The sequence below is a fragment of the Vicia villosa genome, unplaced genomic scaffold, assembly GCF_029867415.1.
Source record: "Vicia villosa cultivar HV-30 ecotype Madison, WI unplaced genomic scaffold, Vvil1.0 ctg.000764F_1_1, whole genome shotgun sequence".
Classification (NCBI taxonomy): domain Eukaryota; kingdom Viridiplantae; phylum Streptophyta; class Magnoliopsida; order Fabales; family Fabaceae; genus Vicia; species Vicia villosa.
The window spans coordinates 535,173-607,261 of record NW_026705343.1 but is presented as its reverse complement, the minus strand read 5'-3'; the positions used below and the strand labels follow the sequence as shown (position 1 = coordinate 607,261).

The 72,089-nt window shown below is 35.3% G+C and overlaps 2 protein-coding genes, 1 long non-coding RNA gene and 1 pseudogene across 5 annotated transcripts; 2 read left to right on the top strand and 2 right to left on the bottom strand.

Moving 5' to 3' along the window:
- The first annotated feature begins 25,373 nt into the window (after positions 1-25,373).
- LOC131631079 (mitochondrial outer membrane protein porin of 36 kDa-like) lies at positions 25,374-27,825 on the top strand. Of its 2 annotated transcripts, XR_009292606.1 has the most exons (7): positions 25,374-25,582; positions 25,659-25,726; positions 25,944-26,054; positions 26,716-26,802; positions 26,953-27,161; positions 27,287-27,653; positions 27,732-27,825. XR_009292606.1 is itself a non-coding variant. In XM_058901862.1 (6 exons), the coding sequence occupies exons 1-6, from the start codon at positions 25,534-25,536 to the stop codon at positions 27,591-27,593; spliced, it is 831 nt and encodes a 276-aa protein (XP_058757845.1). In that variant the 5' UTR covers positions 25,375-25,533; the 3' UTR covers positions 27,594-27,825. The 2 variants fall into 2 exon arrangements, 1 of the variants encoding a protein (XP_058757845.1); XM_058901862.1 differs by having other exon boundaries at positions 25,375-25,582; positions 27,287-27,825.
- Positions 27,826-33,947: 6,122 nt separating this feature from the next.
- On the bottom strand, positions 33,948-36,574 carry LOC131631071 (hypersensitive-induced response protein 1-like; annotated as a pseudogene).
- Positions 36,575-42,646: 6,072 nt separating this feature from the next.
- LOC131631077 (serine/threonine-protein kinase PBL34-like) lies at positions 42,647-46,090 on the bottom strand. Its single transcript, XM_058901861.1, has 6 exons — positions 45,258-46,090; positions 44,278-44,621; positions 44,016-44,151; positions 43,735-43,871; positions 43,533-43,656; positions 42,647-43,388 (listed from the first exon to the last, which is right to left on the bottom strand). Exons 1-6 carry the CDS (start codon positions 45,466-45,468, stop codon positions 42,871-42,873), a joined length of 1,470 nt encoding a protein of 489 aa, XP_058757844.1. The 5' UTR covers positions 45,469-46,090; the 3' UTR covers positions 42,647-42,870.
- A 547-nt stretch (positions 46,091-46,637) lies between these two features.
- Positions 46,638-48,219, top strand: LOC131631073 (uncharacterized). 2 transcript variants are annotated; one of them, XR_009292605.1, is made up of 5 exons: positions 46,638-46,763; positions 47,571-47,623; positions 47,750-47,812; positions 47,908-47,959; positions 48,074-48,219. It is a non-coding gene; the product is annotated as an uncharacterized LOC131631073 (long non-coding RNA). The 2 variants fall into 2 exon arrangements; XR_009292604.1 differs by having other exon boundaries at positions 47,571-47,812.
- Positions 48,220-72,089: the final 23,870 nt, after the last annotated feature.

Here is a 72,089-nt window from a genome sequence, read left to right as displayed (position 1 = left end):
ATATAGTCCAGATGCATGCGGAAAGTAAACATGATATGCAAGACGGAAAATAGACATGATATGCAAACATATATACAAGATGTAAACATATAAACAAATAAAGAAACACCCAATAAAAGAAACAACAAACAAAGGCTAGGATCGACTTGCTTAGGTATCCCCAGCAGAGTCGCCAGCTGTCGCACGCTCGCGAAAAATGAACAGAGTCGCCACCAATATATTTATCCCATAAGGGAAAGGAATATCAGAAAACCTAACAAAGGAAGGAACAGGGTCTTGCGACCAGAGAATCAAGGTACGGGAGTCGGTTACGCGAGGGGAAGGTATTAGCACCCCTCGCGCCCATCGTACTCGATGGTATCCACCTATGTTTGTTTCTATCTAAAGGGTGTATCTATGTCTATGTCTACGTGCGAATGAATGCAAAAGAAATACGGGGAAAAGAAGGAAATATTTACAAGTGTGCTCGTTCAAGCCCCGCGACTTGATGCCTACGTATCCTTTTCAAGAATCAGAGCGCCGTAGTTCGGCTCAAGATTTTCTGTTTGTTTTTGTGTTTTTTAGCTGGGCGGCGTTAACGTTCGCGCTCTTGCACAACGGGACAGCCTAGGATGCAATGGAGTGGAGATAACGGTGCCCTTAAGAAAAGAGAGAAGAGAGAGAACTTGAGTGTTTCGAGGAAATCCCTTAAGCAAGGGAAACTCGAGTTACTCTTTGGTTTGTGTCTTTTAGAAGTTGAGAACTTACGCCTGAATGGGACCCTTAAGCAAGGGAGATCCAAGCACTCGAACATTCCCTTAAGCAAGGGAAGTTCAAGCTTCCATTCCCTTTTTAAGAATTTTCACTTTGATTATTAGTGTTTTAAGTATTTTCTTGGTATTTTTTAATGGGATTTTTATTCAAGTATTTATTAAGTGTTTTAGAGTTGTAAAAGAAAAAGAATGAAAAAGTGGGGGACTAGCCTAATTTCTAAGCCTAGAGTCATTGTTGTTTACAAGTCTAAATCCTAATGTTAACATGGTAATGGAATTCTAAAAGGAGCATTAAAATGATATTAACAAGATAGGCCAAAAATATGGCCGAAAGAAGTAACAAAATCACACAACAATTATACAAAAAATAGCATAGAATTGATACAAAAACACAAGAAAAGCAATTCAAGTATTAGTGCGCAAATAACCTAAAAACTATTATTTTTATGAGTTTTTAAAGTGGGAATTTAAATGTCAAAATTAACCTAAAAATCTAACATTTTTTATGGTGATTATCTATTCTTTTATCAAAAAAACTAACAAAGAAAATTGATTTTTATATGTCATTTTTACTCCCTAAAATCTAACAAAAGTAAGTGAGTTTTATCATGTTTTTATTATCTAAAAAAAATAGAAAAAAACTATGTACAAAACTAAGTCTACACATGAAATGATGGAGTCAGGGGGTGAATGTTAAAATCGGTGGTGAGATTATCAGTAACTGGCGAAGGAGGCCCAATGTTGGCCCAAGGTGATTATTGTTGACAAAAAAAAAGAAATTATGTTGGGCCATAGGGTGCAGTCAGCAAAAGCCCAGAGTTTTTATTTAGATTTGCTTGCAAAAAACTGGTGCGATGGGCCTTCCGGGGGTGTATCAGAAATTCGTACTTTGGCCCATGGTTATTGATTTTATCATTAACACAAAAAGAATTAAAAGAAATTAAATAAAATTGGAAAAGGATTAGGGTTACTTGTATTGTGACTCTTCAGCTCAATGAAGAACGAAGTCTTCCCTTCTCGCGACGGCGCCGGGGTTAAGCTTCTCTCCGATCAAAAATTCTTCCGCCGTCGGGAGCTAAAGAAGTGTGATAACATGATCGTTTCCTCGCCTCTCTCGCTTTTCATCTTCGGTTCTCCTTTTGTTTCAATCCGGTCTCTCTCTCAATTTTAGACAACGGCGCAACGGCCACATCTTCTTCTCCGACGGCGCTTTGTGACTTCGAGCATGATCAGAAGGTCGAACAGAGCTGATGATGGAGTGTTGAATATTGGTGATATGTTGTTCGCAACAGAGAAGTGTTGCGACGAAGGTTAAGTTCCGCGTACGCTTGATGATTGAAGATTCGATGAATTGAATGTTGTTGATAGAATTCGGTTGTTGTGCTGCGATGAAGATGGAAATTGATGATTCTGAGAGAAGGCGCAGAGATTGAAGATGAAGCTGATGATCGTGATAGGGATTGAAATTGGAGATTGAGATGCGTAGAACCTTCTTCTGATTCTCTCCTTTCTTGTTCTTCTGCAGGTTGATGATGGAAGATGAGTGTTGAAGAATCTGAGATGAGATTGGCGATGATGAAGATTAAAGAGGAAGCTTGAAGAGGATGAAGAATGAAGGTTAATGAAGATTCAGAATAATGGAGAGATTGGAGAAATCGATTCTGAACAAAGGTGAGCAATGGTGACGATGATGAAATGTTCAGAAGTGGTGAAGAGAGATTGAAAGTGAATTGTGGAGTGAGAAGAATGAAGATGAAGGTTATGAAGAAATTATGGCGTGAACTGAAAGTTGTGGAGGGAAATTCTGTTATATAGAGGTTGGTTGGGGGAAGAGAATCAGTTAGGGCAGAAGGATTTTGAGCCCTTAGATTGAAGAATCTGTTATGGAACTGAAGGTGGAGATTGAGTCTGAAGAGGTTAGTTATTCTTCTGATTTTCCTTCTGTTATTTTCTGATTTTTTCTGATAGCTGTTTGTAACTGATTTTGGAGGTTGTTGGGATGTGAACTTCAACTGAATTAGTTAGGAGTTAGTGAAAATCAGTTAGGAGGTTAGGTTTTCTGTTAAGGCAGTTAGGATTAGTTCTAGGTTGTTAGAACAGTTGGTTTTCTGTTATGGCTTGTTTACAAATTCTGTTGGGTAGTTATATGTTATGAGTTAGTTGGGAGGTTGTTTGTGAAGTGGTTAGGTCTGCTATTAGCTGAAACTTGAGGCTGAAAGTTAATAGGGTAATTGATTAAAGTGAGCTGAACTGGAAAATTGTTTTTTGTTTGATTGATGCAGGTTATGATTATGCAGAGTCGAGAATTGAAGGTGCGGCAAGTCTGTCAAGTGCAAGGGCTGGCTCGGCTTCAGTGATAGAATGTTGCCAATTGCTGGTTTATGTGGATGTATGGGGCTGTCCTGTATTTGTGTTTTGATTAAATTGAAAGGGATTTCTCTTTTGGATGCAGGTTCGAACGAAGTGCCGCTCGGAGGCTTAAATCATGACCATGGGGTATTGATGGAGAGGGTATAGAGATGACTTGAAGAGTTGGACATTTTGCTTTGTTTTTCTTTTTTGTAACGACAGAGCTATCATCTCTCATATTTGTATTGAATTCATAATGTGGACTGAATGTAGTTTAGCTTTGTAATAGCATTTTGGTTTGAAATAAGATGACTTTTGAATATGTATTTTGTATTGGATCAGTTTGTGAAAGGCTATGATTGCATTGGCTTGATTGTTTTGGATGACGCAAGGTTGGATGTGTAGTTAAATGGTTAATGTGTAAAGAAGTGTATTCTCAAATGTAGATTCAATTTTTCTTGTACCTTCTTTTGGTCTTTGTAATTGAAACTTGTATTTGACCTCTCTTGGACATGTGTTGATTTTTCTAAGTAATCTGAATGTTGCTTCTTCCCTCACTTGTTTTGAATTTCTAAACTCTCCTGTATGTGCTTTTGAATGAGCCATGAGATGAAAGCCCAAGAAGATTTAAGTGAGATTTTGGCCAAAAGTCAACCTTTAGGGTTGACTTTGATCAAAAGTCAAAGCTCATATCCAAATGCCTTAATCTCAATAATGATCTAACACACATTATCTTCTCCTCAAATTCTTGCATTAACTCAATGCCAACGATTTGCCATACTAATAATTGTCATACCCTAATTTTTGACCCCTCTGAGATGACATATCTTCAGGATTTTTTATCAGGTCAAGACAAGTACCCAGAGCAGTCATTTCTCCATCTGATACCTAATCGAGGATGCTCAAAGACAAGAAAGCTCAGGCAAAGGATCAATCAATACAAAGACTAGTCTCTAATACAATCATGGGGCTCAAAAACTTCACTTTTCTCATCTATGATTGATTAGACATCCAGTCATATGAGTACAGGTTTACTCAGGTCAACAGACTAGGGTTTGGAGCCCATCAAGGACTGAAATCAGGGATCACATTTGGGAAACCCTAAAAAGCCCCAGGGAACCATTCAAAGACATCAATCATCTTCAAATAACTCATATTACAAGATCTACTGGACATCACACTTCAATTCAAAGTCTACAGTCATTATTTTCACATGGTCGACAAATTAGGGTTTTGACCTAATTCACCAAGATAGTTGACTTTTAATCAGGGCATGAATCCAAAACTCAAGACATGATTCAAGGATCTCTACTACCTCAATATAATCCATTTACATCATTCATTTGAGGAAAAGATCTTATTTTTACACAAAAGCCCAAAAATTCACTTTGTCAGGAAAAAGTCAACTGTGAAGGATCATCATTGACTTTTAAGGTTTTTGGTCAAAAAATGACTTTCAAAGATCAATATCATCAATATATGGATGTCAAAGTCATTTGGCCAAAGAAATTCAAAGAAATTCATCAAGGAGCGAAAAGTCGGGAATTAGGGTTTTTGAAGGCATGGTGAGAACTCAAAATTTCACCTACACAACTCAAAAAACTTCCAACATGAAAGTTGTAGATCTTGCAAAATAAAACAACATCTTACAAAGGAACTTTTTTCAAAAGATCAACCATTTATGAAGTTTTGGAAATTTTGAAGTTTAGGTCATAAACACTTAGAAATTTTTCTAAGTGTTTTAACCTAGTTTTCATCCAACTTTGGGCTCATTTTTCACAAATTTCCCAAATGATTCTGAAGAAGACATAAACTAATGAATTGAAGTAGATGTTTAGGGCTTTCCAAATTGTGTTCAACCTTCTCCAAATTCAATTTGAGCTAGGAGTTATGCTTGTTCAAAGTTGGCCTCATGAAGTAAAATTATAGGTCATGTGCAAATTGGACTTTGCAAATTTTGTGCAAATAACCTCTCTTATGGATGCTACACGACCCATAACACATCTGAAACCATGCCATACATCCATTTTCATCATTGCATAAGGATTAGAGAAGATTCCAAAAACAAAGGCATGTGATTATGTAATGATTGCATTTTTGAATTTATGACAAATTGGTGATTCATCAAAGGAATCTTCTCCCAACCAATTGGAGCTCATTTCTGCAGCAATTTGGTCCCCTAAGATCAAGCAAAACCGATGGCTAGGGAGTGGTATCAAAGAGCTCATCATTGCACTTGGGATATTCTTTGAATTTCTTCATGGCTAAGAAACCAAACTCACTACACTAAGCAAGCTTACCATGCTCAATTGCTCTGAATCAATTGCCTATAAATAGAGGCCTCTTTCTCATTCAGAAAACACACCAAAGCAACCATATTACTTGCTTTCTCTTTCTCTTCTCTTGTTCATTGTTTTTCAAAGTTCTTTGGCAAGAAGAATCGATTTCTTCAAACCAGAGCTTATCTTTGGGAAGTGAGCATTCTAACATCTCAAGGGAGGTCATTTGAGGTGATCCAAGCACCTGGATCACTTCTGTAAGTGGAGGAACACCATTGTTGCTCTCACTTTGGAGCATTTGCAGTTGGAGGTCCATGGAGTGATTCAGGAGGTTTCAAGCCAAGCCAATCATCCAGACACACTCCTCAGGTCATAGTGAAGCTAACCAGATGGCTGCAGCTCATCTGTAACTCCAAATTCAACAACCTCCATGTTCACTTGAAGCTGAAATCGAGGGAGGTCCATAGAACAATTCAGAAGGATTCAGGCTACAATAAGCATCCAGTTAGCATCATTGAGTCTCAGGGAAGCTATTGAGATCCTTCATTCAAGCTCAGTTGCTCTCAATCATCCTCACGACCTTCAGTTTCAGAGGTAAGTTTCTGAACTCCCTCTCTTTAATTTAAGTACTCTTTGTGAAATAGCTCGATTCTATCTTGTTCAGCATCATCAGAGGATTGAAAACCCTCTATCATCATCCATTTATCTTTCAGTATAGTCATTTAATTTAATTTTGAAATTTTAGGGTTCTTCACGATTTCTGGTAAATTAGTTAGATGTAGTTAATGATAGTTCATGTTAGTTACATATTTAGAATCGTGAGTGAATTTAGAGCAAGTTTCATGTTTACATCATTGCAAATGGTTGAGAAACGAGTGAGTTCAGAAATTAAAAATCATGGAGCTTGAGGTTGAAGACGAAGATGGTGGTGGCGCGCAAATTTGAATTCTCAGGGGAGAGTTTATTTTATTTTGAATGGTATGCGTGTTATTAACGACTGAACAACTTGCCCTAGTGGCCACACATGCGCTCTTAGTCTCCTCATGCCACAAGTCTGGGGTTCGAATCCCCCTCGCCCCAGACTTTTTGTTCCTTTTATTTTTTCATGGTTTTACTACTTGTTTGAAAATATAATGAATTGAGTGCAAGTTACTAACACTGAGCGCGCGCTGGCCCAGTGGTTTGGTTTTGGGTATGTGACCTAAAGGGCGTGAGTTCAACCCCTCTAGGTGACAAAATCATATTTTTTATCACTTTTCACACTAAATTTCTTCACAACTTCACACAATTATTTAACCTATCAAATTAAATCATTTTCACTTCATTTTTCACACACTTGTTATTTAATATACCTATTTTATGTATAATCAAAAAAATCATAAAAATATTATTTAATTCATATATTTTTATTAGGTATAAAATAGTATGTTTTAAGTGTTTTATTAAATACTTTAAATATATGTTTCCATTTTGTTTTAACCTAATTATTTGTGTGAATAATTTTATGATAAAACCCTAATTGTTTAGGTCTTAATTAAGTAAAAATCTTTATTTTTACTTTAATTAAGTTGACTTTTGTCAATTCTCAAAACTGTTTTCAATCTCTGATTAAATCAAATGATTAAGGTTTTCAAACAACAAAACCTCATATCATTCCAAATCATTTTCAAATTTCTGTTATAACCAGTACTGTAAAGTACTGGGCCTCTAATAGAGTGTAAGTCCCAAAAAACCTTCTCTTCTTAGCTTGTTTTCAAAACTGTATTTTCAAAATCTTCTTTCTGTTTTCAAAACATTCTTCTGGTATTTGAAGGGCATTATTCCCGGTGAAACTCTTCAGATACCTATGTGACCTTTGTCCATCTTCACTTCTTCTGTTTTCAAAACCATTAACTGTTTATCATATATATTCAACTGTTATCAACAAAACAACAAAAATACTGTTGAGGCTCTGTACATACTTCTTCAATGGCCTCCACTCCATCCAGGTTAGGCTTTACAAGCTTTCAATTTACAGTCTTTGTTTAAATTACTGTCAAATATAAACTGTGCATATATTAGTTTAGAACTGCGTTTGAGTATAAACCTTAGGACAGTTAAACTATATATATATATTATAGGAATATGACCTAGGATTGAGAATGTCTTCCCGGTGAAGGCTCTTTCCTAATTAGAGATCTGTAGTTCAAACCCCCAAGATGAATTATTCCCGGTGAAACATCTTGGCAAAAACCTTAGAATCCAAATAAATAGGACACATCCACCCAAAGAGGAATTATTCCCGGTGAAACCTCTTACCCATTTGCTTAGAGCCAAAATAAGTTCAAAACCACATAGCTTTCTCTTGTGCTATAACAAGGACCCTCGATTAGCCTCCTCTTGGGCTTTGTACAAGGACCCACAGGCTTCTTAAAAGCATTTCCAGCTTCCTCTTGAGCTTGTATACAAGGACCCATCAGGTTTCTTATAAACATAGGAACAGGTCTTTAGTCACCTTTTAGCCTACCCTGGTGAGTTTCTTCCAATTTAAACCAGACTTTAAACAAGCTAAGTTTGTCTCAATTTTGCATTGAGTACACTTTTTGGAATGAGAGACATGGACAGTCTCTGTCACCCTTATCTTCATCAATCTTCCTTAGCAGAGTCTAGGATCCATGTTTGTTCACCCTCAGCATTGAGTCAGCCTTCATCTTGGGCTTTAAACAAGAAGTCTCACTAGATAATCTTTCTGCCAATCCTTTCATCCCTTAATAATTAATGGAGTGCTACCCACATCTGTCAAAAAAGTCAAAACCCCTGGAAAGGGTTAGCTTCCACACATCCTATCATTTCAATAAAAACCCCTGGAAAGGGTCAGCCTCCAAAAACATGATAAAAGTCAGTCTTTTAACAGACAAATTCACCAGCTGAGTCAAAACCCCTGGAAAGGGTTAGCCTCCAAAAATTAAATCAATAAATAGATTCATTTCTTTTAGGAGATAATTTCCCCAAAGAGTCAAAACCCCTGGAAAGGGTCAGCCTCCAAAAAACATGACAAAAATCAGTCTTTTAACAGACAAATTCACCAGCTGAGTCAAAATCCCTGGAAAGGGTTAGCTTCCAAAGAAAAACAGTCTTTTAATAAATAAAATCTCCTCAGTAGAGTCAAAACCAACAAAAACAGTTAGCCTCAACCTTGGGCTTCATACAAGGCACCCAAACAATAAAACTCCCCTGTCAACAGTTAGCCTCAACCTCGGGCATTGTACAAGGCAGATAATAGAGTCTCCCCAGTGAGTCCTTCATTATTCAGTAGCCACAACCTTGGGCTTTGTACAAGGCAGATAAACCATATCTTTCATGTGTCAAAGATTCCTAACACTTAGGATCTTTCCCCATATAGTCATCCATACTTAATTCATTTATTTAAGAGTCCGCCACAACCTTGGGCTTTGTACAAGGCAGAAAATAGTGTTTTTTCCTAGCTAGAGTTAGCCTCAACCTTGGGCTTTGTACAAGGCACATAAAATAGAGTCATTCATTCAATTATCCTCAACAGTTAGCCACAACCTTGGGCTTTGTACAAGGCACACAAATAGAGTCTCCTTAAGTAGAGTCAGCCTCAATTCTGGGCTTTGTACAGAACACAAAAATACCCTGTAATTAATCCCCAATGGAGTCATCTACCAGAGTCAATAATATTAGTTAATCAATCAAAAAGCCTCAAGCTTGGGCCTCATACAGGCCAGCTAAAGTCAAATCTTTTATACAGTAGATAGACATAGCTTATCTCTATAAAGAGACATTTTTACTACTCTACCACATTCAAACAAACAAACATTTCAATTTCAATTTCAATCAAAGTCTCCCATTTAGGACTCTGAAAGACATGCTCTGGCACATCCCCAGACTTGTACACTTTCCCTAATATGGACGAGCATCTTTCTTTCATTTAAGAGGCATCTGACTGGCATACTTGCACACACACAAGTAAGGTCCCCCTCTTGAATGAAATGAATTCAGTTATTCTGTCACTCTTTCAAAATGTTTGTGGTAGAATAGTACAAATACCTCTCTGTAGAGATGATTTCATGTCTCTTTACTGTAAACAGAGATTTAATTCCAAGCTTCAACCTTGAGCTTCAAGCAAGGCACCAAAAAACAATTATTTTCCCTAGTTAGTTCCCCGAACTACATTAAGCTCTGACTTCCACTAGGGATATGTAGGCATGAGGTTCACAAGGAATCTCAGCGAGCTAATAAAATACCAAAAATAGTCAGTCTGTCTATCTGTCTGTCTTTTAAAATCAATTCAATTCCTTCTCCTAATACAAAGGAGAAACTTTCCCAATCATTAGCAGCAAATACAATCACAATGACACAGAGAAGGTTCCTGTAGAGTACTACAGATATGTAGGGTGTTTAAACACTTCCCTATGTATAACCGACCTCCCGGACTCCAGAATTTCTAGTCTAGGTGAAATCCCCACACTTAGCAAACTCCTAGGGTTTAGTTGAGATCTTTTTTTCCCTTTCCTACTCGTAGGACCAATAAGAAAGTTCGTGTGATATCGTAGGAAGAACTGAAATAAAATTCATCCCACCACGGGCGCATTCTCCTTCCAAATTTCGCGTGAAGGGTTTAGCGTGCCGTCCTCCCAAGTGAAACGGGGAGGTAAAAGAAAACGACACCACAATAATCACGCATCAATCATAATTGAAGTAGATTGCCATTTCCAAACTCCAAGAGTAGATCCCAATTCAGTTGACCACATTTAAAAATTCTGATGAACTCCATCATAGGAAAGTAAACCTAGTTCTCGGTCTTTAGTCGAAACCACTTGTTAAGCTCAAGCATAAGGGATAAAAACCCTAATGACCAATGATCCAATGCCAAGCTTTATTGTTGAATGACATGCATGATATGTTAAATGACCTAATGGGAGGTATGTACATGAGATTATGAAATGAGAAGTTTAAGCCAGTTAAAAATTAAGGGTAGGACAAATTTGGGGTATGACAGTTGTCATCAAATGCTTCTCTAAGATTGTTACATCTCAGCAGGTCAGAGATGGTTGAGGGAGTAATGGTAATGTGAGCCCTTCGAACCTCAGACACAATGGTGGTTCTCCCTTCTGGATAAACAGACCCCTCCAGGATTTCGTGATAAAACTGGAGTTGTTGATTGGCAAAGAGTGCGCTGATACTGATGTGGTTCTCATCAAACTCTTCCTCAGAAAGTTTGAATTCCTTTTTGATGCAGGATCTAATGGTAGCATAAGTAAAGGTTGCGCCATTTGAGAAAGAGAATGCAAAAGATTTTGTCAAATTCTGTATTTGAAAGAATGTAAGGAGAAGAGAGCAAACTTTTATAAGAGTTTGGGGAAAGTATGAAGAAAGGAGTAGAATGCTAACACTTTATATAGAATACGTTGGCCATAAAAGAACGGTTCATTTTTTAGTGTTGATTGGACTGCGTTTGGTATCCCCAAGAGAAGTTATGGTCTCCGTCATTTCCCACCTTGGAAGTTGAAGTGTAATCATGTTGAAAACTGATACACGCACGTCTCAAATAGACGTTTTGAAAAAGGTGATGTCATCATTTAATGATGGTTACGGCTAAGGGAAGTGGAAACGTCAAGTCTAGGTGTGAGAGGCTGCGAAGAGTAATCATGTCACGTGGAGGCATTATTAAAGTCATTATGATAATAAAAATAATTTTGACAATTTTTTGGAATTGTTAAAACGCTACTCGTGACAACCACATAATTTGAAGTATGGAAGATTGAAAGTTAAAATTGCATATACATTCCTGAGGAAGTTTGATTACAATAAAGAAAAGAACTAAGTACGAAACACAAAAGGATAGTACAAGGTCTAAAGTGGTTAATTAAAATCCTTGGGAAGGTTATCTTTCATCTTCGAATATTGAGATTCCCATAAAGACATATGACGTTCGATTAATGCTTGTTGTCTTTTCAGTTCTTCGATCTATGGTACTAGCTTCTGTGCCGTCTCGAAGTGTTGAATCCCTAACTGCGCCACTTCAGTCAATTCTTCCTGATGAGTTTGTTGGACTGCTGTCTGACGAGACTGGGCATTCTTTATCTTCTCTTCGAGGAGTTAAATTTCTTGTATCTAGGATTTGATATTCGTTTCACAATCTTCATATTCCTTCTGGTTCTTCGAACGTTCAAGCTTAAGGGCGTCAGCCTTTTTTGTTGCATCATTTGCAGCTTTCCAAGAAGAACTATGAGAAGTCACCTTTGTTGTGAGTTGTTCGTCAACATTCCGTTTTCGAAGAAGATTAGATTGGAGTTGATCAATCAGAGAACCCAGTAAAACAATGACTTCTGAGACTTCCTCGGAGACCAGAAGTAAATCCACTTTCTTCAAAAGATTGTTTAAGCTGTAACATCTGGTGGAATCCTTGCTTAGAGCTTCAACGAAGTTGGTTTCAAAGAAATTTTGCCTTATTTGACGAAGGAGATTAGGAATATCATCCTTGTCGCTAGTATCCACCAGGACATTAGAAGAAGTTTCAAGCCCAATGGGCGAAACGTTATCAATACTCATCATGGTCTTGAGGAAGCTTACGGGATCAGTTTTCTTGAGTTGCTCTAGTTCTGAAGGAGTAAGCATTGCGGGGACCTGCTTTAAAGTAGTCACAGGAGTAACTATAGTCCCGAAGGTCGAAGTTTCATGAGGACCTTGCGTAGGCAAGTTGGAAGTTTCCTCCGCAGCATCTTGTTCAGATAAAGTATCTTCGCTACCAGTTGGTTGTCCAGCTGCATTATCACTATCTGAACATTGAGGATTTTCCCCCATATTGTCATCTTGATGAGTAGGTGGAGAGTCATCATTTGAATGGATTTCTTCAGCAGCCATAGTTAGAATGATGGTTGCAAGAGGCTGAGCGTCTTCGACAACCGGAGAAAGCGCAGGAGATTTTTGTCGAGAAACACCTGTGTTGAACAGTTAGAATTAATCAAAATGGAAAGGTTGCAAGAAGTTCATTTGTCATTAGAAAAGGCATACTCTTACCTTGAAGATTGTCAAGATCAATGTTGAGACTAAATGTCTTGAGGTCAGAAGTAGCCGTACCCACATCATCCTACATTTATAAGGTAAGATGTTAAACCTAATCATTAAAATTAAAATTTATAAAGATGATTATGTTATGAAATCCAAATACCTTGGTTGGAACGTTGTCTGGACTTGAGTTGTGGCTCTCTACAATGGGGATAGTACTAGCAGCTTTTAAGGGTGATTCCTCAGAAGATACCTTGTCACTCGATGAAGTAAGCTTCGAAGTCCCAGATCCCTTTCCTTTGGCTGAAGGGGTGGCAGCTTTCTGTCTTTTCTTCAGTGCTTGTCTAGTACGAGGAGGAGATTTATCTTCGTCATCTGAAGCAGCTGTTTGGGGAACTTTTCGCTTCGAAGATGCTGGAGGTTTCGAGCTCTGAAAATACATATTAAAACCAAGTGAGTGATATTTATAAAATAACACAAGTCAAAATGTAAAGTATGTATGTACCATGGGTTTCTTGCCAGTGGTGACAGAATCACTCCCACTTGTCTTGGTGCTCTTCGAAGCTCCAGAACCCTTCTGTGCAGGGGCCTCCTTGATATTTCTCTTTTGAGTAACGGCTGTGAACAAAATGTAAATCAGTATTTCAGTGAAGAAGGAGAAGTTAGTCAAAGGATTGTCTAAACCCCAACCTTCAGGTATTGGAGTCAAGACGCGAACGTGCTCAAGACCTATATGAAGATGTCCTTTGAAAGTATCCAAGGTATGCTTAGTCAGGACCACTTGTTCAGCGCGTTTTTTAGATTGTTCCTGAAGGATTTTTATGAGATTCCCACACACGAACCAGTCTGGAAAAGGAGGGCTTAAAGCCACACCAAAATCAGCGCTAGGTAGTGGAGGGAATTTTGGAGGATTAAGTTTGAAAGCCACTTGATAACGTAGTTCAGGTCGAACAGACGTGGGCAGTTTCAACTTATCCAGTTTAGCAGAAAACTTTTCACGTAAAATGACTGCAACTTCACGAACGGTCCGACTAAGATCATCAGGCCTGTAAATAGTTTCAAAGAATTTTTGAAAGGCTTGGATTTCTTTAATATGAGTCGAAGTACCTTTGTGGAAGTTAGCCTGCACATCAGCAAAAGCTTCAGTTAGTTCTTGAGTAAGGCTCTCAGCATCAAAGATTTGCGTAGTGTAGTAGTCTGTCCACCCTTGATGAAAATCTATGGTAGAATAAAAAGCAGGTTCGAAAGAGATAGGAGAGAGATTGGTGATGCCAATGTATCTGGCGATTTTTGATTCGTATTCATCCTCGGCTAGATGCAAAGTGTGTAGACACATATGATTCCTTTTGTCGTACATACATTTTGGTTTCAATTGGACCAACCCAAATTGTCTCGAAACTAGATTTGGTTGATAACAAAAAAGACAGCAGTGACTTTTTGGAGATCGAAGTCGGTGATATAACAATTTTGGGGTGAGGAAAGCTTCCCATATAGCCATGGAGTCGGCTTGTTGGTCGGAAGAAGTTGCTGGAAATTCTCGAGTAAACCATTCGGGACCCACTTTCCGTTGTACGAATGGAGCCACCGAGGGAGTGAATTGATAACGTTTAGCGAACATCATTATGTATGCCAAGAAGGTTTCACGAAGTTTGCCAGTTTCTTCTTTTGGAGTTAGGTAAGCTAGTCTGGTTCCTTCCACTGTTTGATTCTTTATAGCTGCACTTTCTTCATCCATAGCACTTTTGTATGGGAGGTGAGCCTCAAAAGTGGCATTAAGCCATAGTTGCAACAACCAGAAAGGACCAGCAAAAAGAAGAGATCCTGTTTTGTAGTTCTTAACAAGGTCTGTTGCTTCACCAAGATTCTCGTAGAGAAATCCTAGAATTAACTGGCTTAGGTTTAACTTTTTCCCAGCATTTAGCTGGTTAGCCATGCAAAGGTATCTCTTTGCAACTTGTATGAACCTAGAACAAAAAACGCATCTCGAAAGCCAGAGTGCTAAGAATGCAATATGTTCTTCATCCGAGACTTCTGCGTTCGTTTCGTCATGATATTGTTGAATGAAAGCAGTGTAAGTAATTGTTGCTTCATTAAATTGGATGGTGTCAGTATCCATGAAATTGGGGTCGAAGGTTTCTCCAGTTGGTCAAAGCCCTGTGATAGCAGTTACGTCAAAGAGGGTAGGGGTAACCATTCCACATGGAAGGTGGAAAGTATTGTGAGAAGCATCCCAGAAATACACTGATGCTACTAACATGGTTTGGTTATACTCTAAACCTGTTTTAGATAACTGAATTAGGTCGTAAATCCCTAATTCTTTCCAAAATGGAGCCTTTTGCTTTTCCACTTTAGTTAGCCAAGCGTAATACAATTCAGGATCTTTTGCTAAAGGGATTGGCCTAAAAACTTTCACGAAATTGGTTACATAGTTTAACCTAATTTTCTCTAAGACCGGAGAAGTTTCAGTTGAGGTTTCTTCTGCATTGTCGGGGTCAGCTGAGATTAGATGACCATTTTCGTCTATCTTATTCTTGCTAACTAAAGGTCTAGTTTTATAATAAGAAGGGAAAAATTTACTCAAAGAGGGGTTATTTCCTCCCGGTAAAGGACCCATGAAAGCATGAGTTTTTCCAGAAAGTTCAAAAGGAATGATTACCTGAGAAGCATAGATGGCGCGCGTCTCTGCAGCATATGGGTCTGGAATGTGTTCTTGATTCCCTATTTGTGTAGGATTTTGAAGTTTCTGACTGGGTTGAAGAGCATTTGAAGAAGACGCCATGAGTAAATTTGATTTGAGGAATGGGTTAAGTGTAACCAAAGAGGATTTTCTTTTCTGTGAAGAAAGTAGGAAAATAGAAGTGAAAGTTATGAGAGGGTAGAAGTTCAAGTATTTAAAGGTTTAACGGAAACCCTTTCAAATCTTTTGGGTAAGAGTCAAAGACACGCGGAAGGCGTTGATTTAATCCAACGACGGTCGAATAATTATTAGCCTTACTCCTAGTATATAGGAGTAATGATCATGAAGTAATGCCAGAATGTGGGAATGTAAGTTCTGAGAAGACATCTTTGAAAATGACAAGACGTTTTGAAAGTGGAGTCATAAATGATTATGACGTTAGTCAGTTGTCTTGGAACTCTAAGAAGTGAGTAAAACGAAATCTCATCATGACAAGAAACGCCTATTTCTCTTGTTTTCGAAACAGGCATTTATTGGGGGCAATTTGTTGGCTGAAGATTTCGTTTAGAAAGAATATTCTTTGAAGAGTTAGAATTCGGAGGAAGATGGTTACTTATGACCATTTCTGAGATTAAAAATGGCTACTGATGGCCATGTTTCGAGAATGATTGTTTGAGTTGGAACGAAGATAGTTAGAATTGGAGCTAATTCGAAGAGGGTTATCTTTGAGACTTAAACGTTTTACGAAATACGTAAGGTACTGAGGCTTAACGTGTTTTTCGTGGCATTCTCGGTTCTAATCACGTTGCCACGCGTCGAAAGAAGATTCAGGCGGGATGATTTGAATTTCGAAGTAGTCTGTGTAACCGCACGAGGACAGATGGCATCCCAGGGATTCTTGTGAGCAACGTGGCATCAGATTAGTGTAGGACCGTTAGGGTCGAAATTAGTATAAATAAGGGTCTTAATGTTAGGATTCCGTGTGTTCATTTTGTACAAATCACTCACAAATCACTCAAGTATCAAGTGTTTAGAGAACGAGTTCTCTGAGAGATGTACGTATGACACCAACACCATTTTAAATACATTTGTATCTTTCTTTATTCAAGTATCTTTTCAATTCCTTTTATTTTCTTTGTTTAACTTTCATTTCGAAGCACTTTACATTTCTGCATTTTACATTCTTGCACGTTATATTTCTGCACTTTACATTCCTGCAATTTACATGCTTTTGTTTACGTTTCTTTTGTCGAAAGTCATATTAACATATGTAACAAGTGTTGTTTTTAAGTGAATATTCATTCGATCACATCACAAACAGGTTTTCTTGAAGTCAGAACAAACAAACATGAATCAAATCATATCGAGAGGCAATTGTTTGACTATGTCCTAGGATCAATCTAGTCGATCCTGCAAGTAACCAAAGTATATTTTATAGTTTGGAGGACTAGCGGTTGTTTACCGGAAATCACCGTAAACACCTTGCCCCCCAAGTTATCGCAGAGCGTCTTTGTAAGCCTTGCTATGTTCTAAGATGAACCCCTTTATGACTAGATACCTCTTGAGTGTATCTATGGGGGGACTTCTTTGTTGAACTAATCCTTGCTCGATGATAACCTTTGTTGTATTTACAACTCTGTTATGAAAAGGCATGGACATGTAACTGGCATGGACATGTAACTAGCATGGCGAAAGGCATCCCTTTTTTTTTCTTTGTAAGACCAAGCTCATTCCCAATAATTTATCCTCCTTTCTCCATAGTTTATGATCCTTTTGATTTTCTTCGCGAGTCTTAGGAGACCGGCTAGCATGGTAAGTACGGATACGGGAGAAAGTATGAATGCATGAAAATGCGAATGCATGCGTATGCAAAAGACTCCTTTTTATGTATATTGTGACTCCTTACATGCAATGCAGGCGTGCGACAGATATAACCCTAGGGATAGCCTTAGAGGTGACATTAGACCCTAGTGAAATCCGTGCAAGCTAGATGTTATGACGCGCCAATGGAAATCCCTTAGATTAGGGGGTACGCAGAAGGTAGCAGCTGGTGACCGTTCAAGACAGTCACCAAATCTCATGGCCATCGAGGGGCCGTTCGACGTGTACCAATGAAGTTGTCCCTCGTGGGAAGGTTCTCTAAGCGGAACACAACCTATCTAAGGACGATATCAGACGAAGTGAAATCCCTACAGCTTAGGGAAGAAAGATGTATGAATGGAAATCCAAACCCTACAAGTTAGGGGATGCGCATGAGCAAGCATGGGGTGACCGTTCAGGACAGTCACTAGATCTCATGGCCATTGAGAGGCCAATTGATGTATGCTAACGAATATGTCCTTCGTGTGAAGGATGCGATCTTAGAAGTAGAATCCCTACTTGGCTAGGGGGTGCGTAGATGTAGGAACAAGGTGACTGTTCAAAACAGCCACTAGGTCTCATGACCATCGAAAGGCCAATTGACGTGCACAAATGGAGATGTCCTTCGTGGGAAGGACATGATCTTGAAAACAGAATCCCTACAGGCTAGGGGACGCATAGAAAGACCTGCAAAATTTAAACGCAAATATTCGCAGTATATAAATCGCAAACATATAATAAGCACCTAAGCACAAAAGCCCTAAGTTCATAGGTTCCACATGGCGGCTTAGGGGGTCTACCCTTCCCATTGGTATGTTCTAACAAGAGTCTCATGGGGCCGTTCGTAGCCTCCGAGACTTTTTGTCTCTTTAGATTTTAGAACAACTCATTTGCCCATGAGGTTCGAGTTTTAGGGGTAGGTTCTCAGAGAGATCAGCCAAATACCCAGTCCTGCCTCAACAAAGTCAAGCCTCGTTTTGGACATTTCCGAATATTCAACCCACTTTGAGTGGAATTATCAATAAGACTCGTAGGCGATGCAAATCCTCCCTGGTCTTAAGGATTATTCCCACACTTATGTTTTAACGCAATTTATATATAACCCAAAATGTAATAAAATAACAAATATTCAAATAAACAAATATTGCTGTAAATAAATGAAATTGTAAATAAATAAATAAATAATTTAAATATTTATTGATAAAAAGAAAAGAAAAAACCCTAAATCCTAATCCAAAACCCTAACTCTGGCGAATTAGCCAAACCCTAATAATTAACCAAAATCCTAAATAATTAACTAAGAACCTAAACCCTATCAAAACCTAGGAGCATAATAATTCACCATTAATGAGTTGTCCCCAGCAGAGTCGCCAGCTGTAGCAACCTGCCCTAAAAATTAAAATTTAGAGTCGCCACCTATTCTACCATGGCGAATAGGAAACCCTACGCAGTTAAGAGAATTTTGGGTAAGTTATTATAATCAGGTCAAGGGAAGGTGTTAGGCACCCTTAACCCTTTCCTAAGGTTTTCATTTAAGGTTTGTAAGAGTATTATGGTAAGGTTTAGGGTTTATAGCTAAGAAAATGAATAGGATGAAAAGTGAGATTTAAAACCTAATTGAGGTTTTGGGGAAAGGGGACTCGCCTTGTCGCCAAGTGCCTACATACCTCCTTATGGAGGATCAGAGTCTACGTAGTTCGGAGCACAGGGTTGTACGCCTTAGAATTGATATGAATGTATTTGAAGGTATTTTGAATTACCTTATTGTAGTTTTGAAATTTGCAGTTTGCAAGGTATTTTGAATTACCTTTTCGCAGTTTTGAAAATCCGTAGTTTTGTGAAAGAGATGTGTTTTGAATGGCATACAACCCTGATTTTAATATGTTCTATTAATCGCGATGATTAATAGATTTAATCACCATAATTAACAGATTTAATAGGAATTGCTAATTATTTTAATCGATTGATTCGATTATCACTATTAGCAAATTGATGTGTTTTAATTATTTTAATTTTGGGAATTAAATTATTTTATTATTAACCATCGCAACCAATTAGTTTGATTAAAACGATTAATAAATTAATGGAGGTTTTTAAATATCGTTAATTATCCTATGTTGCTGGTCTTTGAATGTCCATGGTGTGCCTTCAATCCTGTGTGCGTTGGATTGGAATAGCAACAGATCCAATGGCTTTTGGCGGAGGGTGTTACGCGTGTGTGCGTTTGGAGGGATGCACTGGATCTTCAATCATATAATCCGTAAAAAATACATGGCGCCGCTAGGGATCGAGCCCAGGTTTCCCAAGTTAACAACAACATGCCTCAGCCAGCTATGCTATTTAGACCACTTTGATAATATAATAGTTAAAGAAGGTTAAATACAAAACAAGAATATTAAATAAAAATTTCAAAAGAATCAAAACGTGGGACCCATGGTAAAGTCGTAGACCAATAGAAAGAGGAGAGAAGGTCTGGAATATTTGACCAGCCAATTACATTGCACCATGCGTCTGGAGAGAGAAACGGGAGTTGACTGGCCTATGCTTTTGCGCCACGCGTGCAGTCAAATGTTCCCAGGTACTATTCATCATCACTAACCTCCAGACCTGCGGAATTGCTTGCAGATATACTTGCGATTTTACCTGCAAATTTTTCCGCAGGTGCTTCTTTTCCATACCTGCAAATCTGAAACGCAAGGAAACAACATCTAAACACACAACCCAAGTACCCAGTTCCCCTAAACCACGTGTTACGAACTAGGTGGTGAGGTTTTTAAGGCTCGAAAACGGCTGTATCATGCCGTCCGAAGCTTGGCCGTTTTCAAACCCTAGCCGTGGTGAATCCCTTTCTGGTCATGGAAAGCTTGTTGCGACTATTAAATTCTGTTCTAATGAATCACAGGAAGCTATTAATAGTGTTAGTTTCAACTAAAACGCCATGAAATTAAAAATACGCATTCCATAAATAAAACTCAAATAATGTTCATGCATGAGTCGATTCAAGGTGTTCTAGCCACGAATTTGGATCAAAACTCACTCTATTACACCTCAGGGATGGATTGGGACGTGTAAAACGCTTTGATACTTGCTAGAAAGAATGCCACAATCTTGCCTTGCTCTTGGATATTTTCTTTCTTGAAAACCCTAGTTTTTCTCTTAGTTTTTCGTCCCCCTTCTGGCTGCTATCTTTTAGAATATATATGAGTCAAATTAGGGTTCAGCATGGGCTTGGATATTGAGTTTTTAATCATTTGGAGATTTGATGAAAATACGATTTTCTTTCTAAAATTTGATAGTATCCTCCATGACCAAGGCTGCACGTTTTTGGATCTTTGTAGATGTATCTTTGGGCCCTTGGATGATTTAAATAAGATCCATGCACTTTAATCCATTTATTTTGATATTTTTCTTAATTTATTTAATATTTAAATGAATAAAAATCCATAAAAATAAAAATAAAATCATGAAAGGGTGAGGGTGGATATATAGGCCCTTATATATGTCATGGATGTGTTTGGAATAAAAATCCTAGGCCCATTAGTCTAAAAATGCAAAATTGTGCAGTTAGGGCTTCATGTATTTCTTGAAATTTAGCCAACTTGTACACCTCGTATTTATCTCAATTTTGATCCTATAGAGGTGTTTTAGGACTTTTTAGAAATCTTAAAGAGTCCTCTAAACACTCTTTTTGGTTTCATCTCCATTGAAGTTTCCATGCTCGTGTTATGGGCTTTTGAAAAAGATGACCTTTTAATGACCCTTTTGGAGGACCTATAATGTATTGGACCATATCTCTTGAATGAAGCATTTCTTGATCTTGGGCCCACATCAAAGTTGTAGAGGATGAAATTTCCTTGAGAATAGGCTTTGGTTGGGCAATTTCTGACAAACCATGTGAGAGTTATGACCAGTCAAAGTTCAGTTGACTTTTTAGTTAAAAAACCCTAATTTGAACCTTTGACTTTGTTCATTTCTGAGTTTTTATTAATACATCATGATCAACCTTTGATCAAATGATGGATATAACCTCAAATACTTGATGTTGACCAAAAGTCTTGAAGTTTGACTGTATTTTGACTATAGTTGACTTTTAGGTCAAACTTGTCGACTGTGGATCATCTGAGCATTTGAATGAGCAATCCTTGGAATTGAAGCTTGAATTTTGACATGGAGATACCTTGAACCCTAATAAAACATATGGAATCCATTGGAACCCTTGATACATCTTTTCTCCTTAGAAAATCCAAAACCCTAACTTGAGGACCCTTTGATTAGAAGAGAGTGACTTGAGTTTAACCATTGAGCCTTGAACCCTTGAAGATGAAATGAGATGGGCAAATTTTGGGATATGACATAGTGTAGCATGAATGATGCACACTTTTAGTGGAAATGAAGTTCCTAGTTAAAGTCATTTAAATGATGCTCACTTTAGTGGAAATAACTATTAAAGTTATCTATATAATGTTTGTTTTAAAAATCGAACCAACCGAACCGAAGTAAACCGCATAAATTGGATCGGATTGGATTGGATTTTTCTTTTAATCATCCAAAAACCGAACCAAATCGCATGCTCTTTGTATCTTTGGATCGGATGAGTTTTTGTATCAAAACCCATCCAAACCGGATCGCAAACACCCCTAATAATAGTATATTACTTTCTTATATTGTTATTAGATACTTTGACAATTAGTGGGGGAATTTGGCTATTTGAGGAATTTTTTAAAAAACTTATTATTTTGATATAAAAAATGAGAATTTCTTTATCCACCTCCCTATCTTCTTGGTATCCCCAGCGAAATTCCGTAATTGCCCCTTTACTTCGGAAATGCATTTCCGAAGTTGAAGAAAAGACTGATTTCGGAAATGCATTTCTGAAATCACCTTTTTTTACGTAAAAAAGTATTTCGGAAATACATTTCCGAAATCAACATTTCGAAAATGCACTTCCGAAATAATGCGCGTTCTACTGTTTAAACAAAACATCCCCCACCAATTCCATTTTACCCTAAAACTCAAATATTTTCAAAAATCTTCCCATTTGTGGTTGCTACTGCACGAACTTGCTCTAAAGTTACTCTACAAAGTTGTTCTACAACCTTCAAAGACTACTCAAAGGCTACATTCAAAGCTTCAAAATTGTAAGTTCTCACAAACTTAAATTGTAGCATTGATATTCAAATTAGGGTTGTTAGAAATTAGGATAATGATAAAGGGTTAAGTTACTATTAGTCACTTAGGTTGTTTAGATAGGAAAAATCTGATTTTGAAGCATTTAGGGGAAGAAAGGGTTTTCTGCAAAAATGGAGTCCCAGGTGTTTTCGAAAGTGCATTTCCGAAAACACCTCCCTGACCAGTTTTGGAAATGCACTTCCGAAGTTGACCCACAAAGTTTTTTTTATTTTCTTGATTGTTTTGCCTTCTAACCTGTTCGCTTATGGATTTCAATTGTTTCAGGAATATGGCAGGCAACCCAGCTAGAATTAGACAAGGGAGAGAGACACAGACAGCGTCGGCTAGACGCGAGCGGGCGGCGCAGCTGGCATCGACGCAGGGACGGGGTAGAGTACGAGCATCCGTCCCGAAAGATGAGCCTGGTTCCTCGTCTGGATTGAGGAGTCGGCTGGCTCGGGTATCTTCTTCCCGTCAGGAGGAGGTACGTGAGGAGGAGGAGGTGAGATACCAGGAGGCGGAGGAGGAGATACATGATGTTGATCCTCCGCACGGGGAGGAGGAGGAGGAGGAGGAGGAGGGGGAGGGGGGCTACCCGGGAGGGCCCAGGGACACGTCCGTGCTGATTTCCTACCACGAGCACGTCGCTCGACGTGTCTGGGAGGGAGAGGTATTTTTTATAATTTAACCGTTTTTTATTAAGCTTTTTATTCCACAATTTCTTCACGGTCTAATTAACAATGTTTTTTGTTTTTGTTTTTGTTTTTGTTGTAACAGGAAAGGCCGGCCCTAAAAGTGGTGAACCACGCGCGAAAGATTTTTGTTCTCTTTAAACCAGAGGCGTAGTGGTTTAATGATGCAGTGACTGCTTCCGGGATAGGTGAGTTGTGCATGACCGGGTATACCACCATCAGCCACGGCATGTAGGGGGCTTTTGTGGAGCGGTGGCATAGGGAGACGTCTTCTTTCCACTTAGCGGTTAGGGAGATGACGATCACCTTGCACGATGTGCATTGTCTTCTCCACTTGCCGATTAGGGGGATGCTGCTAAACCATTCCCGAATCCAGAGGGTCGATGCGATCAAGTGGATGGGGATCTATCTGGGTATGGACCCTTATATGGTTGATTATGAATGCCGGACGACAAATGGGCCTCATATCCGGTTCTCCACCTTGAGTGATCTGTATGAGTACCACTTGGTGGCGGCGACCGATTCCGAGGAGGCGAATAACGACCTATTTATGGAGTATCACCGTGCCTATGCTCTCCGGTGTTGGTTCATGTTTTTGATAGGCACTGCACTCTTTGTGGACAAGAGTGTAAGATACATCGACGTGACCTACCTCCGCTACTTCATGGACGTGACTACCATTCACCAGTGGAACTGGGGGTCAGCTATTCTGGTATACCTATACCAGAAGCTGAATGAAGCCTCCAATTGGAGGACCAGGAAGATGACCGGATCCGCCACACTCCTGACGGTACGTTTCATTTTAATTGTTTCACATTTATTTATGGTTCGTATTTATTTTTAATACATTATCGTGTTTGTGTTTCAGGGATGGATCATCTCCTACTTCCCCCGCATCCACGGCTTCGCCATTGATCCTGCGTACGATGACGCCATGCTCAGGGCCGCCCGATACGTTCTCCAAAGGGGAAACAATGCAGTGGGACCATATCGCGAGTACCTCGATCGCATAACTCACGATAACATTCGTTGGAGGCCATTCAGTGACTACACTGCTGTTGTCCCCTTCGACCGCATCGCGTTATACTCTGGCTGGTTGGCATGCGGGGCCAACACCATGGTGAGGTATCTCCCTGAGCGGTGCATGCGGCAGTTTAGACATGTGCAGATGATACCGAGGTCACCGTTTGAGGCTGCTCCCGACACAATTACCCGAGTGGAGCTCACTGCCATATTTGAGGACTGAGAGCATCATTTGGTCCCGGAGGAGTATCGTCGCATGCAGGCCACCCAGGAGTGGCATTGTGTAAAGGGGTACGTGACATGGTTCTATCGGGTGTCACATCCTCTGATGACACCCGACGCTCCCGGCGCTCCTAGGCCAACATACGAGGAGGTCCTGGAGAACCAGCAGGCCGAGGATGACCATGCCATTGATCTCCTGCCGATATGCCAGCAGATAGAGATGCTTGGGCGGGACGCGTTGGAGCGAGGTATCATTGATCAGGGCGGTCCAGAGGCAGTCACCGTGGTGGAGAGGATGGTCAGTGATGCGGGCGGTGCGGCGGCATATAGGAGGTAGAGGAGGTCCCAGGGAGTTAGGGTTAGGCATACACAATAGGGGTTTCGGTTTATTTTTCTATGACTTTATTGTATTTGGTTTGTATTTTTGACATTTACGTACATTTAAAAACACTATTAGTATTTTATTCGGCTTGTATATATAATTCGGCTCGTATATATAATATTAGTATTTTATGTTGATATGTCGCTTATTTTATTCGGGTTACATTTTATTTATAGTAAGCGTTTTCGTTTAGAAAAACTTAAAAAAAAACACAATTTCTGCATAATTCGGAAGTGCACTTCTGAAAAAACTCCAAAAAATGTGAAAAAGGTGTTTTCGGAAGTGGATCTCCGAAAACACCCCATTCGGCGTTTTCGGAAGTGCATTTCCGAAGTCTGGAAAAATCTATAAAAAAAAGGCTTAAATGCATTTTTGGTCCCTGTAAGTTAGCGAATTTTTTATTTTCGTCCTTGTAAGTTATTTTTTTTTTTTTTGAGTAGTCCCTATATCTTACTTTTTGCTTGAGGTTTAGTCCCTAAAGCCAAAATCCGCAGGAAAATCTACAGGTTACCTACGGATTTTCTTGTGAAATTTCCTGCGGATTTTGATTTTAGGGACTAAAACGAACGCGAAAGTGAAATATAGGGACTCAAACCAAGAAAAATAACTTACAGGGACGAAAATAAAAAACTCGCTAACTTATAGGGACGAAAAGTGCATTTAAGCAAAAAAAAAACTTCAAAAATACATCTTCAAAACAGAGACAACTTGAAAATTTCGCTGGGGTCATTCCTATAGGTATCCATAAAGAAATTCTCAAAAAAAAATTCTAACTCTTCTAACTATTATTATTTTTTTAATTTTCTCATTGCATAATCCATAAACCAAACGCATGTACCTCTAATTTACACGTCCACTCACAACTCATCATTTCATGACACCAAGAAACCGAATAAAAATCCAAGGGCGAATATTCCACCAACTCACTGTCCTTCCTAGTTCCTATATTCCAAAGGCATCACACCTTCGTTCCAAATCAACGGCCACGATTCAACTCTCCCATCTAACGGCCAGATTCCACCCTCTCCCTCCCCATTATTAGGGTTTGTCTTTTTCACTACTCACACCATTTTTACACACTTTCTCGCATTTTCCGCTTCACTTTCTCAGAAAAATCATGGTGAACGGTCCCGGACTTTACTCCGATATTGGCAAAAGAGCCCGAGGTAGTAACCGATTCATTCTTCTATATATTGTTATTCTCTTTGAATTTCTAACTCACATCGTGAATTTCAATTTTAGATCTTTTGTTCAAAGATTATCAGAATGACCACAAGTTCACAATCACCACCAAGACTTCTACTGGATTGGTATATTTTTATTTTCTTACAATTTGATCATTTTGAAGTAGTTATGATGAATATGTTTCAAAATGGTTCAAGTTAAGCTGTTGAAGTTTCTGGATTTTACTGTAGTTGGATTATTGTTAGTTAGGTTGTATTTTTGTTTTTTTGATTTTTTTGTTTTGTTGTGTTTGAAGGCGAGTTCTTAGTGTTGTGATAGTTTCAATGGGTTTTTTTTATTCAGGAAGTTACTTCAAGTGGAGTCAGGAAAGGTGAGATTTTTTTGGCTGATGTCAGTACCAAGTTGAAGAACAAGAACATCACCACTGATGTCAAAGTTGACACTAACTCAAATGTGAGTTGAATTTTTAATTGTAGCTGTAAAAGTATTAGTTGCATTATTTTCTTTTGACTTGCTTGTTTTGATGTAATAGTTTTTAAAAAAAACTGAAGATGGAACAACGTTTTTGCCTAGGTCCCTTTGCTTGTGATATACTACTAGTTTATTATCTATGAAGCACAAACTCTGACACATACACCGGGACATTACCCGACACACGGACACTATTATGTCATAAACATAGGACATTGACACTGCTACTTATATGATAGTATTTAACATTCATTTATTAGGTGTCAAGTGTCGGATACCGTGACACGCCTACTCTTAGAGAGGTGTCTGTGCTTCGTAGTATACACTACATTTATTGCTTTGTTTTTGGGTTTTGCAAAGTTTTATGGATGTAGTTATTTTCTGTGTATGTGCTTGACCATTTCTAAAGTAATATTCTCTTCCATGATATTGTTAAGAATTTGAACATCCTTCATATTCTTCAGGTATTGTATTCATAATTATGATATGATTAAAGGTATTCTTTAGGTATTGTATTCATAATTATGATATGATTAAAGGTATTCTTTAGGTATTGTATTCATAATTATGATATGATTAAAAGTATCTCATGTCTAGTTAGATCTCATGCTATGTGTCTTATGTTTGATTGGATATTGTTCAGCTACTCACAACCATAACTGTGGATGAAGCTGCACCTGGTCTCAAGACAATTTTTAGCTTCACTCTACCTGATCAAAAATCTGGCAAGGTAACTAGCATTAATGCATTATCCTATGTTGCATCTTGTACAGTATTTTCCTCGATCTTTAATACAAGCAAAATGTTGCCAAAATTGAGTTGTACTTCCCAGTTATCCTGGATTATGACTTTTACTCTCTCTTTCTCTTGAGTTTAACAGGTGGAGTTACAGTACCAGCATGATTATGCTGGGATCAATACTAGTATTGGGTTAACTGCGAGTCCTGTTGTTAACATCTCTGGTGTGCTTGGAAATAATTTGATTTCTGTTGGGTCAGATGTTTCTTTTGATACTGCCACCGGCGACTTTATCAAGTACAATGCAGGGTTGAATGTTACTCATGCAGACCTTATTGCGTCTCTAACTCTGTAAGTAGTTGTCTCAAGGCGATACACACACCAATTTTATGTAGTGTTATCTATGCTCTTATACAACTTGAATTGATCTCCTGATTTATTTGTTCTGTTTTTTGTTGTTTTGTTGATGAATGTAGCAATGACAGAGGTGACACCCTTAATGCCTCGTATTACCACGTAGTGAGCCCACTGACTAACACTGCTGTTGGGGCGGAGTTTTCACATAGCTTTTCCAGCAATGAGAATGTACTCACCATCGGCACGCAACACGCCCTTGATCCAATAACCTTGTTGAAAGCTCGGGTGAACAACTATGGCCGGGCAAGTGCTCTGATCCAGCATGACTGGAGTCCCAAAGCTCGTTTTTCTCTAGTCGGGGAAGTTGATACCGCAGCCATTGACAAGAGTGCAAAGGTCGGTCTTGCTGTGGCCTTGAAGCCTTAGACCTGGTTATTTTGTAATTGATTGGTTGTTTATCTGGTGGTGGAGGCAATAAGTTTAGTGGTAAGGTGTTACTTTTCTAATGAACCTTTTGTCCTTCATTTTGGAGCTCTTAATTTCTTCATGTCTTGGTTGGTTCAGGGTGCGAAATCAATAAACCCAGGACAATTTTCTAATTTGTAGCTATTCAACAAGTACACTTGAACCTCATTTATTTAGATGCACCTTTGAGTAAGTTTTTGGGCATGGAAGGTGATAGTCCTGCAATCTGAATGTTGTTGAGAGTATATCGAAGCACTGATTTATGCTTGTGTGTATTTCCTTTCTTTTTTTTGTTGCTATTTTTCAAAAGTTAACATCCAGCTTTTTTCTAGTAATATAATAATGATTGAGTTTTAATTGGTTAAGAAACAACAGTACTCATTTTATTGATGGACAAAAATGAGACTTGGTTGGTTTACTCATTTTATGAGCAAGTATAGTAGTATTAAATTTAAATACTAGTTGTTCACGAGAACTAATTTTAATCCTTGTAACTTTTTATGTGGATCTAACATTTACCAAAAATAATGTTATATATCAACCAAGTTTTTTTTTACCGAAAATATATCGTTAAAAATTTTGAATTTTTTTCGATGAAGAAAAGTCAGTTCAAATGGTAATTGAGTAGAGACATAGTTCAAATGGTAATTGAGTAGAGCCATTCGAGTGGCTACTTGCTTAGTAGGAAGTATTTATTCAATGATACAAATATAGTTAATCAGATGGTTACGAAAAAAAGTAATTAAAGTTAAATTGGGAATTGAAAAATGACATTTATTTTGGAACAAAATATTTCTACAATTGAATCATTCATCGAAAAATAATTATTAAAATATTTTTGTTAATAATAGTTAGTATTAATTAAATAAATAAAAATACATTGGTGAAATATAATAATATTAAATATTGTATTAATATTTTATAGAGAGAACTATTTTCCGACAAAGAAAAAGTGTAAATATAATACTTTTAATTGAAAATTGAAAATTGATATATTTTTGGAAACAAATAGTATAAATATAATACTTTTTATAAACTGAAAATCGAAAAATGATATTCATTTAGGAACAAACTATTTTTTACAAACAAGTCATTTATTTTTAAAAAAGTATTATTTATTATATTTTTATTAATTTTTAGCTGTAGAATAATTAAATATAGAAAAATCAAATAAATTAATTCATTCTTATAGAATTGAGTTAGGACAAATTACATTTCTTAATATGATATCAAGAGTCTCGTTTAAGATTTGGTGGACCACCTACTATCAGATTTTCGCTATCTAGTCACCCACCATTTATTTTCACGCTCCAGTTGTCTAGTCTTTGACGTGAGGGTGTTAAAAGTTATATATGTGCTTATAAGTGAGGGCAATTCTCACTGTACTATTCAATTTTATAGAATTGAGTTAGATCCAACCACACATTAATAAAATAAATAATAATATTAAATGTTCTATTGATTTTTTTATAAAAATAACTATATTGCAGAAAAAGTGTAAATATAATAAATACTTTTTATAAGATTCATCAAGGTAAATATAATATTTGTTAAACCAATTCGTGTTGTAACGTGCGTCTAGAGGACACAAGTCCAATAAAATGAAATGACAATTTATTTGTACACTTATATAGGGTAAAAAAAACATATCTTAAAAATTCTAAAATATCCTTCAAAAATGCATCTTCGAAGTCACCCATATCCTAATTTTAAAAAATTCGGATATGCATCTCCAAAATCACCCATAATTAGATTTTTAATAATTTCGGATATGCATATCCGAATTCACCAAGAAGCTGTTTCGGAGATGCATATCCGAAATATGGTCTGATCTGAGTGAATCATTTTTTTTCAAAACAACAACATAGTAGAAATAAAATTAAAACCTCCTACTATTCGATAAAATGTAACAGAAATAAAAAATATGCAAAGTAGATTAAAAAAAATTGATACTATAATATGGAAGTAGTTGTTCGGATAAGTGCACAATGTAAAGATATTATAACACCGAATAAAAAGTCACAAATAAAACATAAATAGGCATATACTACTGAGTATGCCTAATGCAAACTCCCTGCGACCTCATCTGCCTCCTATACCCCACCACAATGGACACCTCACAGACCATCCTCTGCACTATGGCAATTGCCTCTTGACCTCCCTGCTCAATGATCCATCTCTCAAATGCCTCCTGCCCTATCGAGTGTATTCGATGACAGATCGACAAGAGATCAATGGCATGGTCATCCTCAGCCTGCTGGTTCTCCAAGAGCTCCTCATGTGATGGCCTAGGTGGACGCCCAGGAGCATCGGGTGTCATGATATGATGTGACACCTGATAGAACCATGTCACATAACCATCTACACAGTGCCAGCTCAGGGTGGCCCGTGTACGCCGATACTCCTCTAGGACTAGATGATGCGCCCAATCTTCAAAGATAGCAGTGAGCTCCCGGCGGGTAACAGTGTCAGGAGCAACCTCAAACAGAGACCTCGGTATCATCTACACACGTCCAAACTGTCTCATGCACCGCTCCGGCAGATACCTGACCATGGTGTTGGCCCAACATTCCAACTATCCAGAATATAATGCGATGCGGTCGAATGGGATAACATCACCGTAATTAGTGAAGGGCTTTCACTAGATGTCATCGTGAGCAGTACGAAAGAGGTATACATGATATGACCCCATTTTCTGATTCCCCCCTTTGGAGGACATATCATGCAGCCCTAGGCATGGCGTCAATGTAAGCGGGATCAGGATCGTAGTTATGGATGCGGTGGAAATAAAAGATGATCCAACTCTGAAACACAAATACGATAATATGTTAAAAAGAAATATGATATAATTCAATGTGGTATAATTAAAAAGAAATGTACCGTAAGGAGTGTGCAAGAGTCAGTCAACTGTCTGGTCCTCCAGTTGCATGCTTCATTCAACTTCTGGTATAGGTATACCAGAATGGTGGCCCTCTATTTTCTCTCATGAACTGTAGTCAGATCAATAAAGTATCGGAGATAAGTCATATCCACGTAGGTTGCACTTTTGTCCACACAGAGTGCAGTGCCTACCAAGAACATGAACCAACACCGCAGAGCGCAACCACAATGATACTAAACAAAAAGCCCATCACCCTCCTCCTAGAACTCCGCTGCCGCCACCACGTGGTTCTCATAAAACTCTTTCAATCTGGAGAACCGGATATGCACACCACTTGTCGCACTGCACTCATAATCTGTCATATTTGGGTTCATACCTAGATAATCTACCATCCATTCTATAGCCTCAACCCTCAGTATCCGAAAATGGTCCAATAACCTCCCTCTGATCGGTAGGTGGAGAAGACAGGCCACATCGTGTAGGGTGATCATCAACTCCCCAACAGGAAGGTGGAAAGACGAAGTCTCCTTGTGCCACCTTTTAGCAAATGTCCCCTGCATGCCATGGCTGATGGTACTATATCCAGTCATGCATAACCAGCCAAGGCCGGAACCAGCTACAACGTCATTAAACCACTAAGCCTGTGGTTTAAACAGATCAAATATTTTCTGCGCATGGTTCACGGATTTTATGGTCGACCGTTCCTGCCACAACAAAAACAAAAAACAATGTTAGTTAAACCGTTTGAACAAAGTGCAATAAAAACAACAGTAAAAAACCGTTAAATTAGAAAATGCAATAAAAACACCTCGCTCTCCCAAACTCGTCGAGCGACATGGTCATGATAGTAAATCAACACAGATGTGTCTAAAGGTCTTTCTGGGTAGCCCTCCTCCTCCGTATCATCCTCGTCGTGTTCAGGGTGTGTTAGCTGGTGATTTCAATTCTGAAGCTGAGTAATCTGAAGTTGTGGAAATTGGTTTGAAAGGAGTTATTTCGTGAAAATAGTATTCAAAAGGAATAACACTTATGTCGAAGTATAAACTTAGAAGAATCCTTGAAATATTTACAAGTACACCTCGACAACAGTGTTCGCCCAAACTCGAAGCCTCGAGCGAAAAATATTCGAAATTCAAATAGGAATATATGATCAAGCGAACACGTGGAAACATCTCAAAGAGGCAACGTTTGAGGCTACAAACGTGGCAATCATCTATGTAGGGACCGTTAGGGTCGAGTTAGTATAAATAGAAGTCTAAATGTTTAGATTTAGTGTGTTCAAACAGATATACAAATTCACTAAAAATACTCAAAGTACCTACGTTAGAGAAACGAGTCTTTTGCTGAACAAATGTATGTGCAAGAACACCTTGTTTATTTTATTCGAAGTCCATTTATTGCCTTTATATAAACATAAGTTACTTTGCATTACCTTATTGTCATTTAGTTTCCAGTCAAATTTACATTTCGCTTCATCATCTTTACTTTCGAAATCATTTACCTTAATGTTATATTTTTTTACTTTCATAGCAAGTTTTATAGATTTTGTCAAAGTCTTTATATTTCTTTATTTTATGGTTCATTGTCGAACCCTAGTTATTACTTATCATCATACAAAAACTTAATCACCTAAATATAAAACAATGAGTCAGATTATAAGAACCCTAGCATTCGAGACACACGTCCTAGGATCAATCTAGTCGATCCTGTAAGTTACCAAAGATACTTTGTTTGGAAGACTAGCGGTTGTTTGTCAGAAATCACTGGTAAACAGGGTGAACATCGGGTACCTCCTCCTCCTCCTCCTCCTCAAGTCCCACATCCTCTTCCTCCCAAGAGGAAGACGCCCGAGACAGCCGACTCCTCGATGCAGATGAAGATCCAGCAGGCGCGCCATCCATTTGGACTAGTACTCGAACTCGACCCCGTCCCCGAGTCACTACTTGCTGTGCAACTCTCTCGCGTCGATGCTGTCTGTGTCTCCCTACCCTGTCTAAGTCGAGTGGTCACTGTCTGGTTGCCTGCCATTTTCTTGGAAAAAAATGCAAGCGGTAAGACTTTGAAACAAATTTGAAAATAAAAAAAATATAGTTCAGACCATATTTCGGAAGTGCATCTCCCGAAATTGGTCAGATGTGATTTCGGAAATGCACTTCCGAAAACACATGCGAACAACCATTTTTGGCAGACCACCATTTCTTGCCCTAACTCAATCAAAATCCAATTTTTACCTACTAAACACTATCATTGACCTACAATAACTACACCCTACAACATTTTTCTAATTTCTAACAGCCCTAATAACATTTATAAGTTAGAGTTTAAAGTTATGAAAACTTACAATTTGTTGGAGCTTTGAGTAGATGTTGAATGGAGCTTTGAATGCTTATCAATGCTTGGAAGGAGTTGTAGAGTAAGAATACTTTGAATACAAGTTGGCACAAATGAGTTTGTATGAAAAAAGTTTGTTTTGAGAAGAATTAAAGTGAAAGGGTGTCTGTTTGGGTTTTGTAAAAAACACAACACTTATCGGAGATACATCTTCGAAGACAACCATTTTTTTTTAAAAAATAATTTATTTTGGATATGCATATCCGAAAATATTTTTTATTTAAAAAAAATGTGTCTTCGGATATGCATATCCGAAATTACTTCTTTTTAAAGAAAAATATATCTTCAAAGATGCATATCTGAAATATGAGGGTATTTTGAAATTTTTATTATAAGTCTCTAAAAAAAGTGTACGAGTGTAAAAGAAATTGTCTAAATGAAATTCATTTATAAGTAGTTAATAATACATGCCGGCTCAAGGAATTCATTTATAAGTAGTTAATAATACATGCCGGCTCAAGGAAGATATGTTATAATTCATTCCACCAATTTTTTCATGAAATGTCATCTTCAACTCCTTAAAACCACGTTTCTGCATAATTTAAAATAAAACAATAAAGTTTTTTTAACTGTTTAAAACAAATTAAAATTGATTACTTATAGATCGATACATAACCTATGTGATGCTCATACTTTGTCGAAAATGAAGTGTCATAAGATCCTCCAAAATAATGAACGATCTCTTGATGCTATTCATCAGCTTGATGTAGAGACTGCTCCTCCAAAATACAAACTAAAATATTTTTGTTTAAGTTTTCTGATGACCATTATAATTGAAAAATTTTATATAAAAGTTTTGCAATGAAGATTACAAATACAAACTGGATAAACCAAGTTTCTTTTATATGTATTTAAAAGAATTTCTCTTTCATTTACTCTGTTGTTCACAGGATAATTTTGTAAGAAGTGAAGAAAACATCGTAAAATAAAAGGTTTTAATTTATATGTAAATAAAATAAAAAGATCAAGTAAATTATAGATAAGGGTATACGTGTTAGGTACACTGTAAAACTTTCACATATAAACAACTGAAACCCAATAAGGTGGCATATACTTCAACATCTACGCAACTAAGAAAAAAACTTTAAGTTAAGCACTTTTGTGCACCATTATTTCTATTACCAAAGAAAAAAATGCTATATTTGTTTATTCACAAATCAAGAAGTATCATCCTGAATAGAACATTATGATAGAATTGATTCATGTAACCGATCCCACTTAATAGGATAAGACTTAGTTTTTGGTTGTTGGTTGCATCAAATCGATAGATACTCAACGGAGTTTAGAATATAAATTCTCAAAGTTTTGATGATGTGAAGTTTGAAACTTCAACGCCGGGCAACATTTCCTTGGAGAAGACCCTCTCTGACTTGTGAAGCAATATCTTTCACAGCACCCGGTCCGTGTGGAACAAAAACTGAATTGGATTTTGACGATGCGCCAATCTCCTTCAGCGTGTCAAAATATTGAGTCACAAGAACCATGTCCATGACATCCTTTGATGATGTCCCAGGGACATTCTCTGCAAATGCAACGACACTGTCCCTGAGCCCGTCCACTATGGCTTGACGCTGACGAGCTATTCCAAGCCCTGCTAGATACTTTGATTCTGCATCTCCCTCTGCCCTTTTGATGTACAGAATCTTCTCTGCTTCAGCTTTCTCATTGGCAGCCAATCTAAGTCTCGCCGCTATTTGCAATGATTGAAACATGGTGAAGAAAACAGATAAGAAAATATCAAGCATATTAACATGTTTTTGCTCAAAATATAACTTGCATAACCATGTTTCTCAGGGCCCGTTTGTTCTAGCTTTAAAAAAATAGATTTTTTTCTCTGTACTTTCAAAAATGATTTGAGCTCGGCCAAAACTATATGTGAAGGTGGAAAGCATACCAGCATTTATCTCATTCATAGCTCTTTTCACATGCTCATCGGGTTCAATATCGACGATGAGAGTCTGAACTATCTCATAGCCATAAGCAGACATTGCCTTCATATGAAAAAAAGAGGGAAAAACTAAATTTATGAGTGCTAAAAACTTATTATTTGACATCAAAATAGAGAAAACAAATTACCTTTTCAAGCTCTTCCTCAACGGCTTTTGCAATATCATTCTTCTGTTCAAAAGAAGAATCTAGTTCCATTTTAGGAACGGTTGCCCGAATAACTGAAATAAGAAACAGGAGTTTATCAGTTTCATACAGAAGAAGCATTAAAAAAAACTCCAACTTGTAATAATTTGTATTTGGAGCTTAGACTTCAAATCAACACCATCAAAGACATAGGCTTGGATCTGTTCTCTGGTATTGGTAAGTTTGTAAAAAGCATCCACCGCCTTTTCTGCCATTGCTCGAAATTGGACAGAAGCAACCACAGTCACAAAAACATTGTCCTGATGAGGCGTAATATATTTAGATTAGATAAGCAGAGAAAATCGGGGTATGAACGTAAATTCAATTTTTAGATACATTAAATAACTAATGTAACTCGATAATATATATATATATATATATACATATATATATATATATATATATATATATATATATATATATATATATATATATATATATATATATATATATATATATATATATATATATATATATATATATATTGTATACATTGTCTATTAAATGAATCCAAACAAGTAAATATATTCTTATAAATAGAACTAGAGAGAATAACTATTTGTCTTGGTTATGCATTATAGATTTTAAGAACAAACCTTTGTCTTGGTTTCGCAGTGAACATCTAGTTGCTGCACACGCAAAGAAAGGTAACCAGCTATTTGTCAACCCATGAACCAGGGCACACAGTGGCAACCAGGTTCAAGCACATCCTCATATTTTCCAAAAACTTCTCGGATCGCTACTGTTGATTGTTCGACTTGAAGACAACCCAGAGCTAGTCCCATCTTTAGGAAACCTGAACATAATAATCAGTGAGAAAGTCTAATAAATTCCCTCAGATAAGTCCTTTTAAATGTTGATTACTTGCTACATATTATAGCAATGCAGATATAATCGAAGTATAAGATACAACACGAATATCAAACATGACACTGACAAGTGAGAACTAAATAATAGTTTGAGAAAATGGAATAAACGCCTTCAATCGGATGTTGGTTGGTGCTATACTTGGTCAATTTATAGCGCAGATACATTGGTTATTTAATGAATCCGCATGATCTATGGTATGGTATGATATAACCAAGGTAATTAATAAATCTAGTTAAAGGATTTACACATATGGCAGTTACTTTAACCATAATCAATGATTTTCCCAATTGCTAGTATTCAAAAGCATGATGAATGATGCTATAAAAAAAAAAGCATGATGAATGAATCATACACGAAACATAAAGTAAAAGAAAGAAAACTAGAGAGAAAAATAATCAAAACCATATTGCAGTGAAATTTGTCAAAAATGCTGAGATAATCATGATATATTGAATCAAAATCCAAACAAATGATTCAAAAAGAGAAGAAAATGAATGCAGTGAATCAAAGAAACGGAGAAAATGGTTCTATCACCTTAAAGAGAGAGGGGAATAAATTGAGTGGCAAAAAGCACAGATTTTCGGTTTGTCTGGATTCAGAATGAGAGCAACAATGTTGAAATTCGATGCACTTCTACGCTTTACCTGTGATTTGTATCTTCCTTTTTTGAGTCACTTTTATTAAATTTCACATTTTAAATGTGAGTGATTTTTGAAAAATATTAATTAAATTGATTTTAATATAAAATTAATATTATTTATTAAAACATGTTAATTTATTAAAATATATACTCAATTGATATACATTATTGATCTAAAAAAGTATATCACAAACTATTCAAGAACATAAATTAAAAGATGATTATGATAGCTTGAGTATACGAATTCAATTCGAATTTAACTCAATAGGATAATATGTATTTATATTTATTTAGTAATATAAATAAATTTGATATTTATAAATCAATAATTTTTAAAAAAAATGATAATTATTAAATATTTTTAAATTTTAAAATGTAGTGACAAAATATATGTACATGAATTAAATATGACATTACTTTTATATGACAATTTGGAAAAGACATGCCTCACTTTTTTAGTCCGCAACCATTGTGTGATTTTTTTCTTGATCTTGAAGGATGACAAAAGTTTGTGTCTTATCATTGTTTTAATAAATCTAGTTTTTTTTTTTTTTTGTAAAAGGCAAAAACTATATTAAAAGCAACACAGCATAAGAAATGCTGTGAAGAACCAATATAAAGTTACATACAGACTCATATCACTTAAGAAAACCACCAAAAATTCTATTCCACCAGAACTAACAGATAGAACTCCCCTAAAATTGAAGAAACAAAACAGGACACAGACCAAAAAGCACCCAACTTAATTTTAAACTTTTCTATACCTTAACACCAATGCCCACTAATATTTGACCTGTTCTGCTAAAACAACAGCAGCTGCACCGCAGACCAAAATGTCGGAAAAAAAACCGGATCGAATTGGTACAACATTGGCATCCCCCACCCTGCAATTCCTTACTCTGCTATAAATTGGAAATCGCCTTTCCTGTCTTCGAAAAAATGACCCCACAACCGAAGATAACACAACAAATTCACATTTTCTCTTGGCAAGTGTTTTTTTATCAATTTATTTTGGGAGTTTGGAGGGGAGGAGAGGGGGAGAAGGGGAGTGTTTTGGAAAATAGGAAGAATTGGGTGAAAAGAATAAAAAGATTTTGGATAGGAGGGTGTTGGAGGGTTTGATTTTATTCATAACACCAAAAACCACATAAAATGGGGTAACTCAAAAATTGTATTGAAGGAGGGTTTTGGAGGGCTTACATAAATTTTCCAAATATCTTTTAGGTTGTTTTACTATTTTGAAAATTAGAAATTTTATAATGATAATGACTCTTTTATCATTCAAAACAAAATATTTTTTCAAAAAATGTCAAATATTTTTCTATAATTTTTTAAAAATTCATTTTCGGAAGTCTTCCCCTCTCCTCCCCTCCCCTCCAAACTCCCAAACATAGCCTAAAGAAACGCTGAGGAAGATATTGTAATCTTCGTGTCATTTGTTGTCATATAATAGTTTCGTCATATGCTTTGTGTATTGCTCATTCTTTGAATGAGGGGATGTACCTACGAAAGGCATTTTTATGCCTATGAAAGGGAATGTGTTAGGAAGTAGCGAGTAAGTGAATTGATTTTGGGATAATTTTTGTGGTGGATATATATTTATAAAGTGTTTGGAATCATATAAAAATCTATTTAGTTGTTATTTCTATTGAGGTGATCTTAGTGATCATTACTAGATAAACATGAGTTTTATTGTCGTAATTGATTTTGAGATGGATGGTAATATTTATATGATTTTAATATGTTCTATTTAAGTCAAATTTGCGTGGGTGTGTCACTGCTTCTAGATACCTGACAATAAGCATGTAGGTTTAAATAGATGAATTCAAAACTAAATTATCGTGACGATTTTTTGTGGATGATTAGTGATATATTTGACTAGGACTGTGTATGACCATATCTTTACACAAGCCCCTTAAACTCTTAGCTACTTTAATAGGTAATTGGTCTAAAAAGCATATAAGTGTCAAAAAAATTGAAAAAAAATTCTAGATTGAATGTGCATTTGTAGAGGACTATTGATGTGGTAGTAGAAATATAGTACATGAGGTGGAATTCCAAAGACTGCACTAAATCGCTACATCATTATTTGTGTACACTCGTAATTTATGATGTGACATGTCTTTGTCAATTTATTTAACTAACGTAATGATGTGGCGACACGTCTTTGTCAATTCGTTTAACTAACGTAATGATGAGACTGTTACTTTTGAGACACGACTAAGATCATTGAATTGATAGATTTTTTGTGATGTTGTTTGATCACAATGAGTGAATATGGATCGTTTGTAACCCTTGATATAGTATTGCCATCAAAATAAAATATTTTTTTCTTTTATCATTTTTTCTCTTCATGATTAGTTTGATTTCTATTCATCTATATAATCCTTTGATTATGACTCTATCATCCGAAGATTGGATATATGATGCAGAAGTAGGACCTTTTGTCTAAATATAGCAACAACAACAAAAAAAACTCTACTATATGGATTTTTCTCCTAATGAATGGTTATAAGAAAGTACGAGAGAGTGCTATTTTGTTTGTTTGAACGAGTCTTCCTTTGAGAATGTTTGCTCGATTCAACTTATATTAGAGATTTGTTTAAATAAGTCACACTCCATTCTTTCATAATTTAGAGTTTATTTTGACGGTAAGTGTAAGACACGTAATTTTATTATAGTTAAGATTAGGATTTAATTTTTATTTGTTAAATTTTATATTTGCTATTTTAATTTATCTATTATCAGGAGAAACTTTATATTTTTATCTTATAAAAAAATTTTATTTTTTAAATTTATAGAATAATTAATGTATTTGATTTATATATTATTCAAATATTTAATATATTTAAAAATAAAAAAATGTATATATAGGACCGGAAATAGTTTTTTTTTTTTTAAGTTTTAGAAGAAAAAAAATTATCGAGAATAATAAATTGTCAGCAGAAATTTGAAAGATTATTGCATGCAAATTATCATTGAGGTTATGCAAAAAAACATGTGAGTAAGATTCATCTTTTAAATTAGAATCTAGAAGAGTTAAGTTTTTAGTAAATCAATACTTTTTATGAATAGATTAACATTTATCTTTAAGTAATGTCGCTTGTATTATTTAATTGACTATTGTGATTAAGTGGAGATTAGGCCATGTGTGATCCAATTAATAGAATTTTTTTAAATAATCATGTATTAAAAAAAAATTACGCAAATAACCACGTTTCGGAAAAAATTATGCAAATAACCAGGTTTCTGAAACCCTTAACACCAAGGCGCCATCTCACATGACTTATTCCTTTTTTTTAGCCCTAGGCGCCATCTGACATGGCACACTCAGTCTAATAAGCCATGTCAAATGGCGCCTTCCTTCAACTTTTAGGAGGAGGAGCCATCTCATATGGCTCCTCCTTCTATACGTGTCTTCTATAAATGATATCCCCTTTCTCCACCATTTTTCACACTTTCTCACTAAATCTTCTCATTTCCTCCCAAATTTTATCATCATGGCTTCTGAGATTTTCACAAGAGATGGGTATGTATTTTTCCCGGCCGTTAAACCGCCGATTAAAATGAAATTTTGAAACATCCATTCCATGGAGCGTCTAAAGAGAGAGTTGAAACGCTGGTTAGCTGACGACATCCCAACAGGCGAAGAAATTAGAAGAATCCAGAGAAGAAGAACTGCCATGTCACTTGCGACTGGAACGTCTTGCACTTGGTTGGAGGAAGTTGAAAGAGACAGAGACGTAATGATGATGATGCACGGTTCTGATGACATTGTTTTGGTGTTGGTGGAGATTAGACTCTCTTAACCCCATAAATGACATGATATTCAGCTTCCCCTACGCAACAAAGTAAGTCCACATCGCTATCTATTTTATATTAACTGATGATAAATATTTGTAAATAACTTAAGAAAACTCTTTGTTTTAGGTTTTACGTAACGAGCATGAATTACATGAAGAATCCTCGACGGCATCTAGCCACGTATTGAAATCTTTTGGATCACCTTGGGGAAGGCGATGTATGTATTACTTATAAAAAAAATTATTTTACTTTATTTTTCTTTAATCGTTATCATTAATTTAACTTTATATGCAGTTTATTTGGAGACCATATTTGGGTTTGGAGCATCAACCCAACCAAGAGGATATGGAAATTTGTACTGCAAAAACCGCAATCATACGGTTCAACGTTGTGGAGATGCACCAGAGCGACCGAGTTAAAATGCAGTTCCACATGCTTCAAGATATTCCGTATGACCCAACTTGTTTGGATCCTTGGCATAAAAAAATGGTCGACGGCCAGTGGGATATTGTTAACTGGAAAGATTTTGCACCGGAGTACTGTAGGATGTGGAGGAGACGTGCCCGACATGTGTTGTTGTATCCTATTTCCCCCGATGAGCATCCTATGCAACACACACGTCAATATATGTCATGGTACAGAAGGGTTACTAACCCTGATATGTTTGTGGCTGAGCCGAGGTATTTGGTCGACTCACGCACACGTTGGGCATCGACATCAAATCAACAACAACAATACCAACCAAAATCCGAACGATAATTAAATTCTATGTAATTGTATTCCTATTATATAATCGTTTTATCTTAATGAAAATCTTTGTCGTCTTTGTTCAATTGTCCGTTGTCAATTATTTAGAAAAAAAACAAATACACTAAGGCGCCATCTGAGATGGCTTATTGCAGAAAAGCATCACATAGGAGCCATCCCAAATGGCGCCTCCCTTCATCTGGTACAATGGTGGCGCCATCTCACATGGCATCTTGGTGTTAAGGTTTTCTGAAACCTGGTTATTTGCGTAATTTTTTCCGAAACATGATTATTTGCGTATTTTTTTTAGTACATGGTTATTTAAAAAAAATCCAATTAATACATCATTTTTACGTTGTCCAATATTTTCCTTCCATTTTCTCTCCATTGCCTATGTAACCCGTCTTTACATTTGAAGGTAAAATTCACTTATTATAGTGTGATTTGATGATGAATTTTAATGAAAGAAAGTAATTTTTGAGAAAATTTAAAATGATTTTAGCAAAATTCATTGTTTTGATTAAATAGATATATAAAATTGTTAAAATGATAGAAAATTTGAAAATATTTAATTTAAATTAAATTTAAGAAATTTCAGATGATATATAAAAGTAAATAGATATATAACCTCCGTGTCGTATGTGAGTCTGAAATATATCTCCCTAGATATGGAATGGGTTGTACTCCAATACACCCAAAAGACATGTAGAAGCTCCTCCACCCCCTTGCTCTTAAATCTTTCAAGCCTTCTCTTAGATGCTCTCAATAATATCATGTTGGCCTTGTTATTTTAAGTGAATTACTTAGTAATATTGTCCTTAAATCTTTCAAGCTTTCTCTTAGATCCTCTCAATAATATCATATTGGCGGCTTCGGCTTACTTGTTACTTTAAGTGAATTACTTAGTAAATTCGAAAAATAACTAATAAATACAAATGTCGTAAAAATGTTTATGATAGGTAATTGGAACATAGTAAAACTATGAAACAAAGAGATTGTAGTTCTTAAAACTAGAACTAGAATTTTAAAAAATAAATCTTTAGGTTGAATTCTCCCATGCTTGAATTCTCCCATCTACCCTCATGTTATTTCACTCGATGTATCGATGTGTTTTTATTTATCTATATGCATGATCTTATTCAAGCAATATAGGTGTAAGAATCCACCCATATACCATTTCAATAATTGAAACCGACATGTGAAAATTCCTCCCACATAGTGGAATAGTATATACCACTACATTAAATGTGATAACCTATGATGACAATCTATCATACTATTTAATTCTTTGTTAGTACATGCCAATAAATTAAAGAAGCTTCAATTATTAAATGAAAACAACCATAAAGAATATTATCCATCCCCACATACTCTTACAAGAGTTGATGCTTGATGGAATCAAGTAAGAGTGTTAAATACACATACATACAACAAACATAAATTAATGCAAATAAAGCTTCTTTCTCATCTTTCCATAAACAAAAGACATTGATTAATTTAAGTAGCCGCACTCTTTGATAGCACAATTATAGCATACAATTTTCAAGCTTCAACAAAAAACCAGGGTGTTAATGTAATTTTGTCAAATTCATGGTGATTCAAACAAAACATGCATGTAGTTAGCTCAATAAGCTTTACTTGCCCTTTACATTCATGCTTTCTTTTGCCCTCAAGTTGAGTCCATGAACAAATGGCTTCACAAGATAAGTTACATTACATCTATACTTAGAAAATAAGAAATAATGAAAAGGTAAAGTGAGAAAGAAAATTCATCAACTTTGCGCCTTTCCGGTTGGTTTTGGTGAGTGTTGAGGATATTGATGGTGAAATGGAGAGGCGTGAGTGCCATGTGATATGGAAAGGCTCCTTTGTTGTTGTCCGTTCCTCGTGAACGCTCCTTGTCTACCGTTTCGAGTATTCGGACTCGCACTAAAACGGTCGGCTTGCATCGTCTGGAAATAGTATGATGAACTAGCCATGTCCTTTAGGTTTGGGAGAGGCTTCAATGCTTCTACAACTTCGCTCATTAGTGGTCTTGCTTTTGGATCTCGGCTAAGACAGTGAGCAGCTAAATGGGCGGCTTTTTGAGCTCCTTTTATTGAGAAGTGACCTTCCAGCCGAGGGTCAATCAATCTGTAGAATCTTCGTCTTTCTCCTAGATGCGGTCTTGCCCATTCCACGAGGTTATGTTCGCCATTCGGTCGGTTTTTGTCCATGGATCTTCGCCCGGTTATCATCTCAAGTAGTACAACTCCAAAACTATACACATCGCTTCTTGATGTAAGATGCCCTAAATCCAGTATATAAAGATTAGATAATAATACAGATGTTTGATTCCATTTAAAAGTACTCGAAACAAAACAAATGTACGTGAAAAATTGAAATACAACTAAAAAATGCGGGTTTGGACTTTGGCATAACCAACAAAACTTACCTGTCATGACATATTCTGGTGCGGCATAACCATAAGTTCCCATAACTCGAGTAGACACATGGGTTTTATCACCCTCTGGACCATCTTTTGCGAGTCCAAAGTCGGAGAGCTTGGCATTGTACTCCTAAATGGTAATATTATTAGAAATATTACAATAACGGAAAGAATGAAATGTAATCATGTCGTAACATTTGGCACTTACTGCATCCAATAATATATTGGAGGTTTTGAAATCCCTATATATTACAGGTCGTTCAGCTTCCTCGTGAAGAAAAGCGAGTCCCTTTGCAGCTCCGAGTGCGATTTTCATCCTAATGGACCACGGAAGAGGCAGGGCTCCTACAGCAATATAGTTTCGCACACAAGAACGTTAAAAAATAAAGTATGAAGCAGAATTAGAAAGAAAATTTAAAAATGCCACAACGGTTCGTCTATTATTGGAAAATATAATAGGACATAATTTGTCGGAAAATATTAACTTACTCCTAAACAAGTGGTTTTCCAGGCTTCCACGAGGCATAAACTCGTAAACTAGCAACCTTTGATCATCTTCGATACAGTAGCCTATAAGTTTGACAAGGTTTTGATGAACTAAATCACCGAGATAATTTACTTCAGCCTGTATCATGAAACAAACAAGAGATTAAAGTATGACAGAAATAAACACATAACATTCAAAGAAACATAAATTTAAGAAAATACCAAAAAAAAAACGAAGAGAAATCTTATTAGAAAATTTACGAACCAGCCATTCTTTATGACCTTGTAGACCATCGTGGTTAAGGGTTTTGACAGCAACGGTAAGTCCCGTGCCAGGTTTTACTGCAGCAGTTCCATTTTCTTCAATCCATCCTTTGAACACGCAACCAAACCCACCTTCACCAAGAAGACTCTCAGGCCGAAAATTTCTTGTTGCCAACTTAAGATCGTTGAAAGAGAATTTCCGAAGCCTGGATGCAACTTTAAGCTCCTCTTCAAGTTTTGAAGTAGATGAGTTGCTTTCAGCATTACTAGTAGTAGTGGTTGTCGAAGAGACTACTGGAACCGATGGCTGGTCTCTACTTGTATCAATAGTTGATTTGCTTTCAGCTAGCCAAAACACAACAAATAGAGGAAAAACATAATTAGAACAGCATCATTAATCATACTAAGACAAGAACGGGAAATAGACACACACACACCAGACACAATGTATACACCGTTATTAGTATTTAAGAAAATGAAAGTAGTTGAATGTAACTACATTTTTCGGCATTGTGTTAGTGTCATACACCAAACACGCCGTTAAATTGAAAAGTGGATGATTCTACATACGGAATAAGTACCATTGCAAAGGTGATTTGATAAGATAACAAAAGGAAACTAAGAAGCTCTAACACTCCGAACACAACACTGACACGGCAACACCGGTAATAGTTTGAAAAAATTAATATATTAATCGTAATTACAAGTGTTGGTGGCAGTCCAACACCGACACGGACACCAAGTTTTCCAGAGATGTCCGTGCTACATAGAAAGGAAATGCAGCCCCAACTAAGAAAACCAAGTTCTTATTTTTGTCAAACATTACAAACACATACATAAACATTATGTAGCATGTTACACCAACACTATCACAAGTTTACAAATCACAACTACAATCCTACAATTTAAGAACTCATCCCTAACTCAATGAAACTTTCAAACACATAATAACAGTAATTCTTCAAAGGAAACAGAAATTACCATAGTTAGTACTTGCGCCACTAACAGAGCTATCAACTTTGGATCTTGTCGAAATGCAGCTCCCAATGAACCTAAAGCTAAGCCAACACCCAGTTTCAGTCTCCTCATCTTCCACTACCCCATCTTGCTTCTTCTTCTTCTTTCTCCCTTTTGATTTACACACATCCAAAGACTCTACTACCACCTTAGCATTCTCACCACCTAACCCCATTTTTATCAAACCCTAAACAATCAAACCCAGAAATCATCAAACCTTAAAAACACCCTCCAACACATACCCAGATTACCAATTCCCAAATAAAACCTAAAAATCACAACTTTATCACTCAATAAAACTCAGAACATGAAATCCAACAAAACCCAGAAATTTAAAATGGGTAACACCCTCCACAACACATACCCAGATAACCAATTCCCAAACAAAACCTAAAAATCACAACTTTATAGCTCAATAAAACTCAAAACATGAAACCCAACAAAACCCAGAAATTTAAAATGGGTGAAGAGGGAAAGTAGATCAAAGCAGATCAAAAGCCCCAAAAAATAAAATCTTGAACCCTAGATTGATCAGTAATGTGAAGAACCCTTTTACATCAAACAAAAAAAAAAACTATAGTGAAATCTCAAGAGAGACAGAAACATGGGATTTGTGTGTTGTGTTGGGTTCTTCTAACTGAATGAGTAGAAACAAAACTCCAAACACAATGCGGAAACGGAAACTAAAGAAAATAATAAATATGTGAAAATTACTAAAAATAATAATATATGATAATTTTTTATGTGTGATGTAAAACAAAAAAAAACTGTAGATTCTTTCTCTCTCATTCTTTAATACATTTTTTTTTCTAAATTTTGAAAATGAGAGAGAGAAGAGGAAGGTTTTGGGGTACCCGAACCGAAGGAATGTGGGAGGGTGACCGAATAAGAGGAGGGCAGTTAGGGCAGGAGAGAGAAAAGGGGGACCTAGTGATGGTGACGTGTGGGCTTTCGATGGGTGTAGCGTGAGGGAAGCCAAGTCATGCGTCAGGTTGATCTCACTCATTTTTGTGATAGAATAAAAAATTGTTTTTTTCTATTAATGAAATTCATAGGAAGTAATCTTTTTTAATAATATGACCATTTCTCTCATCAACTACCTAACTAAGAATATAACATGCCTATTAACTCCCTTAATTGCCCTTTTCACTAATTTTAATTTACACTAAAATATACCCATTTTGGTAATTTGCTAAATCAAACTTCACTTAGACCAATTATACTTCACCATTAATCCAAGTGGCACCCTTTTCTCAATTTTGCTATTGGTTATTCTATAACAACAAATTAACCATTGTGTAATAAAAATTGTTTCATTACACTGTTGATTTAGGGCTTTACACAGTAGACAAAACCAAACACAATTTCAATATTTCCCTCTCTTTCTCTCTTTTACTTTCATTCGGCTTCCTCATTCTCTCTCTACACTAAACCTCCGATTTTTCCATTGCTACTTCGCGCATTCCACAGGTAAGAAAACAATGTTTCTTCCTTCTTTCTTCTTCTTCATCTTTTGTTCACATGTTTTCTTCATACTGATTCTTCGGTTCAAGTGATTTTGTTACATTTATTTTTTTCATGGTGGTTGATGTTACCAGTCTGGTTATTGTGAGTTTATTTTCCCAAATATGGTGTACTGATATTCAAGCTTCATACATATATCATCTGTAAAGTTTTGATTTTGGTCAAGTTTTGAGATTTATAACATTTGTGTTCTTCATTTGTGTAAAGTTTCGATTTTGCCATGACATTTGCGTTGTTCATGGTGGTTGATGTTACCAAACTGGTTATTGTGAGCTTATTTTCCCAAATATGGTGTATTGATGTTCAAAACACATACAGTTGTGATTTTTCTTAGTGATCTTTTTACTGATTTTGATGAATGTTATTGAAGTTGTGATTTTTATAGTGATCTTTTTAGTCATTTTGATAAATTGTCTTAAAGTTATGATTTTTATAAATTTGTGAAGTTGTGATTTTTATACTGATTTTAATATTTACTGATATTGTGATGTTTATAAAGATTCTTAAAGAGATGATTTTTATAAAGTAGTGATTTTTATGAAGTAGTGATTTTTATGAAGTAGTGATTCTTTTGAAATTGTTCTAATAAGCTTTCGAGGATCTTTATCTTAGGACATCTAATAAATTTTCACTCTCCAGAAATGTTCTGTTTTCGAAGTGCAATAGGTGTGTATGATGTTAGGTTTATTTTTCAATTACTTGTAGTGATTTTGATTTGATGATATCTTACGATGTTGTTTGGTTTGACTACAGGAAAGGGTATAATTCTGGGGCTTCCATGACATGTTCTGGTTGTCAAAGAAGTGGTATGAGTATATCTATGAGGCATTTGGGTGCTAATTAGATTCAACAAATGAAACATCTTTGCAGTGAATATAAGGAAGTGGTATGAATATTTCTATGAATATTCCTAACACTGCAATTTTTTATAGGATGAACTAGAGGTGGCCCTAACAGATTTAAAAGCCATTGTGCTGCAGCATTAGGAATTAAAGGTTGGCTTACAGATAATATGTTAGCAATGCATTACATTTGACCTTTATTGCATGAGTTTTGTAACAATCAAATAATATTTGACATTTGCTTGCAGATTGAGTTGGAAATATATAGAGATAATGATATGGATGCCTTTGAAACAATGAGTTAAGAAATGCTTCTCTTTTGTAATTTATATGAAGATTTAATGATTTAAAAGGTTAATCTGAATACTGTCATTGTAAATTGTGACACTGATGTATTGATATTACTATTGGCAGAGGAAGCAATTGAAGTTGCTCATACATCAGCTAACAATATTTTCACTCTGAAGTAATGGTGTTCAAACAACTTCTCTAAGGCTAAGGAACACCTTGAAAATATGTACAAGGAGGTCAGTCATTTCAGTTTAATGCTTCAATCTGCAAGGAGGTCAGTAATTTATTTTAATAAAAAAATTCAATAACAATTAATTTAGCCATGAAAATAAATAAATAACAAATATGAAGTGGTTATATTATCTATATTGGACAGTTGCGTTTTTTTCGGCTCCGCTTATTCCATGATCAATTGATCACGATAAAAGTGAAGTCCTCATGGAATAAAGGGAAACACAATTATCTCAGACAAGCTACCAATGCTTTGAAAACAAACGTATACTAAAAAATTCAAACTCTTCCGACAAGATACAATATTGATGTTGTTTGACCAAAATACGCGCGATTTGAGTAGAGGTTCTTTTGTTTAGTCACATGAGTTAGTCTGACATGACCCATATCAGTACAATGGATGTAGAAATTCTCTTCATCTAATATAAATATAGGTAATTATAATCATAATATAATCACCTTATATATTCTTTCTCCTTTAAATACTTATCTTATTTTATTTATATTTAATATTATTCAAAACTTTCTTTAATAAAGATATTAATTAATACACGATCAATTATAGCGATACATATTAATCATAAATATATTGTCTTCCTTTTTAAATTGAAAATTATATGTTATTGTTCTATCATTCGTTTTAAAAGTAATTAAAATTTCATTTATATAATTATTTAATCTAATTATATTTATCTGATCATTTTTTATTTTATAGTAGAATAACAGCTTTGTTAGTAATTCAATTTAATGCAGCCTAATAAAAAAAAATGTTGACATCATATAAATGTAAGTTTAAAAATTTTGGTTTTACAATATATTTAATAAATTTTATTTATTTATTATTACTAAAAATAATAATTAATTTATTTTTAAATCTTAATAAAAATAATATTGTAATACCTATTCAATAAGCGTGCAAACAACTATTTTTTTTTCAATAAGCGTGCAAACAACTATTTTTTTTTAAAAATTTTTCGGGTCACTATTAACGTAATACCTATTTTATTTTAATCAATAATTATTTTTATTTGAGAGACAAATTTTTTATTTCTAGAGAAACAGTTAGGGTGATATTTATAAATTTTAATAACTCTTATGAATTTTCTCACTTATACTCACTATTTTTACGGGTCACTATCACCACAATATTTTTTTATTTTAATTATTAAAATATTTATATATATTTATAATTATTAGTTATATTTATAAATATTCATAGTTATTCGACAAATTGGATTTATCATATTAGTAATTTGATAAATATTTCTTTTTAAATATTTTTAGTTATTAGTGATTTTATAATAACAATTGTATGTTACCAACACCTAACCTTATTGAATGAGTATTGCATTTCCATGTTTTTGTTACATAGCTACTATATATAGATTCATTTCATCTATATTATGTTTGGTGAATCTTAAATTCACATTCTTCATTCGAATTTTTAAACTTTTTTTTGCGTTTATAATACATTATTCATCTTAATATTCGATTTACCCGTGCGGACGCACGGGTCTTCTACTAGTTTAGGTTTGTAGTTGTACTTAGCGGTGGTAAAACGGACGTGGTCCGTCGTCCATCATAGTCTGTTTCTTTAAAATTTACCGCAGTTAATTCTACTAATTATAATTCTTGAAGGTTTTATTTTATATATTTATTTGTGAATATATGTAATATTTTTAAATAAAATATGTTAAAAAATGCTATATATAAAAAATTGTTCTAAAAACTATGTGAATAGTCTAATTAAAATGTAAAAAAAAATCTCTTGAAAAAATTAAAAAATAAAAAATAAAAAAATAGACGGACAAATCCACCACCTTGACGGGACGGGTTAGATTTTTATGCCCATTTTAATTTGCAGGCTTGCCCACTTTAATTTTTTTTTTTACGAGCATATGACAGGACAGGTCGCCCGTTTTGTCACCCCTAATCGTACTTTATAGGTACTACCATAAAAAAAAATTAAATTAAATGGATATTCATTATCCTCCATGGATAGAAATTAGTAATAAATTTAGAAAAAACAATTGGATATACATTATCCGCAACAATAGATAGAGATTAATTTTTATAAGTAACTCTAATAGGCCGGCCTATTGGTAAAATCAGCGAGTCTTTAAAATTTAATTACGTGCAATTAATTTTTGTGTTGGATTAGATAATATAAAATTTTTATTTTAAATGGGCTCTTGTTAATGGATGGTGGAATCTATCCAACTTTAAAAAAAATTAGGAAGAGATCCTATAGTATTTTGCCAAAATCCTGCTCGTCATCTCTACCCCTCTTTTATTATAAGCATTAATAATTTTTTTCATATATTTTAAATAAAAATGTCAATAAATTTAAAATATACATATTTCAAAACTATCATATATATTTTTCAACTTTTAATTTGCATATTCTTAATATCAAATTAAAATATAACATGAAATATTATATTGTCTAAACCCGTCAGTCATGATTGTTTTGCTTGCATAATCGTAAGACAAACTTATATTTGATGATTAATAAATTTAATAAAATTATTTTACTACAAAATAGATTGTCTTGCCGACATAACTCAATACCCGATTGCACTTTTATTAGAGTGAATTGATTAATTTATTCCCGTCTTCACTTTTATTAGAGTGAATTGATTAATTTATTCTCGTTTTCACGATTGATTAATTTATTCATTTTTTCATGAATATTTAATTTATAATAAAATATATTAGCTAAAATTTATGCAATAAAAATAAATAGTATAAATCAAAAATAAAAAACTATTTAATATTGTATTAAATAAATTATTCATGCACTTAACCTATATTTTAATTATAGTAAATTTAGATAGTTCAATCAATTTAAATAAATTAGAGATAATTAATTATTATTCTTGATTATAATTTTATCCAGAAAAGTATAATTCTTAATTAAAAATAAAAATTGAAATAATGTAGTTATTATGTATCATTATCAACAATTTTTTTGGCTCGCACATCTACTATATGTATGTCACGTCTTTTTTTTTTTTTTGGACGCGAGCATTACCAGAGTGAATATGAATTTTCGCAAGTTTTAAATGTTAGTGAGCAATGTCCGTTGGTTATATATAAGTCTTGACCATATATAATATGTTGTAATTTGTTCCAAACATTGACAAAATACGAATGAGTAAAATAAGAGTATTTATTTAGAATAAATTAATAAAAAGTTAGTGGCAAAATCGGATTTAAAAATTTAAGTTTTGAACATTAATTGACATTATTTTGGTTGCAATTTTAAAAAAATGGCATATTTGTTATATACATAACAAATTTGTGTATTCACCTATCATAATTATTTTGTATTTTTTTGTCAAAAACAAATATTTGCAGCATTTTTATCTAGAATAAATATTAATATATTATCATTAAAAAATACGAACATCAAAATATGCTAGTAAGAACAAATAATTGTCCTTTGATATTTTTTTATTAAAACATATATTTATAAAATTTTTTAGTATAAATACTACCATTTTAGCATTAATAAATGCATTTTTTTAAGTAAATAAATGTAATTGCAATTTGCATATTACTTGCACTAAATTAAAATATATCGTATAATATTAAGTTGTCTTAGAGCTCGTTTGGCCCAATTTTTTTAAGTCTTAAAAGTTACTTTAAAGTTAAAGTTAAAAATAAGAGCTTTTAAAATAAAGTTAAAGTTGTTTGGTGATGATTATTTTATAAACTTTAAAGTTTTTTTTAATTTAAAAGTTGTATCGTAAGTTATATATATATATATATATATATATATATATATATATATATATATATATATATATATATATATATATATATATATATATATATATATATATATATATATATATATATATATATCATATTGATTAATTGTTGTATTAACATCTATAATTTAGTGTATAGTATAAGAAATTAACAATACTATTATTGAAAATTATTATACAATAAAACAAGATATAATATACAAAACAAATAGAAAGTTGGACAATACTAGTATCTATAAAAATGATAATGTAAACATAAGAAAAAAAATAAATAAATAAAACATAACTCTAGATGTTATGAACCGTACAAAAAATTGAAAAATTGTCGTCTACTGCACTAACGCCATTTTTTTAAAGAAAAGTGTTTTCATTGGAATTCGAACCGCGGCCACATCTTTTAAGATTCGAAAAAGTTGGTTTCAACGCCTTTTTTACAAACTTATTTTATTCAATTTTTTGTCTTAAAAAAAAACTACTTTTTTTCATAAGAGCTTTATAAAAAAATGTATTTGGCCCTCCATCTCTTTATGAGAAGAAAAGTAGATAAAAAGTTGGGTCAAACGAGCTCTTATTCTCCTAAACTAAAACCGATTTTAATATAAATCTAATCAATAATTTTAAAAAATACTTTTTATAAAAAAATCGTGGAAGAGTCGGTCATTAAATTTTCAGACCCGAAAACAATTAATTATAAAAAATATAAATTCTTAATAAATCATTGTAGATAGTATTGAAATTCTTCAATAACTTATAATCATTAATAATAAATCATATGCAAATCAAGAATGAGAATCCTTTTAATTTCTAATAATATGATTTTATATATTTGTAAATATAAATATAGTCTCACATATAAATTAGCAATAAAAATAAAAAATCGTATTGATTTATGCGTAAAAAGCTTGACCTAAAAAAGTTAAAATAAATTCATAAGATTTATAATAAAAATTAATTTTATAACAATTATATATTTAAAAATGTTAACATATTTTTTATTTATATTATTTTGTGGTTATTTTAAGAATATGATAAAAAAAATAAGACTTTGGGCAAAATAAATGTATAATATGACCCTAAAAATATATTAAGATGTTAATATGTCATTCACATAATTTAAAGTAAAATTTATGTAGATTTCATATGAAAATTTATATAAAGATTAAATATTATTATAAGAATAAATTATTAAGAATAATTTTTTTTATGGTATGAAAATAGTTAGTAGTTATATGACATTATCGAGAGAACAGTTAGAGAGAATAATGATTTCTAATATATCTTAAATATTTTAGATATTTTTCAATAATGTCTAATCTCATAAAAATCTTAAAAAATTAAAAACAATATTTCATAAAAAAATTTAACAACGACAAAAAGAAAAATATTTCATAAACTATTAAAATAAGCAGTCAGATAATGAAAATAAAAGGCGTTATTTAGAAAACACCACTTACATATGATTATTCATCAATACTTAACCACTACCTACATAAGATTATTCATAAATACTTCTTTCTAATGATAATTTCATTTATGTTTCAGTCGGAAAAAGTAGAAGGACATCTCTAAAAACACAATAAGGATAAAGATGGTAAATAAATTATATAGATTAAGTTTCTTTGATATCCTTAACTTCAAATTTTTGAGACATTTTCCCTGCAAATACAAAATTTAAATTAAGGGTTACAAATAAAATGTTAGTACAAAAGTTTAGAAAATATAAAAATGCAGAGAACATAACTTAACAATTAGAGTTAAGTTGTTGCAAATGGAAAGGACTCATTGACAGGGTCGGTCACGAACCAGGACAAACAGGCCCACAGCCCAGAGCCTAAAAAAAATAGGTACCTCAATTTTGAGGATGTGATTAAGAAATTATAATACGGACATGTGGCTTAGCTCTCATTTTGGAAGGAATGTGTTTTCTTAGCTCTCATTTTGGAAGGAATGTGTTTTCGGTTCGAGACATGTGGCTTCCTAATTTTCAATTATTAATTATGCCTTAGTGTCACCTAATTACCTACGCTGCGAATTTTTAATATAATTTTTCTTGACAATTAGCATTTCTCAAATTTTAACTATAAAATAATTTATATATAATCAATTAAAATTTATAAAAAAAATTGAGATTAATTTTTATTTTTGTAACCCTTATAATTTTATTTTAATTTATTTTAGTATAAAATTTAGAGACTATTTATAAGTTATATTTAAAAGTTTGTCATACAATTAACTTATTTATTATCAAATTTTTATGATGAAATCAAATTTATCATCACTTGTGCTTTGATTAATTATTTTTTATCATAGAAATAAACTTCTTACCACTCAGGTAAACCTGCGTATTAGGGGCAGGACATGGTTTACGCCTATTCCTACATTTTTTAGCCATACGACTTAATTTTCCGCAATTAAAGCAAGAGAAAATACCATTTTCATTTCTTTGAGATGGTAGATGTTGCCTAAAAATTGGAGTAAATAAGGCACTTAAAATATTCTCATTCTTAATTCAGTTATCTTAATTCGGTTAATCATATTTCGATTTTGAATTCTTTAATGATTTGCAAATGGCTAATTATCTGCATTGAAATTCTTTTTATTGTTAGAAACAACCAAGACTTCATATTTATGATCTTGTATCCGAGATTCTTCTTCATTTTGGAGACGAGTAAAACGCCTGTAATTTGTTAGGGGTCCATTTATTTGTTTGCCATGAGCCTCTGAAAAGTCGGAACCGGCCCTGCTCATTGATTTGCAAGTTAATACAAAACTATTCATAGTAACATAAAACAATTAACTTACGTATTAATTTTTCAATCGAAATGTAATGATTCATAGTAACATAAAATAGTATAAACTAGAAACCGATAGCATCACAAATTCAGAAAGTTAATGGAAACGATTGATTCGAAAATTAGAAATGAGTAATTGTTGTAAAAAAATTCATAAGCCATCATTGTTGTAAATGAATAATATTTGTAAATCAAAATGGAATTTGGGAATTTTCACTACAAGAAAACAGCTCCCTAGCGACCTGAATTTGTGACGTGTTATACACGTGGGGAAAAAGGCTTGTTCCGACGTGAAAACCACGTCAGTATATTATTTTAATGATTAATGATAAGAATCACGTGCAACCTAGAAAATATCATACTGCTAAACCTAAGGAATATCATGTTGTACCTCATGTTGTTTATTATGCTAAACCTAAGTTCAATCAGAACTTGAGGAAAACTAACAAGAAAGGACCCAAGAAGTTGTGGGTACCTAAGGAGAAGATAATTTCTGTTGCAGATATCCTTGACAGCAAAGAAGACAAAGCACAACATGTCATGGTACCTGGACTCTGGGTGCTCGCGACACATGACGGGAAAAAGGTCTATGTTCCAAGACTTGGTGCTTAAGTCTGGTGGAGAAGTCAAGTTTGGAGGAGATCATAAGGGCAAGATAATTGGCTCTAGAACCATAAGTACTGGTAACTCTCCTTCCATATCTAATGTACTTCTTGTAGAAGGATTAGCGCATAACTTATTGTCCATAAGTCAATTAAGTGACAATGGTTATGAGATAATCTTCAATCAAAAGTCTTGCAAGGCTGTAAGTCAGAAGGATGGCTCAATCCTATTTACAGACAAGAGAAATAACAACATTTATAAGATTGATCTTTCTGATCTCGAGAAGCAGAAGGTGACTTGCCTTATGTCTGTTAGCGAAGAGCAATGGGTCTGGCACAGAAGATTAGGCCATGCTAGTTTGAGAAATATTTCTCAGATTAACAAACTAAATCTGGTCAGAGGAATCCCAAACCTGAAATACAAATCAGATGCTCTTTACGAAGCATGTCAGAAGGGCAAGTTCTCCAAACCTGCATTCAAATCTAAGAATGTTGTCTCTTCCTCTAGGCCGCTAGAACTTCTGCACATTGATCTGTTTGGCCCAGTCAAAACAGCATCTGTCAGAGGGAAGAAATATGGATTAGTCATCATGGATGATTATAGCCACTGGACGTGGATAAAGTTCTTAAAACACAAGGATGAGTCTCATTCAGTGTTCTTTGAATTCTGCACTCAGATTCAATCTGAGAAGGAGTGCAAAATCATAAAGGTCAGAAGTGATCATGGTGGCGAATTTGAGAACAGATTCTTTGAGGAGTTCTTCAAAGAAAATGGTATTGCCCATGATTTCGCTTGCCCTAGAACTCCACAGCAAAATGGAGTTGTAGAGCGAAAGAATAGGACTCTACAAGAAATGGCCAGAACCATGATCAATGAAACCAATATGGCTAAGCACTTCTGGGCAAAAGCAATAAATACTGCATGTTATATTCAGAATATAATCTTTATAAGATCTATTCTTAATAAGACTCCTTATGAATTGTGGAAGAACAGAAAGCCCAACATTTCATATTTTCATCCTTTTGGATGTGTTTATTTCATTCTGAATACTAAAGATCATCTTGGTAAGTTTGATTCTAAGGCACAAAAATGTTTCCTTCTTGGATATTCTGAACGTTCTAAAGGCTACAGAGTATACAATACTGAAACATTGGTTGTAGAAGAATCAATCAATATCAGATTTGATGATAAGCTTGGTCTTGAAAAGCCAAAGCAGTTTGAGAATTTTGCAGATTTAGATATTGGTATATCAGAAGCTGAAGAACCAAGAAGCAAAGTATCAGAAGCTGAAGATCTCAGAAGTAAAGGATCAGAAGATCAAGTTGTTGCGTCTTTAGAGAATCTCAGAATTTCTGAAGAGCCAACAGTCAGAAGATCTTCTAGACTCACATCTGCTCACTCAGAAGATGTCATTCTTGGAAAGAAGGATGATCCTATCAGAACTAGATCCTTTCTAAAGAATGGCAGTCAGAATACTTGATCAGAATCAGAAGATGAGAAAGTTCTGCCTTTCATCAGAAGCAAATTCTATGTAAAACAGCTGTCACCAAGCGCTTTTTGATGGTGAACACGTGTTCACACGATAGGTAAAAGCGTGCGTGAAACTGATGGGACACCGCCCTAGGTAACTGTGTAAATCATTTCAAATATCACGTTCTCTCACCTAACATCACTCATCATTTAATGCATTTGATTTCAATTGATTCTGTAACTGTTCATTCTCATAAATTTATTGCATTCTTTTTCAAATCCGCCTCTATATATTCATTTCAAATCATAACGTTTATCTTTTTCGCTCTCATTCTCTCTCTTCTTGCATGCATTTCTGCAACTTGTTTGCCCTATTCTCTAACCCTAAACACAAACCCAATAAGAAATCCTGTAATCTCAGTTGTGCTCAAATGGCTGCTTCTTCATCACAAGTCATTGGTTCCTCTTCTCAGCAACGTCAACAAGGAGAAGAACAACAAATTGTTCCGGTAATCACTTGCTCGATTTCGAGGAATGAGTTAGAAGTGATTTGTGAGTTAATCGTTGATTTCGATAGTCTGGAAGAACATGAGTTTCATCTCAAGGACAACATGCTCTTTCAAGGATGGACATCATTGTTCTTTGAGTTTTGTGGACCAGTTTATCCAGAACTGGTAAAAGAATTTTGGGTTCATGCTGTTGTTTCTCCCAAAGCAATCATATCTTTTGTTCATGGAAGAATGGTTGTCATCACTGAGAACATTCTGAGAATGATGTTCGATTTGAGAAACCCTGTTGGTGTCTTTGAATCTGATCAAAGAACGGATTGGGATGCTGTTCTGACTGAACTATACACAGATGTGAAGAAAACAAAAGACGTCAAAGATATGAAGGAAATTTACAAAGTCTGGACCAAGATTTTTCTAGGGTGTTTTTATCACAGAAAAGCAACTCATTCTCCAAACTTTGTCAACAAAGAGCAACAATACATTATGTACTGCATTGGTACTCAGAAGAAGGTTGATATCATCTACATCATTTTCAATCACATGTGGCATGCTGTAAAGGACTCCAGAAATGCGTTCAGAACAAAGAAAAGAAATATTATTCCTTTGGAAGAATCATTAGCAATATTCTGGTTCATACCAAGACTATTGAAGACTTGGAAGCCCAAGGAATTGTCAAGGATCCTGTTATTGCTACAGGAAGCTTCTTGAATGCCAACACCTTGAGAAAGATGAATCTTATTCAAGCTGTTAGGAATGTTCCTCAACCTCTCCCTGGATCAAGAAGCAGAAAAAGTCCTGTTCTTGCTGAGTTTGAAACGTTCTTCAGAAGTGAGCTGCTAGAAGTTAAGGTTCAATATCTTAACACTCTCAAGGAAGGTGGTGCTCAAGATGCTCCTGCTAAAGTTGGTAGTAATAAAGCTTCCACTTCCAGGCCTGCAGTTTCAGAAGATGTTTCAGAAGCTGCTCCAGAAGTTGTTGTCAACAAAGAAAGAAGGACAAAGCGTAAGTTTGATCGTCCTTCTGTTAACAAGGAGAAGGAAATTCAAGAAGAAGCTGTTGCAGATGTTGAAAATGAGAATGTTGTCTTGGAAGAAGCTGAAGTTGAAGAAGTTCACGAAGTTGTTGCTGAAGAAAATCAAGATGTGTTAGTTGAAAATAAAGAGGAAGAAGCTGTTGAGAAAAAGAAGAAGAAGAAGAGAAAAACTAAGAAAGCAGAGAATGAGAAGGAAGTTGAAAAGAAGAAGAGGAAGAAAAATAAAAAGAAAAAGGAAGTTGTTGTTGAAGAAGAAGAATTTCTAGAAGCTGTGAATCATCAAGTAGAAGAAGTGTTTCAAGAAAAGCTGAATAAGGAAGTGCAGCTGAAGGAAACTGCCAGAAAGAGAGAAATTGCTCTGGGCAAGTTAAAATCAGTCTATGAGAAGAAGAAAAGAAAAAGGTTGGAAGATGATTCTGAAGGATCTCAGAAGATATCCAAAGGTATACATATCTCTGAACCTGTATCTGTCTCTGTTTTAATTTCAGAACTTGTACCAACAGAAGTTCCGGTTACCCCTCAACTAGAAAATCAACCAGAAACAGCCCCAGCAGAATCACCCCAACACACCAATGTTCTCACCCCTCCTTCTTCTCCCGTTTACAATGTTCTTACCCCTCCTCCTTCACCCATAACCAAAAATGTTTCTGACAATCCCCTTGAAACCCTTGTTCTTGATATCCAACCCCTTCAAACCCGTTTTCCTCCTCATTCAAATATCTCCACTTCTCAACCTCCTCCTCATGCTAACTATGAACCCATTTCTTCCCCCACACAGAATAATTCTTCCTTATCTGACATTCCAAATTCTGAGTCACATGAACAATTGCTTCGTGACTGCAACTACACACCAAAGCCCCATCCTGAACCTGAGCTGGTTGTGTTAGAATCTGAGAATGAAGCAGAATCCTCTCTCTGTCTCGATAGAGAACCTCAACCCTACTTCTTTCTGAAACCAGATTTTGCTATCACCAGACTCAAACCCCGCCGGGAATTTTCTGTTGGTGTATGTTTTGAACTATTAAATCTGAGAATGCAGACAGGTTTAGAGACGCTGAAGGAAGCACATAATGCCAGGATGGATGATGTTGAACTAAGAAATCTCTGGAGGATCTTCAGAAGGAAAATGGACTCCGAGTTTCTGAAGCTTCAGAAGGAATGCATAGCAGAAGCTCCTGGTCATCTTGGATTCCTAAGATCCTATGAAGACTTCTGGCATAGTCCTCTTGGACGCAGATATTGTTTTGAAGAGAAAGCCTTTGTTGATGAACTGGTAGAAGTTCCTGCAGCTGAACAAGAAGCACATTCTTGGGAGATTGTTGAATGGAAGCCTCAATATCCGGTTCTGACTGGAGATTTTCAATGGCTATTCAACTGGCTAAGGGTGAATCCTTCTGAGGAAGCACCAAATATGGTCATTCCTGAAGTTGTCTACCCTTTAGAAGTTGCTGCTCCCATTCCTCCAAAGAATCTGGCTGAGATTCTTCAAGCTCTAGAGAATGAAGATTCTGTGATCCCTGATCCAGAATATGCTGAAGATGCTTCTGAATCAGATTCTGATGTTGAGATGGAAGATGTTGAGAATCATCCTTCTGAGAAAAGTCCTGTTCAGGAAGATCAAGATGATGTTCTCACTCTGGATGCTGCTATTGTAACACCCCAAATCTACCCGATAAATTATACGGAAAATCAGAGTATAAATTCCAAACAAGTTCATTTGAGGTATCACATATTCGTCATCTCAAAAACATTTACGGCTTACTTGCCTTCATATAGATACATAGCACAAGAATTTAAAACGATAATCAAATCATTACAAAAAATCACTTTGTTTAAATTCAATAATTAACTCGCAGCGGAATCAACAAACTTCATAACTATCCAAATCAAGTCGTAGCATCATTGCACGGTAACTTTAAGTTACAATTTAAACCAAAACCATATAAAAATTCAGCAAAAGAATTAATAAATAAAACAATCGTTTTATCCCCCCGAGTGCTACGTATCAGAGCAAGACACCAACTCGACTAACAGCAACTAAAGACTTCATAAAATCACTTCAAAACTTCCACCGCTATCTTGAGTACCTGTCCGTTTCCCATGGTAGGGAAACATCATTCAGAAAGGGTGAGATATCTACCAATATAAACAAACGCATGATAAACAATATATTAGAATTTAATCATACGAAATTATCACGTTACAGCTTTCAGACTACATTTATAATAACAATTAACCTGAACAGTTATAATTAACAAAAATCAATAACAACAACATATTAATAGTTATAACAACTATTTCTCATCTTCCAGACAATACCTGTCACAACACGTCATTAGTATAACAATTTATAATTACAACTCCATATTATCACAATTTAACAACAACTCAAGTCACATCACATCACAATTAAATCACACTCATGCCACATACAATGAGACTCTACAACTGCACATGCATGTGGTACCCAGGGCTTCAGCCCCCATCGCCAATTGCCAGTTAAACAGAGGCATCAAGGCATAAGCCTTCGTCACTAATTTGCCAATCCAGGCCGTCGCCAAAAATGCATATGTATATGAATGCAACAAACACACACAACAAACAACATCATCGTCACAAGGCATAAGCCTATATCGTCGCTATACTAATAAATAGAGGTATACATCGTCACTGAAACATCCTTCAACTTCGCATAAAACAACAACAATTATCACCACAACAACAACTAATTTCATCGAATCAACACGACAGAATCACAACAAATAATCAGGAATAATTTCTTACGAATTTAACCCCCACATATCATTCATCATGAGTCCGGTTATAGAGTTAGAACCCCACCCCTTACCTTGTATTCGGAGTCCGTTCTACAATTCTACCGATCGAAGCCATCTAGCCTTAGCTCCCAACCATTGCCTCTTTTAATCAGAATCAAAAGTTGAAAATTTTCCCAAATATGCAGCTACAGTGCGATGATCATATCTCACAACTCAGACCTTATTTTGAAGATCCCAACGGTCAAAAGTTAGCTATAGGTGTTTCGAACCTACCCACAAAATTTGGCGACGATCCAACGGTTAACGAATCGGGGATCTTCGATTTAGTGAGACTGCTGCAAGAAAAACGGGAATAAATTTCTCTCCTATTTTCTCTCTTCTCTACAACTTCGCATGACCAATTTCCCAAAACTTTTTCTCTTCTAATTAACCTAATTCTTATCTTAACCTAATTTCATTAAGCCTATTGGGCCTAACATTCACACCCCACCTTTTACTACCACCATCACTTAATTAAGTCCATATAGTAAATTTAGTATTTCTTCAATACTATTTCTACAACTTAATCAATTAATTAATCAACTAATTAATCATAAAAACCCATGTCAACAATTCTCAACACTCCACAAATTCAATAATTAAATTCGAAATAATTTGAATGTATATAATTAAATAATTAACTAAATACCGGGTGTTACAACTCTCCCCCACTTAGAATATTTTCGTCCTCGAAAATTTATCCGATACAACCATCATCAACTTCACCTCCACGTCCAACCATCCAACATAAAAAACCATTAACACATCTCAAATCGATTATACATATGTCGACCATTCCGATACTTCTTCAACATAACCGTTACTGACTTGTAAACTATTCCAACGCTATTCGAAAGTGCAGACATCGACGCCATGCGGCGACACTCTTTACGGTATCTCCAAAACTTCTCAAATGGTACACTAATTCTTATAATTTATTTTCAACAAACCTATTAATTACTCCTTAAATTCACTCAACTTTGACGCTAATGTTCTGTGTGGCACCAACAAACAAGTCCAGTTCCAAGGACAAGCGTAACCGCAAATTCCATCTCCTTCCAACATCATCCTGTTATAAATAAATCTATTATAGCTTCTGAAACCATTTTTAAAATAAATTTCATCTCGTTAGCTTTCCAACGCTTCAAACGGGACTCAAATCGGATGTCCAGAACTCAAGTTATGAATTTTTGAAGTTTCACAAAAATTCAGCAATTTCCTGCGTTTTGCTTACAGAATTTCCACTCCAAAACTCATTTTTCTTCAACTTAAACATATTCCAAAAAAACTCTTAACATATCTCCTCACTCCCAAACTTTTTATAACTCGAGAGACACATTCTTTCATCGAAATTCAGTTTTCGAAACACCCAGACAACAATCCTCTTTGCGGACTTGCAACTGAACCACATCCGAGAAGCAAAGCTTCTCCCCCACTTCGCTCAAACTAATTCCTGCAACAACCAGAAAGCAACAAGTACCGACAGTGTTATACACACTTGTCGCGTACTAAGGGATAAACAACAATTAGACGACTCTGGCCGGACGGACCGACCTGCTCTGATACCACTAATGTAACACCCCAAATCTACCCGATAAATTATACGGAAAATCAGAGTATAAATTCCAAACAAGTTCATTTGAGGTATCACATATTCGTCATCTCAAAAACATTTACGGCTTACTTGCCTTCATATAGATACATAGCACAAGAATTTAAAACGATAATCAAATCATTACAAAAAATCACTTTGTTTAAATTCAATAATTAACTCGCAGCGGAATCAACAAACTTCATAACTATCCAAATCAAGTCGTAGCATCATTGCACGGTAACTTTAAGTTACAATTTAAACCAAAACCATATAAAAATTCAGCAAAAGAATTAATAAATAAAACAATCGTTTTATCCCCCCGAGTGCTACGTATCAGAGCAAGACACCAACTCGACTAACAGCAACTAAAGACTTCATAAAATCACTTCAAAACTTCCACCGCTATCTTGAGTACCTGTCCGTTTCCCATGGTAGGGAAACATCATTCAGAAAGGGTGAGATATCTACCAATATAAACAAACGCATGATAAACAATATATTAGAATTTAATCATACGAAATTATCACGTTACAGCTTTCAGACTACATTTATAATAACAATTAACCTGAACAGTTATAATTAACAAAAATCAATAACAACAACATATTAATAGTTATAACAACTATTTCTCATCTTCCAGACAATACCTGTCACAACACGTCATTAGTATAACAATTTATAATTACAACTCCATATTATCACAATTTAACAACAACTCAAGTCACATCACATCACAATTAAATCACACTCATGCCACATACAATGAGACTCTACAACTGCACATGCATGTGGTACCCAGGGCTTCAGCCCCCATCGCCAATTGCCAGTTAAACAGAGGCATCAAGGCATAAGCCTTCGTCACTAATTTGCCAATCCAGGCCGTCGCCAAAAATGCATATGTATATGAATGCAACAAACACACACAACAAACAACATCATCGTCACAAGGCATAAGCCTATATCGTCGCTATACTAATAAATAGAGGTATACATCGTCACTGAAACATCCTTCAACTTCGCATAAAACAACAACAATTATCACCACAACAACAACTAATTTCATCGAATCAACACGACAGAATCACAACAAATAATCAGGAATAATTTCTTACGAATTTAACCCCCACATATCATTCATCATGAGTCCGGTTATAGAGTTAGAACCCCACCCCTTACCTTGTATTCGGAGTCCGTTCTACAATTCTACCGATCGAAGCCATCTAGCCTTAGCTCCCAACCATTGCCTCTTTTAATCAGAATCAAAAGTTGAAAATTTTCCCAAATATGCAGCTACAGTGCGATGATCATATCTCACAACTCAGACCTTATTTTGAAGATCCCAACGGTCAAAAGTTAGCTATAGGTGTTTCGAACCTACCCACAAAATTTGGCGACGATCCAACGGTTAACGAATCGGGGATCTTCGATTTAGTGAGACTGCTGCAAGAAAAACGGGAATAAATTTCTCTCCTATTTTCTCTCTTCTCTACAACTTCGCATGACCAATTTCCCAAAACTTTTTCTCTTCTAATTAACCTAATTCTTATCTTAACCTAATTTCATTAAGCCTATTGGGCCTAACATTCACACCCCACCTTTTACTACCACCATCACTTAATTAAGTCCATATAGTAAATTTAGTATTTCTTCAATACTATTTCTACAACTTAATCAATTAATTAATCAACTAATTAATCATAAAAACCCATGTCAACAATTCTCAACACTCCACAAATTCAATAATTAAATTCGAAATAATTTGAATGTATATAATTAAATAATTAACTAAATACCGGGTGTTACAACTCTCCCCCACTTAGAATATTTTCGTCCTCGAAAATTTATCCGATACAACCATCATCAACTTCACCTCCACGTCCAACCATCCAACATAAAAAACCATTAACACATCTCAAATCGATTATACATATGTCGACCATTCCGATACTTCTTCAACATAACCGTTACTGACTTGTAAACTATTCCAACGCTATTCGAAAGTGCAGACATCGACGCCATGCGGCGACACTCTTTACGGTATCTCCAAAACTTCTCAAATGGTACACTAATTCTTATAATTTATTTTCAACAAACCTATTAATTACTCCTTAAATTCACTCAACTTTGACGCTAACGTTCTGTGTGGCACCAACAAACAAGTCCAGTTCCAAGGACAAGCGTAACCGCAAATTCCATCTCCTTCCAACATCATCCTGTTATAAATAAATCTATTATAGCTTCTGAAACCATTTTTAAAATAAATTTCATCTCGTTAGCTTTCCAACGCTTCAAACGGGACTCAAATCGGATGTCCAGAACTCAAGTTATGAATTTTTGAAGTTTCACAAAAATTCAGCAATTTCCTGCGTTTTGCTTACAGAATTTCCACTCCAAAACTCATTTTTCTTCAACTTAAACATATTCCAAAAAAACTCTTAACATATTGTCGCGGGCGAAAAATCGTTTTGTTCCTCTTTTTTGTGGATGAGACACCTGATGCCTTCTTTGGGCTCGAGTGCTCATAAAAAATGATTTTTCTTTTGTTCCGACCAAACTTTTTATTATTTCCAAAGGAGGAAAAGGAAAAAAGCTGCAATAACCTAAAAGTGGGGGGAGAGATCTTTGGGTAAGAGGGTTGGTTATACGAAGGGAAGGTATTAGCACCCAACGTATCTATAGTACTCTATAGGTTTCTTTGCTTTGTTTTTCATTCCATGTTGTTGAGAGGTTCTTGTGAAATAGGTGGGACCTAAGGTGTTTGTTTGATTATGCTCGCAAAGATCATCGCGATCCTCTGCATACATATCCCTTAGAGGGAATCAGAGCATCTGTAGCTCGGGGTCTACGGGTGCTAAGGTTTGAATGGTTTTTTTTTTGTTTTGTTTTGCTCGCCAAGGATCGACCTTGTGCCTACGTATTCTCAAAGGGATGTTGAGAAAGTCAGAGCAATCGTAGTTCCCACTTATGCTAGTGGAAGCAAAGAAAAAGAGACAAATGCCATCTAAATGTTCGATGTATCTAATCTATATCATCACATACATCTGTTTGTTTTTGTTTGAAAATCTTTTCATTATAAGCCCGGGGCCATGCCACTTAGGGTGCTTAGAATGATAAAGATGTTTTTTGTTGTTTAACCAGCCTTGTGGCAAAAGTTTCAATGAAGTCAACCTTGTGACAAAAACTTTGATTAATCAGCCAGCCTTGTGGCAAAAGTTTCAATGAAGTCAGCCTTGTGACAAAAACTTTGATTAATCATCCAGTACGGTGGTAAAACAGTTTGATTGATTAGCCAGCCTTGTGGCAAAAGAAGTTTGATTGATTAGCCAGCCTTGTGGCAAAAAAGTTTGATTGATTGATTGTTTGTGATGATATAGATGAGATACTCCTATCATAGAGATGATAAATGTCTAATCTCCTAGGGTATTTGATTTGGATATTGGGGGATGCTTATAAGAAGCCCGTGGGTCCTTGTACGAAGCCCAAGAGGAGGCTATCCGAGGGTCCTTGCATTGTAAGCCCAAGAGGAGGCTATGGGAGGGACAATCCAGGGTCCTTGCATTGTAAGCCCAAGAGGAGGCTATGGGAGGGACACTCGTTTGTACAAAGCCCAAGGGGAGGCATGGTATAGTTGGTTTGAGCTCTTAGAGCGATTTCACCGGGAAACCATACTCTATGTCCTAACCTAAACTAATGGAGATTCTTTGCACGAAGCCCAATAGGAGGCTATGGGGAACCTAGTGTTGTACTAAGTTGAACAAGTATATATAACACAATCACAAGTATGAACAAGTACGAACAAACATGAACAAGTACATGAACAATATGAACAGTTATACATATATGACAAAGTGTGTGTATATAATGGAATTTATGAAGGAAATATACCTGTAAGCATGATCCATTTGTATACACGGGGGCTCGGGACTTATACTCGGGGAGAAGTCCACTTGAGTTTATTCAAAGTTATGTAAACAGGTATTTACAAAAGGGCTTGGGACTTATACCTACATGGAGGCCCATGGTATATTTTTGGGAAGATTTAAAGAAAAACCTTCATTTTTGGTTTGTTACTCAAAGTTTAGAAAAACAGATTGAGATATGTACAAAAAATGTGCGTGTACAATGAAATACCTAATTTCATGTACAGGAATGGGTATGTACAAAAGGGGCTTGGGACTTATACCTACATGGAGGCCCGTGGTATATTGAAAAGTTTTGAAATTGTTTTGTTAACAGACGCGTCGTTTGAAAAACGGTTTGAAAGTTTGTTTTGAAAGAAAGTTTATTTATTTTGAATAAAAAGACTGTGTAAAAAGAAAAAGGAGTGGGTCTTATACTCTCTAATATTCGAGAGGCCCCACATCATTTTGAAAATCAATTGATCAATTAAAAAGATTTAATCAATAGTTTCAAAAAGAAATGGTTTATTGTCTTTGAAATGAATCGTGATCGCTTGTTTTAAAACGATTTGAATTTTGAAAGGAGTCAAATTAATCAAGATAAAAAGATTGTCTTCAATTAACACTTAGATGATTAGGGTTTATTCAAAAAAATATTTACAAGTGATTAGGTTAAAAATTAAATGAAAAAAAACAATATTTAAAGTATTAAAAATACTTAAAAATAAGTCATTTTAAACCTATTTAAAAATGTATCAAATAAATATTTTTTGATGATTTTTTTTGATATTCTTAAAATATATATATTAAATGAATAGTGTTTAAAAAATGAAGCAAAAATGAATTGATTTGGTTAGTTAAATGATTAATTAAAGTTGTGAAGAAAAATGAAAGAAAATAGGTGCTAAAAAAAATGGTTTTGTCTCCACAAGGGTTTGAACCCACGCACCCACGCTTGCTAACCAAAACATGGACCAACTGAGCCACGCTTGTGGCTTGTTTATAATACGCTTCCAATGCATTATATTTTAAAACAAATATTTGAATTCTTTGAACGAAAAAACGCGCCAAGAACACAACCCTAACTGAATTTTGAAATTCTTCAAATCTGTGTTGTTTTGATTGATCAAAGGGTCTATCTCACTCGGTTTTGGACGAGGAACATGATGATGACCTTTAATTTCATTTATTTTTGCTCTAAGGTTATCAATTTTCACATGAACATGAAGAACCCTAAAACTGAATTTGATCGTGAAATGATGTATGTGCAAGTTATGATGCAATTGATTGAGGGTTAATGATCCCCATGTGTGCAGAAACAAGATGGTATATCAATATTTCATTTATGATGCGTGCATGATAGAGTTTGAAGTTCATGAGACTTACCTTCAAAAACGGCCAAAGTGGAGATTGAATTCTTCAGTAGAGGTGTTACAGAAGTTGTTGCTCGTTCTGAACAGCTTCAATGATGATTATAGAACATGTCTGGATGCTTGGAGTGTATTAAAAACATCTGGATCATTCCATGGAACTCGATCTGCAGTAGAACCAAGTGTGAATCGAGCCTGATGATTCTGAAGTTTTTGATTGATGATGAGTGTTGGGATAGTTCATATGTGACATATATGAGGTGTTGGAAGTGTTAGTTTGGACAGAAATGATCTTGAATGGATTTTGGCATGATAAGGCTCAATTTTGGTTCATGTGGAAGTGAGGTAGTGATTCTGAGATTTGAGTGTTTTTGGGGTGTGTGAGTGATTCAAACACATCCCATATGATGTTTATGGTTTGCTAGAATCATCACTTTGGCCATAGCTTCAAGGATTTGGAGGTTGGGATTTCTACCTCACTTTGAAACATGAAACTTGCAATTCAAGAAAGAAAGAGAAAACCTATGCTTTGTGAGGTTTTGGTGTGATTTTGAATGAGGTAATGACCTCTATTTATAGGCCAAAGAGTCTGAACTCAGAGCTTTGCAACTTGCTTCAAGAAGTGATGATTTGGCTTAAGGGATAGAAAGGAATCTTTCACATTTAATGCAATGGTTAAAAGTAACTAAACCATGGTTATTTTGGCCAAGCTTCTTATCTCTTTCCTATCTGATCTTAAATCAGAAAAATATCATTCAATCATTGCTTTGGTGTGTCATTACTTGCATTATTTGGAAAATTGGTTCATAACTTTGCAAAAATGGCTTGAAATTTCAAGTGAAATGGTCACTAATGTCAAAATTCAAAACCATAGCTACACTCCATATTTTTTCATGCTCTTGGACATTTTGGAAAGCTCATATTACATACTTCAAAACCCTAGTTGAAAGTTTCTTCAAGATCTTTAAGGAAGTGGGTGAAAAGGATCCATGAACTTTGAGAAAAATGAAGTTTTAAGTGAAGTTTTCAAAAGATACCAACTTTGAAGCCCCATATCTCTTAAATGGTTGATCTTATGAAAAAAAATTATATGTGACAAAGTTGTTCATTGGATCAAAATCTACAACTTTCATGTTGGAAGTTTTTTTCAGTTTGTAGGTGAAATTTTGAGAAATTCCCTTCCAAAGTTTGGAAAAAACCATGAAAAACACTTAGAAATTTTTCTAAGTATGAAAGTCAAACTTTTGACTTTTTGATTCTTGATTGATTTTCTTGATTTTTCTTGATCAAATGACTTCATATATCATATATTGATGATTCAAAACTTCAAAAGTCATGGTTGACCAAAATTCCCCAAAAGTCAATGGTGATCTTGTACAGTTGACTTTTTCAGACGAATCGCGTTTCCGGAGATTTCAAATGAACCAGGCTATCCTTACCAAATGAATGGTATGAATGGATCATATTGAAGCATTAGAGGATATTGAGCCATGGTTTTGAGTTGTGGCACCATGTCCTGATTAAAAAGTCAGTTGTTCAGTGCATTAGGTCAAAAACCCTAATTGTCGACCTGATGAAATTGATGACTGTGGATCTTGAATTGAAATTTAATTTCCATTGGATGTTGTCATAGGGATTATTTGAGGATGATTGAAACCTTTGATTGACTTCCTGGGGATTTTTAGGGTTTCCCAAATGTGATCCCTGATTTCAGTCCCTGATAGTTCAAAACCCTAATTCTGATGATTTGAAATTTCACTGTTGATCAATCCTTGTGTAGGAGATGTCTTGAGCCAATGGATTAGGTCAAAATGATGCACTTGGGGTCTTGAGGTCATGTCCCAAGTCATCAGATCAAATTCTGAGCAAAAGTCAGGAGTATGCTAGCTTCAGTCAAAACCCTAATTTGGTTGATTCAGTGCTTTTGAGCTTGTTGAAATGAATCTTTGGGGACCAAATGTTGATTGTTGATGAAGATGGTTCATTTGAGATGAAGGGAGAACAAAACCCTAATTGATTGTTACTTGTACTGATGAGTGATTTCTTGATTAAACCCTGCTGAGTCACAAGTAGCAAACACAAGCTATGCAATTTGTTAGAGATGCAAATGATGCATATGCAAATGATATGAGGTGGTATCTTAGGTCAAAAATTGGGGTATGACACATATCTCCTCACTCCCAAACTTTTTATAACTCGAGAGACACATTCTTTCGTCGAAATTCAGTTTTCGAAACACCCAGACAACAATCCTCTTTGCGAACTTGCAACTGAACCACATCCGAGAAGCAAAGCTTCTCCCCCACTTCGCTCAAACTAATTCCTGCAACAACCAGAAAGCAACAAGTACCGACAGTGTTATACACACTTGTCGCGTACTAAGGGATAAACAACAATTAGACGACTCTGGCCGGACGGACCGACCTGCTCTGATACCACTAATGTAACACCCCAAATCTACCCGATAAATTATACGGAAAATCAGAGTATAAATTCCAAACAAGTTCATTTGAGGTATCACATATTCGTCATCTCAAAAACATTTACGGCTTACTTGCCTTCATATAGATACATAGCACAAGAATTTAAAACGATAATCAAATCATTACAAAAAATCACTTTGTTTAAATTCAATAATTAACTCGCAGCGGAATCAACAAACTTCATAACTATCCAAATCAAGTCGTAGCATCATTGCACGGTAACTTTAAGTTACAATTTAAACCAAAACCATATAAAAATTCAGCAAAAGAATTAATAAATAAAACAATCGTTTTATCCCCCCGAGTGCTACGTATCAGAGCAAGACACCAACTCGACTAACAGCAACTAAAGACTTCATAAAATCACTTCAAAACTTCCACCGCTATCTTGAGTACCTGTCCGTTTCCCATGGTAGGGAAACATCATTCAGAAAGGGTGAGATATCTACCAATATAAACAAACGCATGATAAACAATATATTAGAATTTAATCATACGAAATTATCACGTTACAGCTTTCAGACTACATTTATAATAACAATTAACCTGAACAGTTATAATTAACAAAAATCAATAACAACAACATATTAATAGTTATAACAACTATTTCTCATCTTCCAGACAATACCTGTCACAACACGTCATTAGTATAACAATTTATAATTACAACTCCATATTATCACAATTTAACAACAACTCAAGTCACATCACATCACAATTAAATCACACTCATGCCACATACAATGAGACTCTACAACTGCACATGCATGTGGTACCCAGGGCTTCAGCCCCCATCGCCAATTGCCAGTTAAACAGAGGCATCAAGGCATAAGCCTTCGTCACTAATTTGCCAATCCAGGCCGTCGCCAAAAATGCATATGTATATGAATGCAACAAACACACACAACAAACAACATCATCGTCACAAGGCATAAGCCTATATCGTCGCTATACTAATAAATAGAGGTATACATCGTCACTGAAACATCCTTCAACTTCGCATAAAACAACAACAATTATCACCACAACAACAACTAATTTCATCGAATCAACACGACAGAATCACAACAAATAATCAGGAATAATTTCTTACGAATTTAACCCCCACATATCATTCATCATGAGTCCGGTTATAGAGTTAGAACCCCACCCCTTACCTTGTATTCGGAGTCCGTTCTACAATTCTACCGATCGAAGCCATCTAGCCTTAGCTCCCAACCATTGCCTCTTTTAATCAGAATCAAAAGTTGAAAATTTTCCCAAATATGCAGCTACAGTGCGATGATCATATCTCACAACTCAGACCTTATTTTGAAGATCCCAACGGTCAAAAGTTAGCTATAGGTGTTTCAAACCTACCCACAAAATTTGGCGACGATCCAACGGTTAACGAATCGGGGATCTTCGATTTAGTGAGACTGCTGCAAGAAAAACGGGAATAAATTTCTCTCCTATTTTCTCTCTTCTCTACAACTTCGCATGACCAATTTCCCAAAACTTTTTCTCTTCTAATTAACCTAATTCTTATCTTAACCTAATTTCATTAAGCCTATTGGGCCTAAC

What these genes read in the sequence shown, in the direction of transcription:
- LOC131631079 (XM_058901862.1), top strand. Translation starts at nt 25,534, where the DNA reads ATGGTGAACGGTCCCGGACTTTACTCCGATATTGGCAAAAGAGCCCGA. An exon ending in TATTGGCAAAAGAGCCCGAG is followed by an intron (nt 25,583 to 25,658) that starts GTAGTAACCGAT and finishes TTTCAATTTTAG; the next exon opens with ATCTTTTGTTCAAAGATTAT. An exon ending in AAGTTGACACTAACTCAAAT is followed by an intron (nt 26,055 to 26,715) that starts GTGAGTTGAATT and finishes GATATTGTTCAG; the next exon opens with CTACTCACAACCATAACTGT.
- LOC131631077 (XM_058901861.1), bottom strand. Translation starts at nt 45,468, where the DNA reads ATGGGGTTAGGTGGTGAGAATGCTAAGGTGGTAGTAGAGTCTTTGGAT. An exon ending in AAGGTCATAAAGAATGGCTG is followed by an intron (nt 44,152 to 44,277) that starts GTTCGTAAATTT and finishes TTCATGATACAG; the next exon opens with GCTGAAGTAAATTATCTCGG. An exon ending in ACCAGAATATGTCATGACAG is followed by an intron (nt 43,389 to 43,532) that starts GTAAGTTTTGTT and finishes TACTGGATTTAG; the next exon opens with GGCATCTTACATCAAGAAGC.